This window comes from Rutidosis leptorrhynchoides, chromosome 2, assembly GCF_046630445.1.
Source record: "Rutidosis leptorrhynchoides isolate AG116_Rl617_1_P2 chromosome 2, CSIRO_AGI_Rlap_v1, whole genome shotgun sequence".
Taxonomy (NCBI): Eukaryota; Viridiplantae; Streptophyta; class Magnoliopsida; order Asterales; family Asteraceae; genus Rutidosis; species Rutidosis leptorrhynchoides.
Window position 1 is genome coordinate 364,587,282 of NC_092334.1, and position 72,089 is coordinate 364,659,370.

At 34.5% G+C, this 72,089-nt stretch overlaps 2 protein-coding genes across 3 annotated transcripts; both read left to right on the top strand.

The window, feature by feature from the left end:
* Positions 1 to 42,436: 42,436 nt before the first annotated feature.
* Positions 42,437 to 58,424, top strand: LOC139894449 (endochitinase B-like). 2 transcript variants are annotated; one of them, XM_071877747.1, is made up of 6 exons: positions 42,437 to 42,448; positions 50,058 to 50,466; positions 50,572 to 50,713; positions 51,632 to 51,793; positions 56,751 to 56,756; positions 58,223 to 58,424. In XM_071877747.1, exons 1-6 carry the CDS (start codon positions 42,437 to 42,439, stop codon positions 58,422 to 58,424), a joined length of 933 nt encoding a protein of 310 aa, XP_071733848.1. The 2 variants fall into 2 exon arrangements, with proteins under 2 accessions (XP_071733848.1, XP_071733847.1); XM_071877746.1 differs by lacking the exon at positions 42,437 to 42,448 and having other exon boundaries at positions 50,040 to 50,466.
* LOC139894235 (uncharacterized) lies at positions 42,468 to 49,160 on the top strand (the record flags this gene model as incomplete). The annotated part of the gene is made up of 16 exons (XM_071877444.1): positions 42,468 to 42,650; positions 42,742 to 42,846; positions 43,508 to 43,608; positions 44,178 to 44,256; positions 45,042 to 45,053; positions 45,154 to 45,219; positions 45,604 to 45,672; positions 45,772 to 45,828; positions 45,993 to 46,070; positions 46,504 to 46,601; positions 46,990 to 47,035; positions 47,232 to 47,356; positions 48,047 to 48,155; positions 48,237 to 48,299; positions 48,532 to 48,597; positions 48,688 to 49,160. Coding segments are annotated over 16 exons (1,455 nt in total), but the record flags the coding sequence as incomplete, so codon positions are not given.
* Positions 58,425 to 72,089: the final 13,665 nt, after the last annotated feature.

The window sequence follows — 72,089 nt, forward strand, 5'->3', positions numbered from 1 at the left end:
ACTAGAACACCATCAACAAGTTGCAATTAGCTTAAGTGTTGTGCATAAAGGTTGTTCCCTAGATCGTTCTACACACCCTAGCGTCAATCAATTTGTGTTTTGAGGTATAACTAGTAACCCTAATTTCATTAATTCAATTTTTTTTTGATCAATTACATAGTGTAATCAAGTCTAGTGCTCAATTAATGGTGATTGATGTTGTTAATTATTGATTGATTGCGTAATTAACGTTGTATGTTCGAAAAATGAATTTGTATTTTAATAATCTGATTTAATTGACATGAGATCTGATTTTGTAATATTTTTAATTAGAAAGATATCGAAAATTTATTAATTTTAGACTCCGATTTTGCGTGATTTCGTTATCGTATGCTCAAGATATGCTTAATCGAAGTTTTCGTTAGGGTTTGCATGATATCCGAATTTTCTGAGTTACATGCTTTGTGTTTTATCTTATGAAAAGTATGCTACTTTATTCTTTGTGAAAAGTTATACAATTTGGACTAAAGATTTGCATCGAAAGGTTATGTAATGCTCCCGATATGATAAAACAAAGATTTGATTTGTAAAGTATGCTGAATCAGTTTTTAAGTTCACATAAAAATTTCTAGAATGAACTAGGAATTGATTTAGACTTTGATCTTCTGTAATATGTTAGTTTATATGTTACTTGACATGTTTCATTTGTATGCGAACTTGCGAGAACGTGATTTTCCATGAGATATATGCTCGTCTAAATGATATGTCCGATTGTTGGTCAAAATCTGGAAGGTCTGTAATGTTTTGTGAAAATGTACAAATTGGCTATAACAATGCTTCTGATTATTTTATCACTAAAACTTTGAGATGTTTTAAAATGACATCAATTTACCGTTCATAAAAATCTATTTTCTATATTTTTTTAAAAATATTTAAAAACTGACTCGCGAGCAGAAATTTCTGTAATGAACTCAGACTTGATCCCTTCTGACTTCTGACTTTTAATTATCGTATGAGACTTTGGCTGGACTTTTTGGAATTGATTTTAAGTCTAGTTATGATCTGTATTTGATCATAATTATATGATTTATGTGCTATGTGCTATGGATGTATCTCTTTACGACGTACGAATTTCTAAAGGATGTTATAAGATGCGGAAAATGCGATTTGCTAAACTACGAGCTATAACATGTTATATGACCTAGGTTTGACTTGTTGACCATGTTTACATGAACTACTGAGATGTTTGACTTTAGTTGACCACTTTGACCGAGTTGACTTTTGGTTTGACTTTGGTTGACTTTTGTTGACTTGCTTGGATTAGTTGACTTTTACTTGTTCGTTGAGTCAGTCTGAGCACTAGAAATTTGTGTACACTATGGGTTGTCATGGTTTGACCTATAGGTATATACTTAAGATGATTTACTTGATTAGGTTGCGTTGTTCAGTCGAGAGTTTCAACAACAGTACGATTTGCTAAGATCTTTACGAGTGCTTTTGCTAAGGTGAGTCTACAGTCCCTACTATGTTTTTAAAGGGATGAGATGCATGTTTTTTACAAATTTTTTACGTGTTTGGCACAAGTAACTTACTAAGAATATACATATGAGTTCAGATCAAAAATCCCTTAGATTGATTATATTAATTACATTGTAAGCTCGACTTATAGGGACGGTACCGTTAGGTTTGACAAACCTCACCGCAACATAAACAGGTGCTTATGTAGTTGTTACTCGTACACTTGATCGGTGTATCGCTAGGATAGGGTAAACTAAGACGTGTGCTCGGCTCACACAAAGGTTAAAGCTTTATAATCAAGTGCTCATGATAATGTATACTTTTTCTACGATGTTTTCCAAGAAAAATCTTGTGGCCTAACTTAAGAAATGATTTACTAAACCTGTAGATTCACTCAACGTTTTTCGTTGACGTTTTGCATGTTTCATCTCAGGTACATAGAGCTAGTGCTTCCGCTTAATTTAAGCTATATGATGTTTGCTGCTAGAACTGGACGACGTCCAGCATGTTTATCATTTTCATTTCAAGAACAAATATTCGTATTTAAACAGTTTTCTTTTAAGATGTTTGGGTTCATATACTTTAGTCATTGATGTCAAATGTTTCTAGTTACATTTTTCTTTAATAAATGACTTTGTTTTAATGATTAATGCGAATACTTTTCGGAAACGTCTCATATAGAGGGCGTGACCGCTAAACTGTGGGACCAGAAGTTAATACTCCGTTAGTAGATTCTGATGGGGTATTACATTAACGTTTCTTTAAACCCTTGTTTGTAATCGTGGCATTCGATATGCGTCTTCTTTTGCAGTAACAAATTTTGAAATTGCAGCAGAAATTTTTCCTGCAAATCAATAAAGCCAGTAATGCTTCTCGCACTTAGGTTATTAAACCATTCTCGCGCTAACCCTTGTAGAACCATTGGAAACATCTACACGCTACAGGCTCGTCCCAATTGTAAGTGCTCACCACACCTTCAAATCGTTGAAGAAAATCCAATGGATCAGTTAACCCCAAATATACGCCCAGAGTTGCAGGCACAATGGGCGGTGTTGTAATAGGGTAATTAGATATGTGAAACACAAATTTGTCAGTAACAAAGGTGATTTCAGTCGCCTTTTTGATACGTGTGTCCTTAACCTCTTCGCAGTATTTTTCCATCGTTTGTTGAAGGAAATCAGGGTGCTCAAACTTGTATTGCATCTCTTTCGGAGCTATCTTGTGAAAGATATCTGTTAAAAAAGATTGCGCATTCTCCCTTTTCGAAGCATGTGAATTTTCGCCTTCTTCTGTACATCGCGGAATCGGCGTAGAGTTCCGCTTTCACTTAACTCGTGGTATTTTAACTACCTCTAGATCACTTTATGAAGTGTCTGCATGATATGGCTCTGTAAAGTTTTTAGCATTCATCAGTGAGCCAAAAGCACCACGCCTTCGGGTATGAACATCAACATTGTCAACTCGATTAACAGATTTTTGCACCCTTGGAAAAACATCATTCGGCGGCCATTCATAATGGCGAGGTATCTGTAGCTCGCGGCCTTGTTCAATAAGCAATTGTCGCGCTTCTAAAGGTAAGATGGCCTTTTTTTGCTTTTAATGTTGCCTCTTTTGCAACCTTTTTAGCGATATTAAGAGCGCCTTCAACTGGCATAGTTTTTTCTACATTCGTTTGCAAATTAGCGGATGTAGATTTTGAGCGAAGTTCATCTATTGCATATTCTTCTGTTGAGGATTTCTTCGCGCAATAGCTATTTTCTCAAGCACAACACTTGATTGTGGATTACCGCTAGGTTCAGCGCCTTCAGATGTTTTAGTTTGCGATTCGTTTAATTGCTTGCTTGATTCAGAGCTCATTTGAAAATCAAACGGAGTTGAATCTTGCGAATCAAAAACATTAGCAGAGCTACTATTTTTCTTTTTGTCATCATTTCAATTTCGTTTTCACCTCGGGAACGCGTTTACCTGTAGATCATCAAACAATTTACATAACTTCAAAATTAAATTCGAAATCAAATAATTCGATATCATGACATTTAATGTTTCAAATTTAATTTTATTCGGGTCCCACAGATGGCGCCAATTGATCAATCCTATATTAACATATTGCATTAATCCTGAATCGAGTGCAATGCAGGGGTGGAATGAGATATTGATGATGTTTATGGGACCTAATGATCGTTTTTCATTTAGAAAATCAATGATCAGTCACCTTGTCCCGGGCTTGAAGGAATTACCTTAGCACAATGTGAATTTGCACTTGGGCGTAATCACAAGTCAGTCACAAAGGCTAGAGCCATTACCTAGAATCAACAACCTAAAATGAGAGGCCAAGCTCCTTATTTATAGGTTTGGAATTCTTGGCGAATTCCTCTTAGTGTCCGCGGTCCGCTATTTGCCATAACTTCGCGGATGTCTTTCGCAATCTTAAAAGTTAGCGAATCTTCATTTCGCTCTAATTTACTTTTGCGCGACCTTCGCGGTGTTTTTATTTCTTTAAGCGGCTCCTACTTTTAGCCCTTGGCACTTAAAATATACATACGCAAGGCTATGTATATAATCATGGGGGATTGACTTCATGGGCGCGTTTCTGAAATCCAATAATAAGCTCTACATTCTCGTTGCCATCGATTATGTATCAAATTGGGTTGAAGCACAAGCTTTGCCTACTAATGATTCGTGAGTTATAGTTTCTTTTCTAAAATAGCTCTTTTCCCGGTTTGGTACCCCGAAAGCTTTAATTAGTGATCGGGGATGTCACTTTTGCAATGCCCAACTTGAAAAGGTGTTGAAACGATATGGGGTGACCCATAAAGTTTCTACATCCTACCATACTTAAACAAAAGGGCAAGTCGAAAATACCAACCGAGCATTGAAAAGGATTCTTGAAAGGACGATTGGATCTAATCCAAAGGAGTGGTCATCTAAGCTTGATGATGCCTTATGGCCATTTAGAACGGCATACAAAATGCCAACCGAAACCACTCCATTCCGTTTACTCTATGGAAAAGCATGTCATCTCCCCGTGGAGATAGAACACAAGGCCTTTTGGGCTCTTAAAACTTGCAATCTTGATCTTAAGGAGGCGGGTCGCCTCCGGTTGAGCCAATTGAATGAGTTGGACGACTTGAGGCTAGAAGCCTCTGACAACTCATTGGTGTGTAAGGAGAGAATGAAGAAGTGGCACGATAGTCGTTTAAAAGATCCAAAAGAATTTAAGGAGGGAGATCATGTCATTCTTTTCAATTCGAGGTTTAAGTTGTTTCCCGAGAAGTTAAAATCGAAATGGTCGGGACCATTTGTTGTTCGTAAAGTGTCTCCTCATGGAGCTATCGATTTAGTTAATTCTAAGGGGGGGAATTTAAAGTGAATGGTCACCGGATGAAACACTATTTTGTTGGACCGAAGGAGTTAGACGATGAGGTTAAACTCATCTTGAACTCCAACGTTGCTTGATCGTCGAATGGATGTTGATTTTTGTAGAGTTTGTATACTTTTGTATTTTGTGTATATTTACTTGTTGGAACGTGCATTATGATCATTGGGTTTTTTTACATATGTGTTTTTTTGGCTAGGAAATTGTGGGACTTAGTTTTGAAAAAATGATTTTTGGCTATTCTGAGGCGCGTCGCGGCCAGAGGGGGGCGCGTCGCGGCTTTTAGTGTTAATTGAGACCAGAAAATTGTGGAAAACATGACCATCAACCCCCATGTTAAGGCGCGTCGCGGCCAAATGGGGTGCGACCATACGTTATAACTGACACCAGAAACTTTTAAAACTTGAGGTACCTAACAATATGTCAAGGCGTGACATGCCTAATTGGGCCGCGGCGCGGCAGGTCTGCAGTCAGGAAATTTTTGGTCGGTTAAAATTAGTAAAGGAAAACGGGTCAACCCGACCCAACATTAAAACCGACGGATCTAGAGGTTATTTAGGGTTTATATGGCAGTTTTTAAACACACAACACCACACCTAAATACAAATGCGCATCTAATTCTCTCAAACCTTAATCTAATTTCTTCTATATCTTGCTTAATTGATTCAATCATTCTCTCATCCATGGCTAGCAAGGTCCGAATTTGTCTTCACTCTTCTTTTTCTTACCTAATTGCAAGTTTAATTGATGTTTAATTTCGGTTTAGGTTTTGAATTAATGTGGGGTTATTGATTTTGGTCTTGTATGCTTAAATTGATTGTGGGTCTTTGTTGAATATGATTAGTATGTATAAAATTCATAATCTTTTTGTGTTTTTAATACATATATTTGATTCTAGGGTTCATGGTTGATTTAATCCGAATTTGAGATGGCTAATTAGGGATAATTAGTTATGGGTTTCGTTAATGCTTAACTTGGATACTCTTGAATGATAAGTGTGGGGTGTGTCGATTTGGTAGGGTCGTTTGTGTGATAGTTTGAATTGAATGACATGAAAATATTAAATTGTTCTCATATGTTCCAATTGCCATGAAATTGATGATGTAATGAATTGGTTGATATGAATTGGTTGACAATGGAATGCCAATGTTCAGTTTTGTATTTGAAAAGTTTTCCAATTATGTTGACTAGCTCAAAATTTCAAGCATATGATGTTGAGTTGATATTAATGTATGATAGTTACGTTGGTTAATTAATTGGAAAGATGATTTGGAATTTATAATTTGGTAATGAAGGTTATTGAAGTTTTGACCCAAATGATTTGATGCTAGTAATGAAACGTTGACCAAAGTTGACTATCGCATTACATGATTTTATGTGTTTGTTTATGCTATATCATGTTTTGGTTGTCATTGATATGAGATTTATTCGAGATGAAAGTAATTTTTGGTCAACGTGTGGATTGAATGTGAACGTGCAACTATTCTCTTACGCTAATGTTTATGTTTGTATTGTGGTTGTTGTTTGGTGTTTGTGATTTCAGACACAACGTATGACCGCACAACAACAACTGGAAGCGGAAGAGAGACGAACTAATCCAAAAAATTGGTTGCAAGAAATTTGTGATAGTGGGGATTATGATGCATCTTATGCTTGGATTATGGGTCGACCGATTCGTTCGACTTGGTTCCTTGATTATTCTGTGTTAGACAAGGGAACATCATCGATTAAGTCAGATATTTCCAACATGTTGTTAGTGATTAAATAACCGGGTAATGTTGGTATTACGACGTGGGGAACCATGTTTATGTGTACGGATGACATTAATGAAGAATTGGTTTTCGAGTTCTATTCCACTTTAGATTAAAATTCTCGACGGGATCAGGAAGATAATGCGTTTTTGAGTTTTAGATTGGGAGGTGAGGAAAGGGTGATGAATAGATTTGATTTGGCCCGAGCTTTAGATTTGTACCTAAGTTTTAGTGATAAGACTTTGAAGGCGTATTTGAGTAGTTTTGAGTTTAATAGAGAAGGTGTTTTAGATGACGATTGGCATTGGAAAAGGTTGAGTGGGAAGAACCCGTTCGTTTCTAGCACTTCAAAAGGGTGTGATATGACGGATAAAAGGGATATAATTTTGTTTAAGCTTATCGCATGTAATTTTTGTGCGAGAATCAATGGGAACGATAAAGTTACATCTCAAGATTTATGGATCATGAATCAAATCAAAGAAAATCGGTACACCGATATTTGTAACTTAATTGGTGCTTATTTCCAAAAGCACGCGGATGAGGAATAAAGCATTAAACTGATTTTGGGAGGTCATTATGTTACTAAGATTGCTAGGTTTTTCAAGATTGATTTCAGTCGGTGTACCCCGGTGCGTGAGAAGATAAAGTCGTTTGGGTTACGGTTTTATATTAATGCAAAGTGTGGGATGCTGATAGGGTTGGTTTGGAATACTATGAGGAACCAGCTCAAGGGGAAGCCGGTGGTAGTGGTGTTCAGGAGGATGAGGTGATGGAGGAGCTGGTTGCTCCTAATGTTCCTGTTTGTGGTCAGACTTGGGGACTGTCTCAAGATGCTTGGGATGGGTTGGTTACGGGTGTTGGAAATATACAGCTTGGGTATCAAACATAGTTTACTGATTTTCGAGGAGAGCAATGAACCCATAGCGACTGAATGTGGTAGAGTCAGCAACGGGTTGAAACAAGTACGTTGAATCAGGAATAGATGGCTCGGGAATCACTGCACGATCAGCAGTGGATGGCTTATGGTAATGACTGGCAGAGGCATAATGCGCATATCTACTATAACTATCCCGATAAGTATATTAGGACACCGTATCAGGAGCCGATTATCGCAATCCTATTAGGCCACGAGTTCAAGCGCCCATGTATAACCCGCGAGAAGCAATGAATGAATCTAGAAGGCAGTTTGAGTAGAACCACCCGCAAGGCACCTGGCGTTTCGAAGACTTTTTCTGATGCGGGCCTGCGTGCCTAATGATCATGTTGTATTGTGTGTTAAGACTATTTCATGTAATTTGGTTCTGTATTCAGATAATTATTTACTTTGGTTATGTACTCTATTAGGGGCAAGGCGTTCCGGTTACCGTGGTGGTGCCACCTTGCCTCGGTTTATGTAGTTTCTTTTTCTTTTTCTTTTGTTAGGTTGGTTGATGAAACGATTTTTCAAGACTGGCATTAAGTTCAGCAAAACTGTATGATTGATGATATTTGTGTGATAATCGGGAATGGACGATGTTCTTATGCTGGCAATCAGTTCAGTGCCATCTGTCATTGGCATTCCGCGATCCGTGGTGTAACTCGATAAGTTTTATTTCTTTTTCTCACATTATCCTTTCGATTTTAATCTTTCTATGAATTCATGTAATAAGGGCATTACATGATCTCAAGTGTGGGGTGAGTATTTAAAATCTCTCGGGTTGGTTGTTAAAAGAGATGTCATCATGTGAGTTTTGAAATCCAAAAGTCTTGAAGTTTCACAGGTTTTGGTCGAAAAAAATAATTGAAAAATTTAGAAGGAAAAATATAAAAAAAAATAGAAAAGTTAGTAGAAAAGGAAAAAAAGTAGAAAAACAACCGAAAAATTGACCAAAACCTTATGCTATGAATTTTGGCAAGCTGTTACCTACGAATCGTTTCCTGTATTCTTTCCGCCCTACTCCGACACCAGGTTTAGTTGGCCCGGAAAGTATACTTGTTTCGTGTCATTTTCCAAAACCCAGGAAAACTATTGGTGACACTAGCCTTAAACCAAAACACGTTCATTACCATTGAATGTGAAATCCTACAAGTTCTTCGGAATTCAATAGTAGGTCACCTGCACCAAGGCGTGTGTCAACCGTATGAATGGTTATTGGTTCGCATGGTCGAAATCGGGCCATGCGCTAGATCGAAAATTCTTAATTAGGGCGATCCTCATTGTTTCTCCTAACAAGGACAGTGTTGCATCCGTCCAATTTTATGACCCGTAGGATGTATCCATTCCATCCTCAAGGAAGTAAAGTCTTTCGAACGACACACTTGATGACTTATGTCATAAGATGTAGTCCAGACGAGCTGTAGGTTGACAAACAGTCTTGAAAAGTCTTCTCTAACATTGGCTGGAAATCTACCAAGCCTCAGCATCAAACAGGGAGCTGGTGGTCGGACTTATCTCGATGTGGGAGATCTGTCTCGTAAAACGGAGGGCACCATGCATACACAAAATGTCAGTGATTCAGATCCCCGGAAGGATGATCTCCTTAAAGATTAATCAACTTTTAAGCCTGATGAACCTCAATCTTTATGATTGACTTAACGAATTAGATGATCACCTCATGATTATCGATGATATCTGGACGTAATGTGTATCCTCCTAAGCACATTATTTTCTTACGACATCTCACAATGTTAGGTACTTGTGGGAGGCAGTGGCTTGACCAATCACGGGGTAGCCCGTATGGTTCGTTGGTTCCACCTTCATGGTTCTTGGCTTCCACTTGTATCTCTGGTTATTTTGATGAGGACATTATAAGGTTCGAGATTCTCCTACATTTATTTGGATTATATATTTGGTGCATTTTGTTCGAGTTATTATTTTGTGCCGATTACATATATGGGGATGTTTGAGTTGTTGGGATTACAAGTGGACATCACATGGTTGATTTTTACTCTAAAATAGTATCCAGGCTAGTGTTCATTTGATTGTTGGTTCATATTGGTTTTACATATTTAATTGAAGATGTTATCTTTGGTAGAAGATTATTTTCGAGTCATATTGCTTGAGGACAAACAAGACTCTAGTGTGGGGTGGTTTGATATAGCGCATTTCATCTATTATTCTTCTCGCAATGTCGATCATATTTTGGGCCGTTTGGATACGAATTGGAGTATTTTGGTTGTTATTATGAAGATTCAAGTTTGAGAGCCGAGAAGAATTGTTTTGCCTCATTTGAAAGTTTTTGAGGTACAATTTACATCATGTAATCCGAAGTACTTATTTTGGTTAAGTTGTCAATTTGGTTCGAGTTTTGGTTTGAGTTATGCTCAAAGTAAAGTCAAAATCTGGCTACATACTGAGCCGCGGCGCAGCTATTTTGGGGCGCGACGCAGGTTGAAGGCAAAAAGGGTGACCGAAGTTTTGAAAAAAGTAGGATATGAATTTTATGTAAGGTACGACGCGGGTGTCCTTGGCCGCGGCGCGGCTTCGCGGGTATCAACATTTTTTCAGGATCACATAAAAGGCAAGAATTTTACCCCAATTATTTATCTTTTCACTTGGCCATTTTTGGAGCTGGAAGAGGCGATTTTCAGAGGTTTTTAGGGAATTCCAAGACCTTCAAAACACTCTAATCATTCCAGGAACAAGGATCAATCCGATCAACAATCAAGATTCAACTAATTAGGTTGATTTCTTGTTACACAACAATGAATTCTTCTATAATTTTATCTTTGGTTTCAATTGTTGCCATGATATTTGACTAGCTTTTTAATGTTTGTCTAGACTAATAAACCTATGTGTTAGATGTGATTTTCATTAATTGTTGGATTATGAGTATTTTGATATGAAGTTTGAATACACGTACTCATCTAGTGAAATTTGTTCTTTTCGATTCAGTTGATTATATGTTTGTTTGATAGGGCGAGAGTTCATCAATTTAATATGAATATATATATATATATATATATATATATATATATATATATATATATATATATATATATATATATATATAATTGGTTTGTCTTAATTGGTAGTTTGCTTAATCGGAGACGATAGTAAGTTGAATTCAAATGGATAGATGATGTAGGGGTGAATCACTCACAATGAGAGATGGTGTGATTATTGATTGCTACGAGAGTAGAGTCATAATTTGAACCTGATTATCAGTTGAGTCAACTTAATCACATCTAGGAGGTCTTAAGTTACGGGGAATTCCGTACTGCGTAATCTTATTTGTCATGTTTGCGCTGGGGAATTCTTGGTGGACCGATTAGGTAATTCACATGCTTTAATCCACAATTCGAGCTTAATCCAATTGCATCCAGCACTAGGTGTAAAAGGTCTAACATTCGTTCTCTTATTTGAATCATGATAGTTATGCGAGGTGTATATAAAATAGCTATTATATTTTAGCAGGAAATACTATTAAATACGATACAATTTTACACAAGATATTTATTTATTTAGAGAATGGATATACTTAAACGTTGCTACAACACTTATAAGCAGTGTACCTAATCGTACTGTAGTGTAGTTTTTAGTAAGTCCGGTTCATTCCACAGGGAAAATCTTTAAACAAAGTTTAACGCTATATTAGTTTACTTTTATAAAAATACAAATATATATAAGTAATATTATTATTATAAAGGGGAGTTTTTACCGTTTAATGACCGGTTTGTCGATTTTAAAACTTTAGTCGCAGTTAAAACCAAATGTAAAATATTAAAAATAAATACAAGACTTAAATTAAAGCGTAAAGTAAATAACGATAATGAAATTGCGAATAATAAAAGTGCGATAAAATAAACTTGCGATAATTAAAAAGTACGATAATTAAAAGTGCAATTAAATACAATAACAATAAAAATGCGATAATTAGAAGTGCAATTAAATATAAAATAAAGGAAATTAAATATGAAATAAAAGGATTATGCTTATTTAAACTTCCGTAATCATGATGTTTGACGTGTTGATTTTAGTTTTATGCCCATGGGTTAATTGTCCTTTGTCCTGGATTATTTAATATGTCCGTCTGGTTTTTGTCCATAACAGTCCATCAGTCATAAATATAAAGTGCGAGTATCCTCGTCAAATTATCCTTATACCCGAAGTTAAATATTCCAACTAATTGGGGACTTAAACTGTAACAAGATTTTAATACTTTGTTTAATAATTACACCAGGATGTCGACTGAGTGTAACCCAAGGTTTTAATATTTTGTTATCAATTATGCCAAGTGTCCTTTTACATAATTTCACCCCTGTTTTAATTATTCTAGTGGTTATTAATCCATTCCCGTGTCCGGTTAAATGAACGATTATTCGTACATATAAATACCCTGCCCATCGTGTCCGATTGAGTGTATATGGTAATTTATAGGGACGCCCAATTGTAAATCTTTATATTAACATTAACAAACTATCATTTAGTTAAACAAATATAAAGCCCATTAATAGCCCATAGTCTAATTTCCATAAGTGTCATTCTTTTGTCCAAACCCTAATTATGGTACAAAGCTCAATTACCCAATTTTAGTAATTAGCCCAACATCATGATTACTTCGGATTAAATAAGCATAATAATAACTTAGCTACGAGACATTAAATTAAAAAGATTGAACATAACTTACAATGATTAAAAATAGCGTAGCGTTACACGGACAGAATTTCGACTTACACCCTTACAATATTCGCTAACATACCCTTATTATTAGGATTAAAATTAAAATATAAATTATATATATATATATATTTACGTATATATTGAGAGAGAGATAGATTTATGTTGTGAAAAATGATCAGAATTCGGTTGGATTTATAGGGAATTGAGTTCAGGGATACTCCGCGACTCGCAGCAATTTTTGCCTTCAAACTCCGCGAGTCGCGGAGTTTGAAAATATAGCTCACAAACTTTGGAGTCTTTCTTGCCGACGGATTTTTATTATTTATATAATATATAAATAATTATAAGAATTATTTAAATATTATATTATATTTATGTGCATAGTTGACTTGTAATTTTTAGTCCGTTGCGTCAAGCGTTGAGAGTTGACTCTGGTCCCGGTTCCGGATTTTCGAACGTCCTTGCGTACAATTTAATATCTTGTACTTTGCGTTTTGAATCTTGTACTCTTGTAATTTCGAGACGTTTCTTATCAATAATTGGAACCTCTTTGATTGTATTTTGTACTTTTGAGCTTTTTGGTCATTTGCGTCTTCAATTCGTCGAATCTGTCTTTTGTCTTCACCTTTTATTATTTAAACGAATATCACTTTTAAATAGAACAATTGCAACTAAAAGCTTGTCTTTCTTGAGGAATAATGCTATGAAATATATGTTCGTTTTTAGCATTATCAAATATTCCCACACTTGAGCATTGCTTGTTCTCAAGCAATATTGTCTTGAAATACTAGAATTACTTCTTTATTCTTCACACTTTGTACATCATTGATTTCTATACGGCGGTATAAACAATGGTAGTAACGATATGGTTTACAGTCCCACATGACTATAAAAATTTAGATCCATTAAGGAAATTGGATCTTTATGAAAACGTTTGATCTTTTGAAAATTAAATCTAGTTTTTACCCTAGATAAGTTTTCCGGAATAACCCTTCACCGGTGTTTGCAAAATATTTTTGTGGGTTTGGTGGGTTTCAGATTTGAAAATTTTAGCTCAAAACTTATGGTTTTGTGTCACCCACTTGCTAACCTTGTATTTGGAAAGCAACACGTCCAGTTTACTTGTCCCGTATATTACCTTTCGGTAAACTACCGTCCGGTTGTAAAGGAAAGCGTTGAACAAGCAACTGTTAAGGCAATGTCCCCTGACATGCTTTTAATTATGGTCTATAACGTGTCGGACGCAATTACTATCCTTGGTAGAAGCAATAGTAAAGCTCACCCTTATAATTTTTCGGTCTGGCACAAGGCCCTGTCTTTGACCACTATGCAACCACCGTTCTTACGGTTGACACCCGATTTAGTTCAGGTGACCTAATGAATTCCAGGTGAATTCCTAGGATTTTACGTTCAATGGTAATGAACGCATTGAAAATGGGTTTTTAGAAAACAAATCGGTTTGTAATTTTTATCAAAATATTTTCTCGTTCAAGCTCGAGTTTAGATATCATCGAATTCCATGAGTTTGAATTCTCAATCTTTAAGGTCAATCTCTAGGATTGAGTAATATCAGGCTTAAAAGCTGATTTTTGATCTTTTAAGGAGATTATCCTTTCTGGGGATCTGATTCATTAGTCTTATCCAGCTAATTTGCATGGTGCCCCCCATTTTACGAGATAAATCCTTCTCATGGTTAGGATAAATCTGACCACTTGGCGACCCTGTTTAATGCTGAGGTCCGTGGATTTCCTGCTGATTTTAGTGATGACTTTTCTGGGTTTTTCGTCAACCTACAGCTGGTCTGGACGACAACTTCATGACCTAAATCAAGAAGCGCGTTTCTTTTTCGGAAGACTTTACTTCCTTTTAATGATGGAATTGATTCATCGTGTAGATCCATCTTTCTTACAGTAAATCAGGTAAAAATTTTTAGTTTAGTCCAAAGCAAAAGTATTTTCAGTTATTTGTACAAAAATATGTGACATATGTTTTGAATAACTTGGAGAATTTTCCCACACTTGGCTTTTATTTTTCTTTTTATTGTCCTCTATTCCATTTTAAATGAATTTTAACATTTTGGTTTGTTTCTCAATTTATGTCCTTTCTGAGGTAACAATAATTTCGGTGTTAACAACTAGTTTTATCGTTCATAAATATGTATAAACATGATTTTGAGTTCATTTAATTGAAAATTTTGAAAAATTTTACTAGAATTGGGTAGTCAGTATATAAGACTAGGGCTGTTCTTTATTATCAGAGAGCACTAGATTCTAATACAACTACTACGTTACTAGTATTTTTAATGGTAACCAAGTGTTTAAGATAAAAATTTTAAAATCCGAAAGAATTTAACCCCTTCCCACACTTAAGATCTTGCAATGCCCTCATTTGCAAGAAATCAGTAACAATTTAAATTATTGAGGGTGATTTGTGTGAAAATGATTAAATTTTACCAAAGTTTCCAAACATATTGGCGTTTGTTTGCTGAATGATAAATGGTGCACATCATTTGTTCATTCCGTCTTGTTGTTATTTCACATATATTTTGCATCTTGTCGTCAAAATTAGTTGCTTTTGCTGAACTTAATGCCAGTCTTTGAAAATGCGTTGTTTTACCCTGTTGTGTACATAAGATAAACTGCAAACATATATACATATTTTTGAAGTTTGGTATATTACCCCACATTCAAAAATTATTAAAATCTAAGAATAAAAGTTAGAAAATTATAAAAACTATTACAATATTAACATAAGTATTAAACGTATCAACATCACAAATTACAAAATAAATAAAACTAAGTAGACTAGGGATGATATTGATACCAATAGGGGTTTCATGCATAACCATAGGTGCTATAAAATGCTTCGGCAGGGTTATACGTAGGATACGGTGGTTGCATCTCTATAGACCAGGGAGGGAATATGGGTTTTGGAGTAGGAATATAGTTTCTACCTATATGTTGGCAATGAGCTATGATTTGGTTTTGATGAACTTGCCAATCTTCAAATGCTCTCTGTCTAGCATTTTCGTACTCCTGTGAAGCTATAAACCTTTGCATTTCTTGCATTTCATTTCCCCCTCCTACATTACCTTGCTGTTGGTTTCTCTCAACCTGTGGATGTCTACCATGGTATTGTACTGCGGCGTTATTTCGCCTCTTCAAAACTTTCGCACCATGGTATACATTTAAACCTATTGTATCGCGGGGTTCTGGTTCTTCGACTAATAATCCCCCCTACTTATATCCACATCGAGATATTCAGCAATCAATGTAATAAAAATACCACCTCCTATTATGCTATGCGGTCTCATCCCCCTAACCATAGCTGATAAATAATAACCCACACAATAAGGTATACTTACAGCGCTTTGTGGGTCTCGAATACACATATGGTAAAACAAATCCTGTTCATTTACCTTTTCCTTGTTCTTACCTCTTTGTGTAATCGAATTAGCTAAAAACCTATGAATCACTCTTAATTCAGCTCTATCTATATCCAAATAAGAGTAATTCCCCCCTTTGAATCGGTGATGGCTTGTCATTTGACTCCATACACCATGTGTATCAAAATTTTCATCTATCTTTCTACCATTTAGTATCAACCCTCTACAATCGGCAGATGCTAACACCTCAGGCGTATATATACGTAAAGCCTGAGCCATGTCTAGTAAAGACATGTGGCGCATCGAACCTCCTAACAAAAATCTAATAAAAGATCGATCGGTTAAACTAGCTACCCGATCATTTAATTCTATACTACACAACAATTCTTCACACCATACTTTATATACAGGTCTACGCATGGTGAATAAACGTACCCAGTCGTTAAAAGTAGAATTACCATACCTCTGTGCAAGTAATTCCCTAATTGGCCTTCTACAGCTTCTAATGGTCCCCATTCTATGACCCTAGGTACCTCAACAACTTTAGAATGAAGAGTATGCAAACCCCTTTAGTATTTTGGATAATCTATCCAAAGTCTGTCAAATCTCAGGTTCGGATGCAAATCTTCCAAGTGCATATCAGAAAATGTCATGACTGGATGTGGTATATCTTGTTTGTAGTAGTTATCCACCTCCTGTTGTTTCGCATTCTCAGCAGGAGCATTGCGAGCTTGGGATGAAGATTCACCCCTTTCAGTCTGCAAAACACATCAAACACAATTTTTGTGCATCCAAATATGCATTAGTGTCAGTAAAATCATCAATCAAAATAATTACAATGACATGATCAATTTATATCAAACTTAAGCTCATTTTCATATTTTCATCAAATCTACACTTTTTCAAATAAGCATATACGAAAATGTTCGCCAAGTTCATAAGCATTCAACTCAAATAACATGTCAAAATAATCATTACTAGCAATTAAACAAGTTTCAAATGGCATTATCTCTCAAAAATCAAGTTCATGAATTTTTAGACTTGAAAAAGTTCACTTTAATTCTCAAAATCATGTTTAGGCTCAAAGTTTAGATCATTTAACTACCTAAACATGTTACACTACTTAATTTAGCAACAATTCATGACAAAAATCGGCCATAACCTGTTTATATCAAAAAGCCCCAAATTTGCTCAAGAACACAAACCCTAGATTACTCGAAATTTGAAGTTTAAGGCTTCTAATCATGTTAAATAGCATCAATCTAGGTTATACAATCATAATAAAAAAACAATTTAAGCATAATTACACTAAAAAGCATCAAAATCAAATTGGGGAAAAAATTGCTCAAGAACACTAATTTTCGGATTAAATGGTGTTTAGGTGTAGAAATGTAACGACCCGTCAAAATTGCTATTGACGCGGCACGTTAATCATTGATTCCACAGTGAGGTTTTGACCTCTATATGATACGTTTTGATAAAATATTGCATTCATTAAAATAAGTGACTTTCTAAACATAGAAAGTTATAAACATGTGGGCAAATGCTTAGGTATAAGCAAAACCCCGAAATACATAAGTCTTTAATTTACAGGTTGACATCACAGTCCAATTATTTATTACACAACGCAGTTTTATTTTGAATGCAATAAACTTTGTACAAAGCATGAGAGACTCCATGCAGGCAACAAGCACATCACAGCGGAAGCATTCTAAGGACCTGAGAATAAAACATGCTAAAAAGTCAACACGAATGTTGGTGAGTTATAGGTTTAATTGCTCGAGTCATAAACATATATAAAGATAGACCACAAGATTTCATCAAAAGTTTATCAATAGATTCTACGTAACAGAGCACCCTGGTAACTAAACTTAACGCTATAGTGATAATTACCCCATTCGTTTTAATACACGCAAACCAACGTGTCTTAAACTCAAATAACATACGTCCGTTAAAAGGCTAGCGCTCTAGCTCAGACGGGGATGTCAAGCCCTATGGATCCATATACAATTATTCGCGCCCACCAGTCCATATCCTATGTACTGGCAGCTACTAGTTACCAAAGCTAAGGGATTTTCGGTTTTACTCAGTGTAGAATAAGTATGTACTTGTGTCCATTGTTTTTAAAATAAATTGCATGTATTCTCAGCCCAAAAATATTTAAAGCATTTAAAAAGGGATCTATAAACTCACAGTTCAATATTGCGATTCAATATTGTAGGCAAATTGCGTAGACGTAATGATGGTAGACGATCGTATGATTGGCCTTGGATTCAAGAACAATACCCCGAACAATACCCAATATTTCCTTAGCTTAAAGCGGTTTGAAACCCGAATTAAAAACACCCTCGTATATATCTTATTATTATTAAACTTAAATTTAAAATTATAATTATAATATAAATATTAATATTGAGAGATAATTATGTGTGAAATTCATCGTTGAACAAACTGCGTATTTATAGTACTTTACGATTTACTGTAGCTCATGCGATCGCATGAGTTTTCAGTGTTTTTGCCATGCGATCGCATGGCCGCCTTTCCCGTTTTGTTTGCTAGTTCGTCGACATCAAATAGTATTTACTGTAGCAAATAGTGTTACTGTAGCAAATAGTGTTTTACTGTAGCAAATAGTGTTTTACTGTAGAAAATAGTGTTTTACTGTAGGAAAGTCATTTTTACTTGTACATATATATATACATACATATAATTGTTCATGAATCGTCGAGAGTAGTCAACGGTAATTGTATATATGAAACAGTTCTAAAATTTTTGAGACTCAATCTAACAGACTTTGTTTAACGTGTCAAAATAATAAATCGTATAGAGAATTGGTTTAAATAAGTCGAAATTTTCCGGGTCATCACATAACCTCCCCGTTAAAGAAAATTTCGTCCCGAAATTTTGAGTAGTACCTGTTTTATGAGCGATATCAGTGAACAAATGTGGATACTTTTGCTTCATTTGATCCTCACGTTCCCAAGTAAACTCGGGTCCTCGTCTAGCGTTCCAACGAACTCTAACTATCGGTATTTTGCTTTGTTTTAATTGTTTGACCTCACGGTCCATGATTTCAACAGGTTCTTCGACAAAATGGAGTTTATCATTGATTCGTATTTCATCAAGAGGAATTACGACATCCTCTTCAGCTAAACATTTCTTCAAATTTGACACGTGAAATGTGTCGTGAACACTACTAAGTTCTTGTGGTAGCTTTAATCGATAAGCAACTGCTCCAATTCTTTCGGTGATTTCAAAGGGTCCTACGTACCTAGGACTTAGCTTTCCTCGTTTACCGAATCGTACAACGCCTTTCCAGGGTGACACCTTCAACATGACTTTGTCGCCCACTTGAAATTCTAGCGGTTTTCTTCTTACATCAGCATAACTCTTTTGGCGACTCATGGCCGTTTTCAATCGCTGTTGTATTTGAATGATCTTTTCGGTGGTTTCATGAATAATTTCTGGTCCAGTAAGTTGTCTTTCTCCTACTTCACTCCAACAGATAGGAGATCTGCACTTTCTACCGTAAAGTGCTTCAAATGGCGCTGCGTTGATGCTCGTATGATAGCTGTTATTGTATGAAAATTCTGCCAACGGTAAGTGTAGATCCCAACTGGTTCCAAAGTCAATCAAGCATGCCCGTAACATGTCTTCCAATGTTTGTATTGTTCTTTCACTTTGACCATCTGTCTGTGGGTGATAAGCGGTGCTCATATCTAATCGAGTTCCCAATGCTTTTTGTAATGACTGCCAGAAACGTGATGTGAATCGGGTGTCGCGATCAGATATGATAGAGATGGGTACACCATGCCTGGAAACTACTTCCTTCAAATATAGGCGTGCTAATTTCTCCATACTATCTGTCTCCTTTATTGGTAGAAAGTGAGCTGATTTAGTTAGACGATCAACTATCACCCAAATAGTATCATGACTACTTATAGTCCTTGGCAATTTCGTAATGAAATCCATGGTTATTCTTTCCCATTTCCACTGCGGAATTTCCGGTTGTTGCAGTAATCCTGACGGCTTTTGGTGCTCAGCTTTGACCTTTGCACACGTCAAACATTTGCTTACATAAGTAGCAATTTCTGTCTTCATATTAGGCCACCAATAAAACTTCTTGAGATCGTGGTACATTTTCCCGTTTCCTGGGTGAATTGAGTACCTCGTTTTGTGTGCTTCATCCAGTACTAGTTGCCTTAGGTTACCATGTTTTGGTACCCATATCCTACCAGCAAAATACAGGGTTCCATCGGCTTTTACTTCAAGTTGTTTTTCTAACCCTTTGCTCATTTCGCCTTTTTCGTTTTCTTCTTTTAAAGCTTCTAACTGTGCTGCTTGAATTTGCTTTGTGAGATCAGTACGAATTGTAATATTCAAAGCTCGAACCCTAAGAGGTTTTACTCTTTCTTTTCGACTTAAGGCATCAGCTACAACATTAGCCTTTCCGGGGTGGTAACGGATTTCACAATCGTAATCGTTTAACAACTCTACCCAGCGACGTTGCCTCATATTGAGTTGTTTTTGATCAAAAATATGCTGAAGACTCTTATGGTCGGTGTACACTGTACACTTGGTGCCATATAGATAGTGTCTCCATATTTTGAGTGCAAAAACTACTGCTCCAAGTTCCAAATCGTGCGTCGTATAGTTCTTTTCATGAATTTTTAGTTGTCTTGAGGCATATGCGATAACTTTTGTGCGTTGCATTAATACACATCCTAAACCTTGGCGTGAAGCATCACAATAGATCACGAAATCATCATTTCCTTCAAGTAATGACAAAATGGGTGCAGACGTTAACTTCTTCTTTAATAACTGGAATGAGGATTCCTGTTCTGTGGACCAATCATACTTCTTTCCCTTTTGAGTCAATGCAGTTAAGGGTTTGGCGATTCTAGAGAAATCTTGAATGAATCTTCGGTAGTAACCAGTAAGACCTAAGAATTGGCGGATTTGTGTTGGAGTCTTCGGTGTTTCCCATTTACTAATGGCTTCGATCTTGGCGGGGTCAACTTTAATTCCATGTTTACTGACAACATGGCCCAAAAATTGTACTTCTTGTAACCAGAAATCACACTTCGAAAATTTTGCGTACAATTCTTCTTTCTTGAGTATCTCCAGTACCAGTCTTAAGTGTTGCTCATGTTCTTCCTTGTTCTTCGAGTAAATCAATATGTCATCGATAAAAACAATGACAAATTTGTCTAAATACGGTCTACAGATGCGATTCATTAGATCCATGAATACTGCTGGAGCATTAGTTAATCCAAAAGGCATGACTAGGAACTCATAGTGACCGTAACGGGTTCTGAACGCGGTTTTAGGAACATCTTCTTCCTTCACTCTCAGTTGATGATATCCGGAGCGTAGATCAATCTTAGAATAAACACTTGATCCTTGTAATTGATCAAACAAATCATCAATCCTCGGTAATGGGTACCGATTCTTGATCGTTAATTTGTTTAATTCTCGGTAATCTATGCACATTCTCATAGATCCATCCTTCTTCTTGACGAACAGAATAGGAGCACCCCAAGGTGAAAAACTAGGACGAATAAATCCACGGTCTGATAATTCTTGCAACTGGTCTTGTAATTCTTGCATTTCTGAAGGTGCAAGTCTATATGGAGATCGGGCTACAGGTGCAGCTCCTGGTATGAGATCAATCTGGAATTCTACACATCTATGTGGAGGTAGCCCCGGTAATTCTTCTGGAAATACTCTGGGATATTCTCTTACAACCGGCATGTCATTAATGCTTCTTTCTTCAGTATCGATCTTCTTTATGTGTGCCAGAATAGCATAACAACCTTTTCTTATAAGTTTCTGGGCCTTCATACAGCTGATAAAGTTCAGCTTTGAGTTGCTCTTCTCCCCATAAATCATTAATGACGTTTCATCCTTACGAGGGATGCGGATTGCTTTCTCAGCGCAAACAACTTCCGCTCTTGTTTTGGACATCCAGTCCATGCCAACGATTACATCAAAACTTCCTAATTCTACGGGTATCAAATCAATTTTGAAGGTTTCACCAGCGAGATTCATTTCGCAACCATGGCAAATTTTATCGGCTTTTATCAGTTTACCATTAGCTAATTCAATAGTATATTTATCGTCTAGAGGTAATGATGCACATTTTAGTTTAGAACTAAAGTCTTTACACATATAACTTCTATCAGCACCCGTATCAAACATAATAGAAGCTAGTTGATTATTAACGGTAAACGTACCCGTGACAAGATTAGGATCCTCACGTGCTTCTCTGGTACTAACATTAAATGCCCTTCCACGTGCGGGTTCTTTGTTCTTCTCCTTATCAGGGCATTGATTTATAAAGTGACCAGACTTCCCGCATCCAAAACATTTCTTGACATCGGTCAGTTTTGTCTTTACTTCAGAAACGGTGGCATAACAATCTTTCGCCACATGTCCTTTCTTGTTGCACTTATCACAGACCACTTGGCAATAACCTGCATGATGTGTGTAACACCTTTTGCAGAACGGATGAGGTCCCTTATAGTTTGGACTTGCAGTTGCCCCATCTTGTTTACCTTTAAAAGTTTCTTGTTTCTTCAGGTGAGTACTTTTGCCCATATAGTCTTCCCATTTCCTCTTTCCTTCAGTTGTCTTGACTTCGGTAATTGGTGCCTTAATCGAACTCTCTGTGATCTGGTCCATGAGTTGGTGTGCCATTGTCATGGCTTTCTGCATCGTATTTGGTTTGGACGATGTAACATTTCCTTTTATATTGATCGATAAACCGTCAATATACATTTCTATCTTTCGTTTCTCATTTGGCACCAATTCAGGACACAACAAGGCTAGTTCCATGAAACGCTTTTCATAGTTATTGAGATTCGCGCCGATAACCTTCAGATTACGTAACTCAGATTCCATTTTTCTGATCTCGTTTCGAGGACAGTACTCCTCGATTAGCATCTTTTTCAGTTCTTCCCAAGAGATATCATATGCCGTATCTATTCCTTCTGCTTTAGCATAATTGTTCCACCAAGTAAGTGCACCATCTTGCAACGTGCACGAAGCATACTTTGACTTGTCTCCGTTCGCACAATTACTGATTTTGAAAACGGACTCCATCTTTTCAAACCATCGGGTTAGACCGACTGGTCCCTCAGTTCCACTAAACGTCTGTGGTTTGCATCCTTGAAAAGTTTTGTATGAGCATCCGTTTCGTGAATTTGTGTTTACGGCTGCTGCTTTGGCTGCTGCTTCAGCTGTTGCTTTTGCTGCTTCGGTTGCAGCAATTCTTTCATTCACACGTTTCTCGACTAGTTGCTCAAACTCAGCATCCGACATTTGAGACACGTTTCTTCAATAAACACAACAGATATAATTTAATCATATAGAATATTATAGGTAAAATGAGTTGTCAATAGTTAATCGTAGCATATTAATAATATGAACCGATTATTATAAAAGCCTTTTCTTCTTATTAGCATTTTATAATTATTTCTAGGGTATTACCTACCCGTTAAGTTCATACATAATAGCTAGTACAAGGAATTAACTACTAAAATCCTAATAATATTCCACTATGAAAAATTATAGCGAGTTACTACATTATTATGTAATAATAATAATAAGAAGTAGTAATAATACAAATAATCATTCCATGCATTTATTATTAATAAACCAAAATAATACAATACCATACAATACTGATATTTTACATATGCTTATTTTACATAACAAGATAGAGTAGCACACATAAGCAATAGAATAGCGCATGGAAGATTTATGGTTGCGAGGTCGTTTATTCAGAACTATCAGAAACTTCTTCCCATTTGGTTCTCTCTGCCAATTGTTTGTGTGCACATGGTCCGATAGACATTCTGGCAGTGTATTTTATTTTTGGTTGGGGTTTTGAGGTACCCGTTGCCTCAGTGGGTTTAATACAATAAGGGTGGTTACGGATCGAATGGTCCTGTTCTTTTTTAATAATTAAGGACATTTTATTATTGTGGTTGTTTTTATTATCTATAGCAAGTTGGAATTTCTCCTTAGTGATCTCTTTTATTTCATTAGCGAAATCCTCCTCCTTACTGATCTCGTCTGATGACAAACTGTCTGAGTCATGTGTAGGAGAATATGATGACGAACTGCAAGAATATGTACCGGTGGTCATGAACCGAAATCTGCCAGGCGTAATCGGCACAACCCGCCCGTCGGTGGTATATCTGGACCAATGTCCATATTTGTTTAGAAATGGACGATCCTCGTTTACTCCAGGGATCATGGGTCCATGCCAACGATACTGTGGCTCCGGAAAACTAAAGCTGGGTGGAGCTGGAACCTCCTCTGGGTTTACCGGGAGTTGAGATTCCCCGGCTAACACAATTTCTTCTTTAATAGGTATTGGAACGCCCTTTTCAGTTGTGGATAGAATAGATTCAGTGTCCGATTCCGAGTCGTACAAAATGATAGGATTAGAGGAAGTCATCTATCACATAATTGAAACAACAATTACGTTAGCATATAAATATATCACATATAATGTTTTTGACCAAATAATAAGCAAAAATCAGTAAAAACAGATATGGTCATAGTCCAGACTCGCTAATGCATCCTAACAATTACCAGTTAAACACACTAATGTAACTTCTGGTTCCCTATGACCTCAAGCTCTGATACCAACTGTAACGACCCGTCAAAATTGCTATTGACGCGGCACGTTAATCATTGATTCCACAGTGAGGTTTTGACCTCTATATGATACGTTTTGATAAAATATTGCATTCATTAAAATAAGTGACTTTCTAAACATAGAAAGTTATAAACATGTGGGCAAATGCTTAGGTATAAGCAAAACCCCGAAATACATAAGTCTTTAATTTACAGGTTGACATCACAGTCCAATTATTTATTACACAACGCAGTTTTATTTTGAATGCAATAAACTTTGTACAAAGCATGAGAGACTCCATGCAGGCAACAAGCACATCACAGCGGAAGCATTCTAAGGACCTGAGAATAAAACATGCTAAAAAGTCAACACGAATGTTGGTGAGTTATAGGTTTAATTGCTCGAGTCATAAACATATATAAAGATAGACCACAAGATTTCATCAAAAGTTTATCAATAGATTCTACGTAACAGAGCACCCTGGTAACTAAACTTAACGATATAGTGATAATTACCCCATTCGTTTTAATACACGCAAACCAACGTGTCTTAAACTCAAATAACATACGTCCGTTAAAAGGCTAGCGCTCTAGCTCGGACGGGGATGTCAAGCCCTATGGATCCATATACAATTATTCGCGCCCACCAGCCCATATCCTATGTACTGGCAGCTACTAGTTACCAAAGCTAAGGGATTTTCGGTTTTACTCAGTGTAGAATAAGTATGTACTTGTGTCCATTGTTTTTAAAATAAATTGCATGTATTCTCAGCCCAAAAATATTTAAAGCATTTAAAAAGGGATCTATAAACTCACAGTTCAATATTGCGATTCAATATTGTAGGCAAATTGTGTAGACGTAATGATGGTAGACGATCGTATGATTGGCCTTGGATTCAAGAACAATACCCCGAACAATACCCAATATTTCCTTAGCTTAAAGCGGTTTGAAACCCGAATTAAAAACACCCTCGTATATATCTTATTATTATTAAACTTAAATTTAAAATTATAATTATAATATAAATATTAATATTGAGAGATAATTATATGTGAAATTCATCGTCGAACAAACTGCGTATTTATAGTACTTTACGATTTACTGTAGCTCATGCGATCGCATGAGTTTTCAGTGTTTTTGCCATGCGATCGCATGGCCGCCTTTCCCGTTTTGTTTGCTAGTTCGTCGACATCAAATAGTATTTACTGTAGCAAATAGTGTTTACTGTAGCAAATAGTATTTTACTGTAGCAAATAGTGTTCACTGTAGCAAATAGTGTTTTACAGTAGAAAATAGTGTTTTACTGTAGGAAAGTCGTTTTTACTTGTACATATATATATACATACATATAATTGTTCATGAATCGTCGAGAGTAGTCAACGGTAATTGTATATATGAAACAGTTCTAAAATTTTTGAGACTCAATCTAACAGACTTTGTTTAACGTGTCAAAATAATAAATCGTATAGAGAATTGGTTTAAATAAGTCGAAATTTTCCGGGTCATCACAAGAAATTTACCGTTTTTCTTGAGTAATTCCTTGATAGCATCCTTCTCAACATGATTTTAGTAAAAGATTTGATGATTAACGGTTAAAAATTGTGATTTTGTGGGTGTTTTTGCGGGTTTTTTCGGCAGTATTTTCGCAGTATTTGGTGTGTTTGTGGTGTGCAACTGATCAGTTCTGCGTTTTATTTTTTTCTGATTTTTGGTACTCCCGCGAGTCGCGGGGTTTAAACCTTCAAACTCCGCGAGTCGCGGAGTATTTTATTTTATTTTATTTTATTTTTTTTATAACATCTTATACTAATTAAAACAATTAAGTAATTAATTTTAAAATTTTGTTTCCCTTGTTATTTAGGACGAGGTCGTTTCGGATCGATGTCCTAGTCCGTCCTTCGACAAAATTTTAAAATTTGTCTTTTTGTAGCGATTGTTTTAAAAGCTAAGATTTTTGGGTTTTTTTTAATGTTTTTGGCATACTTTAATTCAATAAGATTAAAAATAATGATAATAAAAGTTCTCGTCCCTCCCTTGGGTAAAGCAATTTCGGTTTAAAGACCTAGTCTTCAACTTACGACGAATTTTAAAAATCATATTTTTAACTTAATGAGATAAAGTAAATTTTTGTTTTTAAATTCACACCAAACTTAAATATAAAATTCAAAATTAATATTAAAAATTCACACCAAACTTAAAATTTGAAATGCATAAAATTAAAAATTCATATTAAAAATTCACACCAAACTTAATTTAAAAATTCATATTATAAATTCACACCAAACTTATATTAATTTTTCAAATATTTACAATTTTAAAAATATTGTTTTTACAAAGTTTACAATATTAATTTAAGATTTATATATTAATTTTAAAAACATGGTAAAAATAAAATTAAAAATCTTTTTGGCTTTTTATCCCACTTTAATCAATCAAATATTATCAAAAATATGCGCCCCTCTTTTCGGTAAAGTAATTTCGGTTCCATGACCTAATTTAACTCATGACGAATTTTTGAAATATTTTGGGTTGATTGATTAAAGATATTTATACCTTAAGAATAAACGTTAAATTTCGCAGTGATGTAATAAATTTTTGAATGATATCAATAATTTCGGTCGCCAAACCTAATTTTATTCAATACCAATTTAATACTTTATAGCGAACAAATTAGCGTTTATTATCAAAAGGTTAAAATAAAAATAAAAATAAAGACTGTACAGACTTACCTGTGAAATAGATTTCTTAGTTATATGATCTATCACATTCATAAGATAGTCGGTTTAATTGGTTTTCCATGGCTACATAAGCGTAACCTCGAGCATTCAGTGTCTTTTCTTCTAAACATATGAACGGTCCATCTCTGCATAAAGTAACAAATTCGGTGTTTGAATAGGTTTGATTATTTGAACATTTACCTCCATGTGACCATTTTCCGCATTTGTGACATCTTTCTAGGTGTCGTGCTCTTATTTTCGCTGCGGATTTTGATTTTCCTTTACCAAATTGTAACTTATTATCTTCGCATCTGGATTCTTTTCTAACTCCGTCCAATCTTTCTCTGATTAATGATACTATTTCACTCGGTAGTGTGTCATTATTACGTTTAGTGATCAAAGCGTGTAGCATTAGACCATGGTTTAGTTCACAGGCAGTCTTCATTTTGTAAAAACCTAAAAAAAATAAAAATTCAGAATGGGGGGAGAAGACTAGTTCTTTAGGGTCTGCTAGGGAAAGACCATTCGGGTTCCATTTTCGAGAACTACACGAAAACAGACAATCTAACTCTAACAGAAATACATATTATCCTTTAAAGACTTGATTCTCCCCACACTTAGTTAGCTGTGGTGTCGAAATTGTGATTAACTTCGTTGTCGACTTCCATTGGACCATGTATGTAATGTTTAACTCTGTGACCATTAACTTTAAATTCAATCCCATTTGAATTTATTAATTCTATCGTTCCGTATGGGAAAACTCTTTTGACTATGAATGGTCCAGACCATCTTGATTTCAATTTTCCAGGAAATAGCTTGAATCGTGAATTGAAAAGAAGAACTCTGTCTCCTTCTTTAAATTCTTTTGAACTTCTGATTCTTTTATCATGCCATTTCTTCGTTCTTTCTTTATAGATTAATGAATTTCCGTATGCTTCATGTCTTAATTCTTCTAATTCGTTTAGTTGACTTAATCGTAGACGTCCGGCTTCATGTAAATCAAGATTACATGTCTTCAAAGCCCAAAATGCTTTGTGTTCAATTTCTACTGAAAGATGACATGCTTTTTCATAAACAAGTCTAAAAGGTGTGGTTCCAATTGGAGTTTTGTAGGCTGTTCTAAAAGCCCAGAGTGCATCCTCCAATTTAATGGACCATTCCTTCGGATTTGATCCTACAGTTTTCTCTAGAATACGTTTTAAAGCTCGGTTGGTATTTTCAACTTGTCCACTTGTTTGTGGATGATATGCGGTGGAGATTTTATGAGTTACTCCATATCTTTTAAGAACTTTCTCAAGTTGATTATTACAAAAATGAGTACCCCGATCACTTATTAAAGCTTTCGGTGTTCCAAACCTTGCAAAAAGATGTTTTAAAAAGTTGACTACAACTCGTGCATCGTTAGTTGGGAGAGCTTGTGCTTCCGCCCATTTAGATACATAATCAATGGCTACGAGTATATATAGATTATTATGAGATTTTGGAAATGAACCCATAAATTCAATACCCCAAATGTCAAATACTTCACATACTTGGATGACATTTTGTGGCATTTCATCACGTTGACTTATTTTTCCGGCCCTTTGACAAGCATCACAGGATTTGCAAAGAAGGTGTGCGTCTTTGTAAATTGTAGGCCAATAGAATCCAGCATCATAAACTTTTCTTGCTGTTAGTTGAGGCCCATAATGCCCTCCTGTTGGTCCTGTGTGACAATGGTTTAATATTTTACTAGCTTCATCTCCAAATACACATCGGCGTATTATTCCATCGGGACAACTTTTAAACAGATGTGGATCTTCCCAAAAATAGTGTTTTATATCACTGAAGAATTTCTTTCGTCTTTGGTACGATAATCCTTTTTCAAGGAATCCACGAACTAAGTAGTTTGCATAGTCTGCAAACCATGGAATTTCTTTATAATCTATCTTCAATAGATATTCATCAGGAAAGTTGTCTTGTATGGCCGATTCATTTAGAACTTCTAATTCGGGATTTTCAAGACGAGAAAGATGATCAACGGCGAGATTTTCTGCTCCTCTTTTATCTCGTATTTCAATATCAAACTCTTGTAAGAGTAAGATCCAACGGATTAATCTTGGTTTAGCATCTTGTTTTGAAAATAGGTATCTAAGAGCAGAATGGTCGGTATAGACCACCGTTTTTGCTAGAACGAGATATGATCGAAATTTGTCAAAAGCAAAGACAATAGCAAGGAGTTCTTTTTCAGTAGTTGTATAGTTCGTTTGTGCTCCTTGTAACGTCTTACTAGCATAATATATAGGTTGAAATCGTTTTTCAATCCTTTGTCCTAAAACGGCTCCCATTGCAAAATCACTTGCATCGCACATTAGTTCAAATGGTAGATTCCAATTTGGTGTTATCATGATCGGCGCATTAGTTAGTTTCTCTTTAAGAATATTAAAAGATTTGATACACTCATCGGAAAAGATGAATGGAGCATCCTTTTCTAGGAGTTTATTCATAGGAGTGGCAATTTTAGAAAAATCTTTTATGAAACGTCGGTAAAAACCGGCATGCCCTAGAAAACTCCTAACTCCTCTAACATTGGTGGGATGTGGAAGTTTAGCAATTACATCTACTTTAGCTCTATCCACTTCAATTCCTTCTTTTGAAATTTTATGACCAAGAACGATGCCTTCTTTAACCATGAAATGGCATTTCTCCCAATTAAGTACTAGATTTGATTGTTCGCATCTAATAAGCATTCGTTCCAGATTAACTAGACATGATTCAAATGTATCACCGAAGACTGAAAAGTCATCCATGAAAACTTCCATGCATTCTTCTATCATGTCGTGAAAAATCGCCATCATACACCTTTGAAAGGTTGCAGGGGCGTTGCAAAGTCCAAATGGCATGCGTTTGTAAGCAAAAGTACCATAAGGGCACGTGAATGTGGTTTTCTCTTGATCTTCGGGTGCTATTGGAATTTGAAAATATCCAGAAAATCCATCTAGAAAACAATAGTAACTATTTCCGGCTAATCTTTCCAACATTTGATCAATGAAAGGTAAGGAAAAGTGATCTTTTCTGGTGGCGTCATTTAATTTTCTATAATCAATACATACACGCCATCCTGTTACAGTCCTAGTAGGAATAAGCTCATTTTTCTCATTTATAATGACAGTCATGCCACCCTTCTTAGGCACACATTGAACTGGGCTTATCCATGGACTATCAGAGATTGGATAAATTAAACCTGCATCTAGCAGTTTAATAATCTCTTTCTTAACTACATCTTGCATATTAGGATTTAGTCTTCGTTGGCGTTGCACATACGTTTTATGACCTTCTTCCATAAGGATTTTATGTGTGCAATACGAAGGACTTATTCCTTTAATATCATGAATCTTCCATGCAATGGCTGGTTTATGAGCTTTCAACACAGAAATGAGTTGTGATTTCTCATTTTCAGTAAGAGAAGACGATATTATTACAGGTAATTCAGATTCACCATGTAAATAAGCGTATTCCAAATGGTTTGGAAGTGGCTTTAACTCTAATTTCAGAGGTTCTTCTATCGATGATTTATATCGATATCTGTCTTCTTCTTTTAGCATTTGAATTTCTTCTGTTGTTGGTTCATATCCATTAGCTATAAGTGTAGCTAACATTTCAGCTTCATCAATGTAGTGACCCGAACTTTTCCATGTTTATATATATTAATTGAGATTGATATTTACATGATTAAATGTTTCCAACATGTTAAGCAATCAAACTTGTTAAGACTTGATTAATTGAAATATGTTTCATATAGACAATTGACCACCCTAGTTGACCGGCGATTCACGAACGTTAAAACTTGTAAAAACGACATGACGATATATATATGGATATACATATGGTTAACATGAGATTATGATAAGTAAGTATCTCCATAAGTATATTAACAATGAGTTATATACATATAAACAAGACTACTAACTTAAGGATTTCGAAACGAGACATATATGTAATGATTATCGTTGTAACGACATTTAAATGTATATATATCATATTAAGATATATTAATATATCATAATATCATGATAATATAATAATTTAACATCTCATTAGATATAATAAACAATGGGTTAACAACATTAATTGAGATCGTTAACTTAAAGGTTTCAAAACAACACTTACATGTAACGACTAACGATGACTTAACGACTCAGTTAAAATGTATATACATGTAGTGTATTTAGATGTATTAAAATACTTTTGGAAGACTTCAAGACATATATCAAAACACTCATACTTAACGAAAATGGTTACAGTTACTTTCCCATTCTTTTCTTTCATCAAGAATTCTAGTCGTATTCTTACCCGTATTATACACAGCTTCAAAAAGTACTTACTATGGGTATATACCAATAGGAACTAGCATGGGATTCCACTCTTGATTATGTCATGTATGACTAATCAATTTTAACTTCTACCATGAGCTAGTCAACTAACTAGAACTCCTTTTAACCCCACTCACCACTCACCAATTACCACTCATCATTCACTCCATTTCACTTCCAATTCTCTTTCTAATTCTCTCTCAACACACACACACTATTATGAACGTATTTTTCCAGTAGTTAATCATCATCTTCATCAAAAATCACTTCAAGAATCAAGCTATAATCATCATAGGAAGAACACTTCAAGAACACTTCAAAAATCCCTTCAAGTTTACTAATTTACTTCCAAGCTTTCTAATCCATTCCAAGTAATCATCTAAGATCAAGAAACCTTTGTTATATACAGTAGGTTATCTTTCTTATTCAAGGTAATATTCATATTCAAACTTTGATTCAATTTCTATAACTATAAACTATCTTAATTCGAGTAAAAATCTTACTTGAACTTGTTTTTGTGTCATGATCCTACTTCAAGAACTTTCAAGCCATCCAAGATCCTTTAAAGCTAGATCATTTCTTGTCACTTCCAGTAGGTTTACCTACTAAACTTGAGATAGTAATTATGTTCATAACATCATTCGATTCATATATATATAAAACTATCTTATTCGAAGGTTTAAACTCGTAATCACTAGAACATAGTTTAGTTAATTCTAAACTTGTTCGCAAACAAAAGTTAATCCTTCTAACTTGACTTTTAAAATTAACTAAACACATGTTCTATATCTATATGATATGCTAACTTAATGATTTAAAACCTGGAAACACGAAAAACACCGTAAAACCGGATTTACGCCGTCGTAGTAACACCGCGGGCTGTTTTGGGTTAGTTAATTAAAAACTATGATAAACTTTGATTTAAAAGTTGTTAATCTGAGAAAATGATTTTTATTATGAACATGAAACTATATCCAAAAATTATGGTTAACCTCAAAGTGGAAGTATGTTTTCTAAAATGGTCATCTAGACGTCGTTCTTTCGACTGAAATGACTACCTTTACAAAAATGACTTGTAACTTATTTTTCCGACTATAAACCTATAATTTTTATATTTAGATTCATAAAATAGAGTTCAATATGAAACCATAGCAATTTGATTCACTCAAAACGGATTTAAAATGAAGAAGTTATGGGTAAAACAAGATTGGATAATTTTTCTCATTTTAGCTACGTGAAAATTGGTAACAAATCTATTCCAACCATAACTTAATCAACTTGTATTGTATATTATGTAATCTTGAGATACCGTAGACACGTATACAATGTTTCGACCTATCATGTCGACACATCTATATATATTTCGGAACAACCATAGACACTCTATATGTGAATGTTGGAGTTAGCTATACAGGGTTGAGGTTGATTCCAAAATATATATAGTTTGAGTTGTGATCAATACTGAGATACGTATACACTGGGTCGTGGATTGATTCAAGATAATATTTATCGATTTATTTCTGTACATCTAACTGTGGACAACTAGTTGTAGGTTACTAACGAGGACAGCTGACTTAATAAACTTAAAACATCAAAATATATTAAAAGTGTTGTAAATATATTTTGAACATACTTTAATATATATGTATATATTGTTATAGGTTCGTGAATCAACAGTGGCTAAGTCTTACTTCTCGACGAAGTAAAAATCTGTGAAAGTGAGTTATAGTCCCACTTTTAAAATCTAATATTTTTGGGATGAGAATACATGCAGGTTTTATAAATGATTTACAAAATAGACACAAGTACGTGAAACTACATTCTATGGTTGAATTATCGAAATCGAATATGCCCCTTTTTATTAAGTCTGGTAATCTAAGAATTAGGGAACAGACACCCTAATTGACGCGAATCCTAAAGATAGATCTATCAGGCCCAACAAGCCCCATCCAAAGTACCGGATGCTTTAGTACTTCGAAATTTATATCATATCCGAAGGGTGTCCCGAAATGATGGGGATATTCTTATATATGCATCTTGTTAATGTCGTTTACCAGGTGTTCACCATATAAATGATTTTTATCTCTATGTATGGGATGTGTATTGAAATATGAAATCTTGTGGTCTATTATTATGATTTGATATATATAGGTTAAACCTATAACTCACCAACATTTTTGTTGACGTTTTAAGCATGTTTATTCTTAGGTGATTATTAAGAGCTTCCGCTATTGCATACTAAAATAAGGACAAGATTTGGAGTCCGTGTTTGTATGATATTGTGTAAAAACTGCATTCAAGAAACTGATTTCGATGTAACATATTTGTATTGTAAACCATTATGTAATGGTCGTGTGTAAACAGGATATTTTAGATTATCATTATTTGATAATCTACGTAAAGCTTTTTAAACCTTTATTTATGAAATAAAGGTTATGGTTTGTTTTAAAAATGAATGCAGTCTTTGAAAAACGTCTCATATAGAGGTCAAAACCTCGCAACGAAATCAATTAATATGGAACGTTTTTAATCAATAAGAACGGGACATTTCAATCAATTGGTTCATTACCTTCTCCTAAAGAACATTCTCCTGTTCCTTGTAATTCTGGAAATTCTTCTAATAATTCTGCATGTGCATCTATAGTTTGAATATAATAACATGTATCATCTGCAGATTGTGGTTGTTGCATTGCTCTATCAACTGAAAAGGTAACACTCTCATCCTCTATACTTAGGGTCAATTTCTTACCGAACACGTCTATCATTGCTTTAGCCGTGTTTAAAAATGGTCTTCCTAATATGAGAGGAACTTGAGAATCTTCTTCCATGTCCAAAACAACAAAATCTACTGGAAATACTAAAGTACCAACTTTAACTAGCATGTTCTCCATTATCCCTCTAGGATATTTTATTAATCTATCGGCTAGTTGTATGCTTATTCTGGTTGGTTTCAAATCACCAAGGTCTAGTTTAGCGTATAGTGAATACGGCATTAGATTTATACTAGCACCTAAGTCTGCCAATGCTTTTATTGAACTAAGACTACCCAGAAAACATGGAATTGTGAAACTTCCTGGATCAGATAGTTTTTCTGGTATCTTATTCAACAGCACTGCTGAACAATTAGCATTCATGGTAACAGCCGAGAGTTCTTCCATTTTCTTTTTATTTGAAATTAGATCTTTCAAGAATTTAGCATATCTAGGCATTCCTGAAATCACATCAATGAAAGGAAGATTTACATTTATCTGTTTAAACATATCCAAGAATTTGGATTGCTCGGCTTCAAGTTTCTCTTTCTTCATTTTACTCGGGTAAGGAAGTGGTGGTTGGTATGGTTTAACATAAGGTTTAGCCTTAACTGTGTTATCTTCATTAACCTTTTCAACTACCGGTTCTTTTTCCTTATCTTGATTAGGTTGTGGTTCTTGTGGAGTAGGAATAGCTTCATCAGAAGTTACAGGTATTTCAGGTGGTTTAAGTGTTGTACCACTTCTTGCGGTAATAGCTTTAGCCGTTTCATTCCGGGGGTTAGCATTTGTATCACTAGGTAGACTTCCCGGTTTTCTTTCACCTATTAACCTTGCTAGGTTACTTACTTCTTATTCCAGATTTTGAATAGAAGCTTGTTGATTTCTAAATGCTTGAGCATTTTGTTCATTGGTTTGTTTTTGAGATGTGAAAAACTGCGTTTGAGTTTCAACTAGCTTCATCATCATATCTTCTAAATTCGGCTTTTTATCATCGGTTTGTTGTGGTGGTTTGTTTTGAAAATTAGGTCTTTGCTGATTGTAAGTATTATTGGATACTTGTTGATTGCTAGGACCTTGTTGGTTGTTGTATGGAATATTTCGGTTATAATTCTGGTTTTGATTGTAAATCGGTCTCGGCGGTTGATAATTATTCTGATAATTATTTCCAGGCCTTTGGTTTATGTATGAAATCTTCTCTCTTTGTTCCATTGTTAATTCAATACTGAGACAATCTTTTGTCAAATGTGGTCCTCCACACTGCTCACAACTAATTCGTATTGAGTGAATATCTTTAGTCATCTTTTCCATTCGTATCTCGACGGCATCTATCTTTGCTGAAATGAAATCTAAGTCATGGCTAGAATCGGCTCTAGCTGCTTTAGATGATCTAACGATATCTTTTTCTTGGTGCCACTCATGTGAGTGGGAAGCAGTGTTATCAATAATTTTGTAAGCATCAGTTTCGGTTTTCTTCATAATAGAACCACCAGCTGCTATATCTATGTCTTTCCTTGTAGTGATGTCGCATCCTTGGTAGAATATTTGTACTATTTGACAGGTGTCTAAACCATGTTGCGGACATCCTCTTAACAACTTTCCAAATCTAGTCCACGCCTCATATAGAGTTTCATTTGGTTTCTGTGTGAACGTAACAATTTCTCCTTGAAGTCTTACGGCTTTAGATGCCGGAAAGAATTGTTTAAGAAATTTTTCAACTAAAACTTCCCATGTATCAATCGCCCCTTCAGGTAACGATTCCAACCAATTTTTGGCTTCTCCCTTTAAAGTCCAGGGAAATAACATGAGATATAACTGTTCATCCTCCACTTCTCGGATTTTAAATAGTGTGCAGATCCTATTAAAGGTACGTAGATGTTCATTTGGATCTTTCTTCGGCGCACCACTAAATTGGCATTGATTAGTCACCATGTGTAGAATTTGTCCTTTGATTTCATAATCTGGCGCATTAATGTCTGGATGAGTAATTGCGTGACCTTGGCCAGTGCGTTTAGCTCTCATTCGGTCTTCCATACTTAATGGTTCCAGATTCTCCATAATTGAATTGGTTGAATCGGAATCACTAGAGGATTCTGATTTAATGGTTCGTTCCTCAACAATCTCTGTTTGAATGATTGGTGGTTCCGGAGGAAAGTTTAGTGGTTCAGGATCTATGAATCGTTCCTGAATATTCTCCGAATTCTCAATTGTGAGGTCGGGTTCAAAAAATGGATTATCGGAAATTTGAACTGGAGTACTTGGTCGACTGGATGACGATTCTAAAGAAAAATCAACGGCGGTAATATTTGCTAAATGTCTTGATCTAGTTACAGGTGGTGAACGTACAAAAGATGGTGAACGTCTTGCTCGGTGCATTCACTGAATATCCTATTAGTTTTTAAAAGGAAAGAAAAATTATAATAAGTTATCCAATCAATAGACTTTTCTGATTTTGCCCACGTTTCGAATAGCCAAAAGATGCAGCAGAGGGGCAGGATTCGTTTGGTCTCAATATAATTGAGGACTGTTTGACTCCAATAACCCGGTCCACGTACAAATCCAACTATTACTACGAACCAGAAAATTTTGATGTCTATTAATTTAACCACTTAAAATAAATTTTCGTAATTTTAAGAAATTTAGATAAGAAGTAAATTAAAAATCTATGTCCTAAAAACTAGAATGGCGAGAAATAAGAAAGAAAAAGAGTTCGTCGAAAAAAGATCGAAAAAGAAAAATAAGAAAGAAAAATAAAAGGTGACGGAAAAATAAAAGAAACTTATAAAACTTAAAAACACTTGACTAATCTAACCTTATTACTACAACTAACTTAAAATTATAATCGCAAATTGAGATTACTAATTGGAATGATAATTGATACATAGGAAAAAGTCGTCTAAAAATATTAAAGCTTACAAGAAAAACTAAATCCCAAATGGAAATAACTTAAAAAGAAACTAAAACTTAAAAAGGCGTCGCAAAATTCTAAAGTACATAAATCTTAGTCTAAAGAAAAAGCACTTAAGGAATTCTACGGCAAAGCCTAAAAATCTAGAAGTAAAAATAACTATGGCAAAAACTAAATTTAAAACTAAATAAAAAAAATACAAAAATTACTCTAAAACGATTAAAAAGGGACAAAGTATAAAAATATACTAAAAGTTGTAAAAAATACAATTTTTATAAAAATATTATTTTTATATTATTTATTTATTAAAACTATTAATTTTACAATTTAATTAAACTAATTTAACTAAATAAAACAAATTAAATAAAAAGAAACTTTAAAATAAAACTAATTATAATAATAATAATTAATTAGGGTTAATAATAATAATAATTAATAATTACCCGTAATTAAATGCAGATTAAGGTTTCTGTCGGTGTCAGAGTGGCTCCGCGAGTTGCGGTATTCCAAGCAGTAAACCCCGCGAGTCGCGGGGTTCCAAAATTCAACTCTGGTACAGTTTAAAACTTGACGCGTTTTTTATTTTATTTTATATTTTCTGTTTATATCAAAATATTTGTATAATAAAAACTTATATTTAAAAACTTAAATAAAAATAGAACTTCTTTATAATTTTAAAAATATCTTAAAAATAGATTTATATATATTAAAATATTTTTTTTTGGTTTTTTTTATGTTTTAAATAAAAACAAAATACTTAAATAAAACTTATATAAAAATAAAGAAACTTTATAAAACTTAAATATTTAACAAAATCTTAAAAATACTTATATTTTTGTTTTTTTCTTTTTATATTTTCGAATATTTAAAACGTATTTTTATAAAAACGAATTTTAATAAAAGTAAACTAAAAATCTTTTTTTTTTTTATATTAGCGTTGCGCTTCCGGCTTTTAAGCGATTCCCCGGCAGCGGCGCCAAAAATACTTGATAGTTATGCGAGGTGTATATAAAATAGCTATTATATTTTAGCAGGAAATACTATTAAATACGATACAATTTTACACAAGATATTTATTTATTTAGAGAATGGATATACTTAAACCTTGCTACAACACTTATAGGCAGTGTACCTAATCGTACAGTAGTGTAGTTTTTAGTAAGTCCAGTTCGTTCCACAGGGAAAATCTTTAAACAAAGCTTAACGCTATATTAGTTTACATTTATAAAAATACAAATATATATATATATAAGTAATATTATTATTATAAATGGGGGTTTTTACCGTTTAATGACCGGTTTGTCGATTTTAAAACTTTAGTCGCAGTTAAAACCAAATGTAAAATATTAAAAATAAATACAAGACTTAAATTAAAGCGTAAAGTAAATAACGATAATGAAATTGCGAATAATAAAAGTGCGATAAAATAAACTTGCGATAATTAAAAAGTACGATAATTAAAAGTGCAATTAAATACAATAACAATAAAAATGCGATAATTAGAAGTGCAATTAAATATAAAATAAAAGAAATTAAATATGAAATAAAAGAATTATGCTTATTTAAACTTCCGTAATCATGATGTTTGACGTGTTGATTTTAGTTTTATGCCCATGGGTTAATTGTCCTTTGTCCTGGATTATTTAATATGTCCGTCTGGTTTTTGTCCATAACAGTCCATCAGTCATAAATATAAAGTGCGAGTATCCTCGTCAAATTATCCTTATACCCGAAGTTAAATATTCCAACTAATTGGGGACTTAAACTGTAACAAGATTTTAATACTTTGTTTAATAATTACACCAGGATGTCGACTGAGTGTAACCCAAGGTTTTAATATTTTGTTATCAATTATGCCAAGTGTCATTTTACATAATTTCACCCCTGTTTTAATTATTCTAGTGGCTATTAATCCATTCCCGTGTTCGATTAAATGAACGATTATTCGTACATATAAATACCCCGCCCATCGTGTCCGATTGAGTGTATATGGTAATTTATAGGGACGCCCAATTGTAAATCTTTATATTAACATTAACAAACTATCATTTAGTTAAACAAATATAAAGCCCATTAATAGCCCATAGTCTAATTTCCACAAGTGTCGTTCTTTTGTCCAAACCCTAATTATGGTACAAAGCCCAATTACCCAATTTTAGTAATTAGCCCAACATCATGATTACTTCGGATTAAATAAGCATAATAATAACTTAGCTACGAGACATTAAATTAAAAAGATTGAACATAACTTACAATGATTAAAAATAGCGTAGCGTTACACGGACAGAATTTCGACTTACACCCTTACAATATTTGCTAACATACCCTTATTATTAGGATTAAAATTAAAATTAAAATTAAAATTAATATATATATATATATATATATATATATATATATATATATATATATATATATATATATATATATATATTGAGAGAGAGATAGATTTATGTTGTGAAAAATGATCAGAATTCGGTTGGCTTTATAGGGAATTGAGTTCAGGGATACTCCGCGACTCGCGGCAATTTTTGCCTTCAAACTCCGCGAGTCGCGGAGTTTGAAAATACAGCTCACAAACTTTGGAGTCTTTCTTGCCGACGGATTTTTATTATTTATATAATATATAAATAATTATAAGAATTATTTAAATATTATATTATATTTATGTGCATAGTTGACTTGTAATTTTTAGTCCGTTACGTCGAGCGTTGAGAGTTGACTCTGGTCCCGGTTCCGGATTTTCGAACGTCCTTGCGTACAATTTAATATCTTGTACTTTGCGTTTTGAATCTTGTACTCTTGTAATTTCGAGACGTTTCTTATCAATAATTGGAACCTCTTTGATTGTATTTTGTACTTTTGAGCTTTTTGGTCGTTTGCGTCTTCAATTCGTCGAATCTGTCTTTTGTCTTCACCTTTTATTATTTAAACGAATATCACTTTTAAATAGAACAATTGCAACTAAAAGCTTGTCTTTCTTGAGGAATAATGCTATGAAATATATGTTCGTTTTTAGCATTATCAAATCACAACTTATCTTGTCTATTTGCTTTAATGTCTTAAACATAAAAATACCAAAAATATTTTTTTCTTTGTTATTAGTTGAAATTATCTTTGATTCGGCTAATCGTTAAATAGCCAAAACAACTTATCTTCGTATTTTCAAATTTCTTAGATTAACTTTAGTTTATTTTCATTAGTTACAATTTCAATTCATACGTGTAAACTGTCCTTGGAACGATCTTGGATTTACCAACTTTATACTATTGCACGATCGGGTACACTGCCCGTTAATGTATAATAATCTATTGAACCGATATTTCCCAACATATTTTATATACGCGATTTTACACATCACCTTTCACTCCCTTTTCTATTAGCATAAGTGTCTTTGCTAGCCGGTTTTTGAAATGAAAGTACCACTATTTGGCGTTTCTCGTTTCAGTTTCGGTTTTGGTTTCGCGTTTAAGTTTCGCGTTTCGGTTTTCATGTTTCATTTTTTGCATTTGGGTTTCGCCTTTCAGTACCGCATTTCGATTCCGCGTTTAGATTTCACATTTAAGTTTCACGATTATGTTTCGGTTTTCGCGTTTCGGTTCCGTGTTTCAATTTCGCGTTCTGGTTTCGGTTTCCCGTTTAAGTTTCACGTTTCGGTTTTCGCGTTTGCGGAGTCTTGGTTCACTTAAACGCAATACTGAAACATGAAATCAAAACGCGGAATTGAAACCCAGAACCCAAAGGCGAAACCGAAATTCTAAAAATGAAACGTGAAACTGAAACGCGAAACCGAAACGATTAACGTTTGTTAGCGTCAGGGACACCAATGTATTCATTTAGCAGACTTTTTTATCGTCTGTTAACGTCAGGGACCACCCACGTAACATTGGTAAATGACGGTGACTATCCAAATAATAAAAAAAAACTTAGAAACAAGTAATTTTTACATTTTATTATATGTTTTATTAATTACCATTTCGTTTCCACTAGAACCAGAAGTAGTGTTTTGAAGAAATATAAACATATATAAACATATAAACTTCGTTAAGTTGTTGCCTAGTACTTGTTAAATACTCGTGGCTGCGGGTAGACCCAAAACCTTGGTTCCTTCATTTGCACTCAAAATCCACTGTTGCGAATTAAACAGAATGGGGGTAGCCTTATTGCTATTTGTTCGATCATCATCATTACCATCTAGGGTTTTAGCGTCAAATTACACTCCTGCTAGATTCAACACTGTAATTAAAACCTTATTCACTGCTGCACCAGTTGCTGTTGAGCCTGAATTAAAGTTTCATCATCATACTATTATTGATCCACCTTACATTTTCAGTAATTCGTTTACGCGTCAAGTCAAGGTTCACAAGTCGCAAACTTCCACCCTATTCCCATTACTTCCAGGTCAATTCATAATATTTCACAAATTTTATTTTAATCGATTGTTTGTATCTGTTATGTATATATATGTACATGTATATTATGTTTATATATTGATTCGAAAGCGCTTGCGTGCTTGGCAGATGAGAGTTTTCTATGCTAACAACTTGCGTTTCAAAAAAAATTATTTATCTATTTATTTAGTAAATTCCTCACTAGTAAGGTATGTTTGAATGTGTGCGTAAGTATATTTAATTATCAATGGATACTACTCCATTACTTATCAATTATCAAGCTGTCTATATCTAAACTTTGATTTTATGAACCTATGGAAATTTCATAATGTTAAGGTTTGTGAAAATGAAATGTTATACAAAGATTCTAGTGCTGATGCTTGTAAAAATTGCGCACAAAATAAGCATTAAAATGGTGCTTTAGGACAGGAGTAAGCATTAGAATCTTTTTTTTTTTTTTGTTTTATTTTTTTATTTTACTGTAGAATGAGACATAAAACATAAAACAATATATATTATATCACAACAAGAAGTTGCAAGATTAATGCATGGTGAAGTTAATTATCAACTAAGGGTATGTTTAGCAAAACTAGCTGATAGCTGGTAGCTTTTTATATGTATTTAGGTGTTTCAGTGTTTGGCAGAGTAGCTGAAACTATTAAAAGAAAGAGTAAAATGACAAAAAGTTAGGAGCTTTTTCTCAAATGCTAATTCAATTAGCTTTTAGCTTTTTTTCTTCCTCAGAAAGCTGTAAGCTCTTGTAACTAAGCGGAGCTTTTTACTTGATAGGAGCTTTTTCGTAAAAGCTAGAAGTTAAAAGCTCCTACAAGCTCTTAAAAGCTTGCTGCCAAACATGCCCTAAATACAATGTGATACTCTTACTCTCGATACCTGAACCTTTTAGTTTTGTTAACCATTTTATGATGATATACAAGGGGATGAGGATTAAAATGCATTTGGACAGGTAGTACAAACCTAGTGAATAAATTTATCCTTCTGAAATGCTATATTTGAAAGCTGAAAACCGTATGTTAATACAGGTGAAACGTTTTTACAAATGAAATCTTTAGTCATCATATAAGTAAATTTTTCCTGCAGCATTATTTCTTGGATTAAGTTTGACACCTGTCTTGGCTGAAGAGACTTCAAGTGATCCAAATGACAGTGATTTTGCTGGTTTACGCAAAATTGATGATGGCTCGGTAGTTTCAAATATTCATACATCCAAGTGGAGGGTATTCACTGACAGCGGAAGGGATCTGTTTTTGCAGGCAAGACTTTTTTCTTTTTCTTTTAAATATTTTAATATAGCCATTGTTTTGCATTTTATTCTTAATTTGTACTTGTTGCCTTTTCTTTTAGGGGAAATTGGAGGATGCAGAGCGGTTGTTTGTGGGTGCACTGCAAGAAGCTAAAGAAGGTTTTGGGGAAAGGGATCCTCATGTTGCCTCTGCATGCAATAACCTTGTAGGTCTCTTGTTTACGTTTCACTTTACCTGTTATTATTTTTTAATGTAATAATTAAAAAGCTAATTTATGAATTTTCATTGAACTCCTTGCACTTTCGAAAGGTACCATTGATCTTATTTTAGGCCGTAAGTATTATGTGTTGCAATTCATTTGATTATGGTAACATAACTGACGTATGTGTAAATTTCAAAATATTGCTAAATGAAAAATTGCTACAGTTTTATCTCGAAGTGATGAGAAATCGCTTTTGTAGCTTTACATCTGAATTAGTTGGGATGGTGATTAGCACTAATATACACATCATATGCGGACTTAAAAGTTTTTTTCCCCTAATTACTCTGTTTCTTTCTATCTTTTTTTAGAAACTCAGTATTTATTTAATGATTTGTGAACCATAAACACCAAGTATGATGTTACCTTATAATGTTAACTTTATTTATTTATTGTTTTTTAAAAATTATTGCACTTCTTAAAACATTTATGAGTCAGTAAGTGTGTAATGATGTATTGTAAAGTCAGTTTTGTGAACTGTCTAGTAAGAAATGCTTCTTTCTAATCTATTAGAATTCTTCTGTAGTACATAACCTATTTAGTGACTTCCTAAATTTACATTGAAGCTTTGCAGGTTATCTTAGTATGTTGTCTATAATGATCGCAGGCTGAGTTGTATAGAGTTAAGAAGGCGTATGATAAAGCAGAGCCTTTGTACTTGGAAGCCATCAATATTCTTGAGGAATCATATGGAGATGAAGACATAAGGTACGAAATCCATTATTCATGTTCATCACAACCATTCTTTATGCCCATTGTTGCTTACTCATGTATGTGTTTAGATACGTACTATTCCATGCAGAATGTATTTTTAGTTATAAAAGTTTTGCTACTTGTAGTGTGCCAGAAATGACCACATTGCCATCTTAGGTAACTTGTCAATTACCCAACTGATGCTCTGTCTATGTATGTATGCTTGGATAGATCGTGAATTCTATATATGGTTGCCACATTGTGATTTGTATAACAGGTCGATCCATCTTTCGTCTTACTTAAGAATAATTTGTTCTATCTCAAGAGTTTTAGGGATATCTCGAACTATAAAACCATGATAATGAGAAGCTTATGGGTCCGAGTTGAATCGGACCACTCTCCTAATAGAATAAGAACCACCAGTCTTGTATAATTAACAATCAATCATCTTTATTCTGTCATTAGCATCTATTTGAATGGAAATCTATTTCATGCGTTTATACTAGATTTTGATTGGATGCGGAGTCAACAAAAAAGTTGCATAATATAAATATGAATATAATTATAATATGTATTCGTTGTAGGGTTGGGGCAGCTCTTCATAATCTAGGTCAATTCTATCTTGTCCAAAAGAAACTGGACGAGGCTCGTGCTTGCTACGAGGTATATATGCATACTCATATTGTTCAGTTATCCATTTTTCCTTGTCTTTTAATTGATGAACAATAGGATGCAAACACATCATAACCAGAATATCAGATATCCTAATTCATTCACATCTATATAGCACATATGGGCATTCATATACAACTCATGTTAAACCTTATGATGCTAAATATTTTTACCCACTCCATATATTTTTAGTATATATGTATTTGGGATTCACCAGTTATACACATGTCTATCAAAGTTAAAAGTACATTTTGTGCTACAGCCCTTCGTATCGGATAGAAAAGGATCCCATGATTTGCATACGGAACTTTTATGTTTCCAAACGGGCACTAGTCGAATCTGGAATTCATATGGATATGCTACCTAAAAAATAAGAACATATAATTAGATTAAGCTGACTAACATTTGAAAACATGACCAACTTACCTATCAAGGGAGTTATTAGTAAAAGAAAGAAGTTGATGATGTTCGTAAAGTGTTAATGCAATATGCGTGATCTGATTAATCTGATAGTTGTTATACATGATACTTCGCATGAATACAATTCATCGTAGCCCCTTTCAATGTTTAAGAACCTTGGTTATTAGTATTGGATATGCTATTTCATTTACATCATTACATGCATCCTGCCAGATATACTTTCTGTCTTCCCTTGTAACTGCCAAAAATAATAGTTGTATAAGTAATTAACATCAGATATTATTGTTTGAATCGATTGCACAATTACTGACTTCGTGACCTTGTGGCTTTCTTATGCTGAATGATTCATTGGGCAGCGTGCTTTAAAGGTATGCTCTTCTTCACATCTTAGTTTTTTTTTAATTCTCTGAAAGTGACAGCCGTAGTGATGTTTTTTATTATCTCTTATCTCTTATTCTTATATAAAAGCTAAAGAGACGAGTTTTGGGAGAGGCCCATGCTGACTATGCAGAGACTATGTATCATCTTGGAAAGGTACTACCATGAGGTAGCACCATTATCTGTTTCTTTCTTTCTTCTTGTATTGAAAAACATTTTGATAGTTTAATTAAATAAATAATTCTTGTATCGATTACAATAATATTATAAACTATTCATAAAGTTCCCAATTATTGGCTGAAAAGTCAGCTGTCTAGTTTTGAAGTGTCATTTCATCACTTCAATTAAACGTTACCATGAGTGTGTCTACCTATGCATACTAATGTCACCATATTCTTTGTGTTGTTAATATATGCACAATTATAAGTACAACGTATATAAATGTGCCTACTGTCTATGTAAGTTGTTTTAGACTTGTATTTCTTTTACAGTTTAGTTGCACTCTTGATTGAGTCAGATCTCTAATATGGTTAGTCACAGGTGCTACACCTTCAAGGGAATGTAGAGGACGCCGAAGTGCTCATTGAGGATTCTATTCGGATACTCGAGGTGTGCATTATATGTTATAGAATACGTTAAGTAACCTCTCAATGGTTACTTGTTTTCAATTTGTCATCTTTTTGTCTTAGTTTTGGTTTAACTGTATAGGAAGGTGGGCAAGGAGAATCTATCTTATGCATGCGGAGACTGCGGTATCTTGCTCAGGTTATGCTTCTTTGAACCCGATTATTTTATATCAAAAATATTTTGTAATTTTATCGATTAATTTGCCTTCTTTGATACCGATTCCTACATTTATAGCTGTCGTACTTAGATTTTTTGTCTAGTGATTAAAAGTTATGAACTACTCTGATTTATCTACCCTGCAGATCTATATCAACTCTAACAAACTAAAAGATGCTGCCAACGTACAGAGAAAGATATTGCATACAATTGAAGTATCAAAGGTTTGATGCTAATCTTTACTATTGATGAATTTGGTTGATGATCCATTTTAACTTTGTTACTGCAAGAATTAATCTTTTTTACACATTTTTACGATATCCGTCAATTCATAATCTGGCATGATATCATCTGTTAGCGGGGTCGTGAAATTTTTTTTTACTGCTTCTCTTTCCTGTCATCATTTATGTGCAACTCCGTACACATGTTTCCAAAAAGATGTATCAATTTACTTTTAATCATATCCTAAAATCTGTATTACTTTATTCAGCATTTTCTCTGTGTGGGTTAAGATTCTTACTACCATAAAATTTGTAAACAATCTATTACCGGTTTGTAGGTCTACATATTAGTATAATGTTTAACCATGGTCCGATCCTACCTTTTTGTGCTATTAAATTGTTGGAAAATGTAATGGAATTTTTTTTAATTGTTTAGGGATGGGAGTCTTTGGAAACTGTGATTGCAGCTGAAAGCCTTGCACTGATTCTTCAGTTAACAGGGAGTTTGCATGAAGCAAAAGACCTTCTTCAAAGGTAAACATTTTCAAATACATAAGTACGCCATTGGTCCCTATGGTTTGTACCATATTGCAAGAGTGCCCCTAAACGTTTTTTTGGCTCGGTTGGTCACCGTGGTTTGCACGAGTTACGCAGTTCGTCCCCGACACTAACGTTCGTTATAAAAGGATGTTAGATTCCGTCATATGCCAAGCATGTGAGGGTATTTTCGTCTTTTAATTTACATTGGTAAGGGTGAATTGGTTGGCTGGGCCACCATCATAGATGTCATTTTGTGAGCTTGATTTACTGTTCACATTATCGGCCCGAGGTGGTCTGGCATGGGCAACTTGGGGTTCCCATAGCATCATTTAAAAAAAAAAAAAAAAAAATTGTTTGATCATGTGACTAATATATGTTGTAGATGTCTTGATACACGAAGAAGGTTGCTTCCAGAAGACCATATTCAGGTTTCATTTATTACTCTCAGAATCACCATTTATTATGTTCCAACTTGATGCCACATTCCCCTTTGATGTAAAAATCCAAATTTGACATACAATATACTCCGTATCATTTGAATTTTTGAAAATTTCCCATTTATTACCTTTTCTGATCATTTGAATGTTTGAAAATTGGAAAACTAATCCTCATTTAATATGTCAGGTAGCAGCCAGCTTGTTTCATATGGCCAGGGTGGAAATTCTTCTATACAGCCAATCAAGCGGTGATACTTCTGAAGGAACCGCATTGATCGAAAATGCAAAAGATCTTCTACGCAATGCGATAAGGTTTGATTTGATTAAGATTTTTAGTGGTTTTTATATATGTTTATCCATTCATTTAGTTCCTGCTTGTTCTTAGAGCTCCTTTTTAGTATGACACGGGACTTTGATGAACTCCATTAAACTTTGATTATATATGTTTCTTTTGTGCATATGCTTCGTTTTGATTTTTGGTTTGCTTGGTAATAAAGTTTTTCGATAATAAATCTAATGATGACATGTTAATAAATCGCTTATTATCGTATAATTCTTCATCATAAGCTTTTCAAGTAGATATTGACAAGGTTATAAAAGTGCTAGTCGGGGACTAATCGGTCAAGACCTTGTAAGGACCAATTGGCCATGTCGGAGACTAGTTGGACGTTGACCAACTTTGACTTCGACTGTATTTGACCAACTAAATTGGACTTTTGACAACTTAGATCGAATAAATCAGAAGTTGGAGACTAGTTAGGGACTAGTCGAACTACTTCAAAATTTTGATTAGTCGGGGACTGGTCGGCCTAGTCGGGCGAGTTTTACAACCATTGATATTGAACGTTTAGCGTCACTTTGATGACTGTTTGTAACTACAGTAATTTTTTTTTTTTTCTGTCTGTACTGAAAGTATTTTATCAACTCTGATATATAGCTACTGTATATATCTAAGTTTTAATATGATAAATTTGTATTATTTGTATACTTGTCATTTGACAGGATAGCTCGAGAGGCGTTGGAGAAGTCAAGGAATTTAAGAGCAAAGCACAAGTCTAATGAAGCATCTAGAATTGATACGTATTCTGAGCGCACAGTTTTGCTTATACTGGTCAGTTAATGCACACCATGATAACAAAACAATTTAATGGTGAAATGTAAATGTATACTTACCTTGCAAAGTGTTATGCAGTTGCAAGCGTTAAATACTTTGAGCCAACTTGAAGTTACTAAGGTCAACTTACAGAAACCTGCGGTAAGTATTGTAATATTCTTGAATATTACAATTCAAAAACATTTACCTGTTTGACCTTTTAAGAGAATTTAAATCCGTGAGGTTGGAATTGACATTGAAACAAAAGATTATATGTATGTCACTTTCATTGGTATTCATGTTAATATTCTTCTAGATATGTGAAAATAATAAACTTAAATCATAGTTGTTGACTTACGCATGTGCGACCCCGCCCTCTTAATTGGAAAAATAGGAGAACATGGTACAACATGCAGAGGCCGAGAAAACTCTTCTTGATTGCATTTCGGCGTACAAACAGGTAAAATAGATCATGATTTCAGTTATACCCTCATATAATTGTGGTAAAATGTGGTTGTTAATCAGTACAACATGTTTTCCTTGCTTACAGTTTGGACTTCAGATACCTTTATCTAGTTTATCTGATATAAAGGGCGAGTATCTCACATGTTTAAAACATCTCTCTACTTTACTAAGTAACTCGGATGGTGATGGCTCAAGGCAATCAAATCGACCTACTTTGCAAGAGGTGTTAAACGAAATCAAGCGAGTCGAAGGTGGATCATCAACGCCCAACACAAATGTTTAACATTATTTTTTATATATATTTTTTTTATTTGTTTTACATGTTGGTCATGATTATGCTACTTGCTTAGCTTCACTACAAGTCCATAAGTCGCTTTATTAATGATTTTACCACACACAATGAGCCCGACCGGTAAACTTAGCGATGAAACAAACACAAATTGTGATTAGATTATAGTTTTGAGATATGGTGGGAATCTAAACCACACATTTTCTAGATCATGATTATCATTGTTCTATTTTAGAGTTTATTTCATGAATTTAGTTTTTATTTGAATATAAATGCAGAACGTGCTTCATTTCGTAAATTTCTATTTGAATAATTCTATCTACTTAATGCTTCAGATGTTCTTTTAGCCACATATAAAACCTTCACAAACTTCATTTAGAACCTATGCTGATAATAACAAAATTTACATCAATCAACGGTCACTCTAGAATTGATTAGTGTTGTCATCCTATATCTTCACTATAAAAGTCACATTTAAAAAAAAGTAATAACATTAAACAGATTTGCTCAAATTCCACATTCAGAAAACCTTGTGACGTGAAAACCTCCTTCGGAAGATATATAATATATTCATCAGAAGCTATATTCATCAGTCATATTTTTCAAATAAGTATAGTAGGGAGTACTATTCAATGAATATTCTCTTATTTTATTTATCTCTTCCTATTTACGTATGGGAAAGTTTTTTCAAAAGCCTGGTATAGTGGTATCCTGCACCTCGCATTCATGATATATGTATATTCAACTGTGCCTCGGAGACACGAGCAACGTAATCACTCTAGGGACTCATAGGGTCATACCTATTCGGATAAAGTAGATCTTAATTAACTATTTCAATTCTTCTTATTAGATTAACTATTATAAAATAAAATAGTGTTTATAAATTAAGTGCTTAAAATACCCTTTAGTGTCAGTTGAACAAGTCAAGAGAATCTGCTAACATGCAATTAAATGGTTAACTATAATAAAAATCAACTTTGTACAAGTCTACATACTATAATTAGTTGGCATTCATCTATCTGTAGCATAACATGTTACAACATTCATTGCAAAAAGTCTACTTTAAGAAAAAAAAAGTACTATAAATAGACCAAGTTTTAGACATGAATATCATTCCTTACTTCCATCACGTACAATCTAACAAAACCATGAATACTCTTCTTCAGCTTGTAACAATATTTTCCCTCTTATCACATTTTTTGACATTTTTGAGTGCTCAAAACTGTGGGCGACAAGGTGGTAACGCGCCATGCTCAAACGGAAACTGTTGCAGCCAATACGGGTATTGTGGAAACACACCTGATCATTGCTCTCCAGCAAATAACTGTCAGAGTCAGTGCACTGGGAGTGCTACTGGTGGTGGTAATGATGTCGGTTCGATCGTTACTTCATCTGTATTCGACCAAATGCTTAAACACAGAAACGACCCAAGTTGTCCTGGAAAAGGCTTTTACAGTTACGATGGTTTTATAAACGCTGCAAAAGCGTATAGTGGATTTGGTACTACTGGAAGTGTTGATGACCGAAAAAGAGAGCTCGCTGCTTTCTTTGCTCAAACCTCACATGAAACCACAGGTAATGTGTTTTTTTTTTTTTTTTTTTTTGTAATGTTGTTATTCGGTTCATTGAGTATGAAAGTTAATGCATGCAGTAATTAACGCGATTTATTTACGTGTGTAGGTGGATGGTCAACTGCACCAGATGGTCAATTTGCATGGGGATATTGCTTTCTTAGAGAAAAATCAACCAATAGGTACTGTGACTCACCTGAATGGCCATGCCCAAAAAGCTACTTTGGCAGAGGACCCATCCAACTCACTCAGTAAGTTCCGACATTCATATTAGTTTTTTTTTTTTTTTTTTTTTTCATTAGTTGTAGCTACAGATGATCCTAATAACCTAATTGTTGGGATCCTGATAGTCTTATATTCAAGCTTCATTAGCAACATATCTTGGGGTGGTCAGGGAAAAGGGTTGAAAACCGTCACGGAATAACCCAGTTAGCTCATGTGGTAGTGGTCTGTCTCTCTTAGCGAGAGGTCAGGAGTTCAAATCCCATGGGGTGCAGCATTGAACACAAGGTTGCCCCTTTACCCTTGAATTCCACCCAAGGGTGCCTTCCACAGATCACGTTGCGGGGGCAGTGGGGGAAGGGGGTTTTACCGCCCATGCCCTTGGATTGGGCCAGGTTTTCTTCTGGGTAGCAATTGGGGATGTGTTATGCAACTGTGGGAGAGATGAACGCGTGGGGGGTTAAGTCCCCCATGGGTGAACCCGTATTGCTGTTAAAAAAGAAAAAAACATGTTTGTAGCTACAGATGAAATTGTATATTTGTACTTAGCCAGGTTGGGTAACGGGTCAAAATTGTTTTTTCATATGAAAAAAAGTATTTCTTTATTACCGCTTGAGAGTGTCTGAAGTTCACACTTGGGTAACGGCGGATGACTTTGGACATTCGAGTGAGTACGCTTTGAACAACGTGAAAAAGTCAGTTATAAATAAAAATAACTTATACATTTCTGGTGGTTATAACCAAATATAATGTTTCCCTATCTAATCATATAAACAAACAGTAAGCACAAAACACATATTTGACACTTTTAAAACATACACAAAGACTCTTATCCCTGTCATATATAATCATCACTACCACCCTCAACACATCGTATGGTTAAGATACTACCTAGTTAACATATGAATGATTTGAATTTGCTTATATAAATTCGACATTTACTACAGCAACTACAACTACGGGCAGTTTGGAAGGTCAATTGGAAGGGACTTAATCAACGGGCCTGCTCTCGTAGCCACAGACCCAACCGTATCTTTTAAGTCAGCAATATGGTACTGGATGACTCCGCAAGGTAGCAAGCCGTCAAGCCATGACGTTATAACTGGAAGGTGTGTTGGAGGTTTTATTGAGATTTCGTGTAGGGTAAAATAATCGATAGCCGGATAAATCACTGAATCGTGGTATCACTTTCCGAAAGTAATTATTCGACCCTTATTGCCTGGGTTACACGAATATCACTTTGGGATAAGACAGAGATTAGTTCTTGTTATTGGCAGTAAACAAGAACTCTTTTGCATAAGAGTATTAAGGTGTTTTTCGTATATCTTATTCTCATAAATGATAGTCTCTATTTATAGGCACCCAAAAACAAGTATTATTCCACGATGGAGATGTTTCACTAACTAATTTCGTTTTCAAATCTAAAACAAATCCTTTACATAAAGTTGTTTGTTTTATTTCAAACATCCTAATCAAGGAAATCGTTTTCAAATCTAAAACAAATCATTTACATAAAGTTGTTTGTTTTATTTCAAACATCCAAATCAAGGAAATCGTTTTCAAATCTAAAACAAATCCTTTACATAAAGTTGTTTGTTTTATTTCAAACATCCAAATCAAGGAAATCGTTTTCAAATCTAAAACAAATCCTTTACATAAAGTTGTTTGTTTTATTTCAAACATCCAAATCAAGGAAATCGTTTTCAAATCTAAAACAAATCCTTTACATAAAGTTGTTTGTTTTATTTCAAACATCCAAATCAAGGAAATCGTTTTCAAATCTAAAACAAATCCTTTATATAAAGTTGTTTGTTTTATTTCCAACAACCAAATCAAGGAAATCTAGATTAAATCCTTTTCATAAAGTTGTTTGTTTTATTTCCACCTAGTGCAAGAATAATACTTCCGTAATCACTCAAATTTGTGATAATGGAAAACCATTTTCGGGTCCGGGCAATCTATCACTTAATGGGTGTACACTCCGTACCTCCTAACCCATTTACAAGTATAGATTAAATCCCTCAATTACACTAAATTTCTAACAATCCTCCCCAATTTAGTGCAATTCGTTTCATGAGAATTAAACAAATTAAAACAAAAACTCATGCATAAATGAAAATATCTTGAAGATTGAATTTTCACCTTAGTACATTACACATTCCAAATATTCGAGAATCAGGGTGTTCTAAGAATTGAACCCTTCAACCCATTTTGAATAACTGAAAATAACATACACATAAGTTTTCAAATACTCTAAAGCTATCCTGACACTTTACAAGCCATGTGTCCATATCCTTTCATGAATGTATCCAAAGCTAAAAGTCCAAGCTTTGTTGAAGCGGCAAAACTTCACATTCACATAGGTAGTTCACTTCAGTCATGCACCTGCTCTTGCACTTTTTCAAATGAACTATTAAGAAGCTAGACTTCAACCTGACCTTCAGCAGGTCCGAGTACATACCTTACCTTGGGATGATATAAAATTTATGTACTCCAAATTTCTAAGTATAAGCCTTCCGCATTGAATTCAACTTCTAATTTTCATCAGAAGGGAATTGGGTATCTTATAATTAGAAATTTATGTGGACTTTAAACCCATCCCCACAGCAGACTTGTCAACCAAGTCTCTTGCCAATCCCTTCGTCAAGTGATCAGCTAAATTCTGTTGTGACCTTACGAACACTATAGAAATCACCCCATTCATGATGAGTTCACGAATCATACTATGTCTGACACCTAAGTGTCTAGACTTTCCATTGTACATCTGGCTATAAGCTTTTGCCAATGTCGCAGCACTATCACAATGGATAGACATGGGTGCTATAGGTTTAGGCCATAATGGTATCTCATGGATCAAGTTTCTAAGCCATTCTGCTTCTTTACCAGCAGCAGCTAAAGCAACAAACTCAGATTCCATCGTTGAGTTGGTAATACATGTCTGCTTTTTAGAAGCCCATGAAATAGCACCTCCCCCAAGCAAGAACACCCAACCACTCGTTGAAGAATGATCTTCAATATTGGTTATCCAACTCGCATCAGAATATCCTTCTATTACAGAAGGAAATCCACTGTAAGATAAACTATATGCCATAGTTTTCTTTAAATACTTCAGTACCCGCCTAATTGCTTGCCAGTGATGAGTACTAGGATTACTAGTATATCTACTCAGTTTTCCCACAGCAAAAGCAATATCTGGCCTTGTACATGTCATGGCGTACATCAAACAGCCAATCACCTGAGAATACTCAAGTTGTGATACAGCTTTACCTTGGTTAGGCATAAGCTTCTCACTTGGATCAACAGGTGTACTCACAGGAGTACATTCAAAGCAATTAAACTTTCTCAACACCTTCTCAATATAATGAGATTGAGAAATTGAAATTCCTTTGCTTTCACGTTTGATCCTAATACCAAGGATAACGTCAGCCTCCCCCATATCTTTCATGGAGAACTTTGATGACAAAAATTCTTTTGTTAAATCAACTTGACTTTGGTCAGTCCCAAAGATTAACATGTCATCAACATATAGACAAATTATAACTCCTTTACCAGAATCATCAAATTTGCTATACACACATTTATCTGCTTGGTTCAATCTAAAACCACTAGATAAAACTACTTCATCAAACTTCTGATGCCATTGCTTAGGTGCTTGTTTCAAACCATATAAGGACTTCACAAGTTTGCACACCTTGCTTTCATTTCCTGGCATGACAAAGCCCTGAGGTTGGTTCATATAAACCTCCTCATCCAAATCACCATTCAAGAATGCTGTCTTCACATCCATCTGGTGAATAACCAGATTGTGAATTGTAGCCAAAGCAATCAGCAGTCTAATGGTAGTGATACGTGCCACAGGAGCATAAGTATCAAAATAGTCAATTCCAGACTTTTGTCTAAAGCCTTGAATGACTAACCTTGCCTTGAACTTTTCAATAGTTCCATCCACCTTCATCTTCTTTTTGAAGATCCATTTGCAACCCAAAGGTTTGCAACCGGGAGGTAGATCAGCTAACACCCAAGTGTTATTGCCCATGATGGAATCCATCTCATCATTAATTGCCTCTTTCCAGAATGCAACATCCTGAGACCTCATTGCTTCATCATATGTTTTAGGATCATCATCAACATTGAAACAATATGAATATTGGGTAGAAACATCATCCCTAGAACCTTCAACTAAGTATAGTTGAAAATCTGGTCCGAATGATTTAGGTTTCCTTTCTCTTTTGCTTTTCCGAAGCTCAAGTGACTGATCAACAGCCTTTTCAGAGACTTCATCATTACAATCCTTATTGATTCCATTGTTACTTGGAATCATATCCTTTGGTCTAGGTATAGATGAAAATCGATTTTCATCAAAGATTGCATCCCTTGAATCAATCACAGAATTGATTGAGACAAATTCATTAGGCTCTATTACATAGAACCTATATGCCTTGGAATGTTCAACATATCCAATAAAAATGCAATCTATACCTCTTTCACCTAAACTTTTCTTTTTGGGATCAGGCAGTCTTACAACCGCCCTACAACCCCATACACGAAGATAATTCAAGTTAGGTTTCCTTTTATTCCAAAGTTCATAAGGTGTAATCTTGTTTCTTTTGTTAGGAACTCTATTAAGCAAATAACAAGCTGTTAACATAGCTTCCCCCCAAAATCCTTCACTTAAACCCGAATAGGATAACATGGAATTAACCATTTCCTTAAGGACCCTATTCTTCCTTTCAGATATACCATTTTGTTGTGGAGTATAAGGAGCTGTGGTCTCATGGATAATACCAACGGATTGGAAATACGATTGGTCAATGTATTCACCTCCCCTATCTGTTCTAAGTCTTTTAATCAAAGCCTTTTGTTGTAATTCTACTTCAGTTTTAAATATTTTAAATTTATCTAATGCTTCATCCTTAGTATGTAACAAATAAACATAGCAAAATCTAGAAGCATCATCAATAAAAGTCACAAAATATTTCTTGTTTCCTAAAGTAGGAGTAGCATGCAAATCACATAAATCACTATGTATTAATTCCAAAATTTCAGTATCACGATGTACATTTTGAAATGGTTTCTTAGTGATCTTTGTTAACATACATGTTTTACACTTTTCATTGTTCATGTCAAAAACCGGTATTAATCCATCTTTAGACATATCTTGCATTCTTTTAAAGTGTATATGTCCTAGTCTAGCATGCCAAAGTGTAGAATTATTTATGCTAGAAGTAGATATAAAAGCAAAATTAACATTCAAGTGATTAATGTTAAGTCTAAACATTCTATTGCATAAATAACCAAAACCAACAAACATACCATGTTTTGACAAAACAAACTTATCAGATTCAATCACTTGTTTATAACCACAACAATTTAACACACTACTGGAAACTAAATTTTTTCTTATTTGTGGTACATGCAAAACATCAAACAAACAAATAGTTTTTCCAGAACTAAAACACAAATCCACACTTCCACGTCCATGAACAGAGGCTGTTGACTCATTTCCCATATGAAGAATTGATCCATCAGTCACGGACTCGTAAGTCTTGAACCAAAATCTATCCTTGCATACATGGGTGGTGGCTCCCGAGTCAACCCACCACGCGACATCATCATCCTGCACAAAATAAGCCTCAGATATATATGAAACATAATAATTCTTATTTGAATTATTAAATATATTCTGACCTTTCGAGTTGTGGTTGTTTAAACCATTTCCCGAACCGCTTGTGCTAGATCCTTTGGCATTATTATTACCAAAAATAACCTTGCAATCCTTTTTTATGTGTCCAGTTTTACCACACTTCCAACAAGTCAATTTAGACTTCTTGTTCGGATTAGCCTTGTTATAACCTCGATGTTTACGTTTGCCCTTTTTGTCATTATTACTAGTGAACTTTTTATGTTCCACCATATTGACAACAGACGTACCAGCAACTTCGTTGCTCTTTGGCTTGTCATTATCCTGCAACCTGAGGGATTCCTCAATACGCAGATGACTACCCAACTCAACAAGAGTTAACTCCTCCTTCTTATGTTTCAAAGAATGTTTAAATTCTTTCCAAGATGGAGGTAGTTTATCAATTATGCTTGAGACTTGAATAGACTCATCCATGTTCATCTTATGTTGTGTGAATTGACCAAGTATACGAATGAGCTCATTGTATTGTTCCAAGACCGGTCTAGAATCGACCATCTTGTAATTATTAAAATTACTAACAAGGAACTTTTTACTAGAAGCATCCTCAGACATATACTTGGTTTCTAAACAGTCCCATAGTTCTTTAGAAGATTCAACATTTAGGTAAATATCAAAAAGGGAATCAGCCATACCATTGAGGATTAAACCTCTAGCGATGTAGTCATCGTTCTCCCACTTGCACCTTTTCCGAATTTGTTCAATAGTGGCATCATCACCATGATCTTCAGGAATTGGTGTGCTGAGTACGTACACCACACTCATGCTGCTCAGAAAGAAGTGCATCTTCTTTTGCCATCTCCTAAAATCAATTCCCTCAAACTTATCAAGTTTGGAGAAATTCGCCGTCATGTGTTTCATCGTAGCCGCCATCGATTATAACGAATAATTACTTTCGATTGTTGGAGGTTTTATTGAGATTTCGTGTAGGGTAAAATAATCGATAGCCGGATAAATCACTGAATCGTGGTATCACTTTCCGAAAGTAATTATTCGACCCTTATTGCCTGGGTTACACGAATATCACTTTGGGATAAGACAGAGATTAGTTCTTGTTATTGGCAGTAAACAAGAACTCTTTTGCATAAGAGTATTAAGGTGTTTTTCGTATATCTTATTCTCATAAATGATAGTCTCTATTTATAGGCACCCAAAAACAAGTATTATTCCACGATGGAGATGTTTCACTAACTAATTTCGTTTTCAAATCTAAAACAAATCCTTTACATAAAGTTGTTTGTTTTATTTCAAACATCCTAATCAAGGAAATCGTTTTCAAATCTAAAACAAATCATTTACATAAAGTTGTTTGTTTTATTTCAAACATCCAAATCAAGGAAATCGTTTTCAAATCTAAAACAAATCCTTTACATAAAGTTGTTTGTTTTATTTCAAACATCCAAATCAAGGAAATCGTTTTCAAATCTAAAACAAATCCTTTACATAAAGTTGTTTGTTTTATTTCAAACATCCAAATCAAGGAAATCGTTTTCAAATCTAAAACAAATCCTTTACATAAAGTTGTTTGTTTTATTTCAAACATCCAAATCAAGGAAATCGTTTTCAAATCTAAAACAAATCCTTTATATAAAGTTGTTTGTTTTATTTCCAACAACCAAATCAAGGAAATCTAGATTAAATCCTTTTCATAAAGTTGTTTGTTTTATTTCCACCTAGTGCAAGAATAATACTTCCGTAATCACTCAAATTTGTGATAATGGAAAACCATTTTCGGGTCCGGGCAATCTATCACTTAATGGGTGTACACTCCGTACCTCCTAACCCATTTACAAGTATAGATTAAATCCCTCAATTACACTAAATTTCTAACAATGTGGAGCCCATCGGCTGCAGACAGGTCAGCAGGACGTGTATCGGGTTATGGAGTGATCACAAACATCATCAACGGTGGCTTAGAATGTGGAAAAGGTCGTAACGATCAGGTCGAGGACAGAATTGGGTTTTACAGAAGATATTGCAGCATTTTGGGTGTTAATCCTGGAGACAATCTTGATTGTTATAATCAACAGCCATTTGCTTGATATTGAGTTTTCTCAGGTGTCAACTTTATTATTTTAATTCAACAAGTGTATTTCAATTGTCAACTTTAATTTCAACATGTGTATTTCATTTGTCAACTTTAATTAATAAATCTATAGCTTTCAAGTTTAATCAACAAGAAAATTCTTGTAAATTTATTAATTTAATTATTCCATACTGGTTATTTTCAATAATATTTTCAACCATATTTTATAGCAAGGGGTAATAATGTGTATCCTTGATATTGATATACTGATATGTTACTATGTTATCAAGGATGCAGATGAGTTAAGCTTTTACTAAGCAACTCAAGCTAAAACTATAATGCGACTGAATTTGCTCTAATATAGTTCAGCGATCCACCCAAATCGATTCTTAGCAGGATCCAGGGGCCTTTTGTAGTTTATAACTCCATAATAGACATGCATGGTCTTCCCCAAGACCCGAGTGGACGTACATATATAGCTGATGAGCTAATTTGATATGGACTCGACTACTCACATACATCTCATGTGCTCCAAATGAATTTTAGTTACGATGTCAATTAGTTGTTGTAACGGAATTAGTTTACCTTAAATAGTGAATAGCCATCTACTCGTATAAATCATTTTTTAGCTTTCAATTCAATGGATAACAATTCTCTTACAATCGATTAGTCGATAGTTTAACTTCGATAAATCAATCCAGGTTAAATATATCATTTGGTAAAAGAGTCAACCCATCTTTCAATGTGTCTGACGAGGACATTGGCCATTTAAGGATGGGGTATTGAGATTGTAATGACCCATACCAATTACACTTATAATGTCCTACATCTGTGGACATGTAGATATGATTGGAGCTTTATAAGCTTGGGTGTCTATAACGACCCTATCTTACAAAGCTCTAATAATTGATATAGAAAGGAACTTATAGACATAAGGGCGTTAACCTTATTCAAAGTCAAACCGTAATCAAAGTCAAAGCAACCGATATTAAACTATAAGTACCAAATTTTGAAAAACTCTAAGGCAATAGTGCTAAGTCCTCTTCAATTCTACACTCTTCCCTCGATCTCAAAGCCCACTGATCACCTGTCGTATAAGAAAGAAAAAAAAAAGAATACGACTGAGCCAAAGCCCAGTGAACGGATATAACAAACGCAAGAGTATAGTATGACATGCAAAGGCAAATTTTAACTATGTAAAAGTTTCTCATTTATTATTAGGCAAAAAATACTCCACTAACTCTCTCTCTCTCGCTACAGTAATTTTTTCTTTTCACACTACATCTAAAATCTTATTCCTCCATATTCTCTGATCATCTTCGGCGGGTCCTGGGGATCATGGTAGGGAATAATTGAAACATTCCACCTAAGGATGGCTGGTCCTTATAATAACCGTGAATCTTCAATGGAATTTAGGGCCAATAATCGTTTCTCTTCACTCAAATTTTGGGGTAATCTATCTTTCTCTCTATCATATTAATCTTCTTTGTTTCTTTGTTTCATGGAGTAGTATTAGAATCTTCTTACTGTAATTTCATTCAGTATTATTATCTATCAGTCATATCGATCTCTCGTTTTTTCAACCATGTCGTTTAATATTCCAACATCACCTTTCACTCCGGCCACCATCGGCCGCCGTCGTCATCTACATCCACCACCAACACTTTCATCCCGTCATTACCACCACCATAATAATCAGAATCTCTCACAGACTATTCCTAGATCCACAGATGACGGTTGGAACCTGGTTGAAAGGAAGCAAAAAGGAAACCCTAAAACTACTGAATCTCACTCGTTGGCCAGAAACCTTATTCACTGATTCGGCAATCCTAACATTCACCATCCGGTTCACAAGCAAAAATGGGTGCCATCTACATCGACAAACCCTAACCCTAATCGTTTTAATAAAACTATAAACTCTAATACCACAAAACCTAATCAGGCACCCAAATCTACAAACCCTAAAAGTGGAGCTACCTTCCCTAATAACATCCCGATAAACCAATGACCCATACTTCGAGAAAATGAACCGCATAACCAAAAAAATGATCCGGGGTCAGCCTCTATCACTTCAATCATGGTATTTGGTTTCCCAGATTCTTGGAGTAAGCTTGATCTTCGTTGCTTTATTAGCAGGTATGGGGCGATTCATGACATCTTCATACCTTTCACGAAAAGACTTAGAAACGGTAATAAATTCGCCTTTGTTAAATTTATTGATGTTACCGATCTAAATTTTCTGCTTAAACGATTGAACTCTATTTATCTCGGTAATGGGTGGCTTAAGGCGTACAAGGCCTATGATCGTAAAACACCTGATCCGGATGTGTTACCGAAACAACCTGCTTCTACTAAGCCTGCTCCATCGCCCATCCCTACTCACCACATCATTCCGAATAAGGGTTTCACGGATGGACGCTTGTTCAATAAAGTTGTTGGAAATATGGATGGGTATTCTAGTGATATCACGAAAGAGTTGATTAGCATTGGGTGGTTTAATCATTGGGATTGTAATGGTAAATACAGGTGTATCTCGGTTGTGGACAAACATAACGACATTGAGCTCCTAAATAAAGCTATTATCGGTACCATTCTCAAACTTGAATATCTTGAGCACATCATATTTTTATGTGAAATGGAGAACCTAGACAATGTTCAGGTAAAATACTTAGGAGGGATGGATGTCATGTTCATCTTTGAGTCAAAGGATCAAGTCTCTGCTATTCTTAATGCGAAACACCACTCTATTCACAAATGGATGACAGACATCCGTAAATGGGATGAATGTCACTCATACCAAGGTCGTATTACATGGTTAAACATCACAGGTATCCCTGTCCAGTTTTGGAATGAAAACACTTTTAGGGCCATTGCAAGGTGGTGGGGTGAACCTCTCGACTTCTCAAACTGCTCATTAAAAGGTAACCAAAACCTTGTGGTGGCAAAAGTGTTAGTTAAACTACGAGATGCACACTTGGTGCATGACATTGTGCGTGTCACATCTGATTTCTCTTTCTTTTTCGCATATGTAATGGAAGAAACCAACGGGATTTTTGAAGTTAACGTTAATCCAAATCATGAGGAAAGTGATGGTAGTGAGGGGATATCAGAGTCGGAGCAACCGGGTAATGATGAAAATGTTATTATGGATGATGAAAATAAAAGTGATTTCTCTGACGACTTCTGCGGGTATAACCCGATGTGTGATAATAATTCCAAATGTTTGGTAGAAGAAAGCTCGTTTGGAGAACCAAATCGTGAAAACATAGGTGCTTCATCCTCTGTTAACAAGTCTGTCCCATGTGATGTTGATTCAGGTTGCGCTAATGTTAATGAAGTGGACCAAAAAATTACTGACACTGGCCCGGCCCATAGGGGGGTTAACGAGGGTGGACAGGCCCAACAAGGTGTTATGAATGCAACGGTTATGAAAAAGGTCGCTGATGCCAGTGATTTTGTGATTGAACAAATCGTCTTTGCTGATAATAGATGTGCTGACAATGGTTCAAATGGACGTGAGAACTTAGCTAAGGGCCAACATAATGCTTCCAATGGGCCCATTCTTCAAGACGGGCCTCCTCCCATCCCAATGTTCAAACCAGACATACCCTGCGTTCCGTACGTGCCTGATGTTAATAAAAAAGATACGTCCATTCCTAAACCTATCGAAAATAATGATACCACTCAAGGTAATTTTGTGGGACAATTTGACGTTGAGTGTCCTCCAAGATTTTTACCGGGTCCGAGATATACACAATAAATACATAAATGGCTCCCGACACACCGAGACAAAGATGGTGACAAAGAGTCCTTGGGGGCTAATAGTACTAATAATGATGTGAAGGATTGTAAGGCTTCTAATATCAAGGTCCTAAGCAAACCTACTTCTAGCAATGAACAATCGCTATCAAATTGTAGCTCGGGACTAAAAGAATTTGGCTCGGATATTGGGCTTGAGTGGATAGGGCCCCCGGAAGGGAAGTAACTCTTATTACTCATTCGTTTTCTTTTTAAAATTTGTTTAAGATGAAGATAATTTCGTTAAATGTACGTGGGCTCGGGAAATTAGAAAAAGAAAAATTTAATTGGGTTAAAAGTTTAATTCGTTTTCATAATCCGGACATTTTTGCTATTCAAGAATCCAAAAGAAAACGTGTCACCGACTTTATGATTGAGTTGTTATGGGGAAATAAAAATTTTGAATACATCTTTAAACCTTCGGTAGGGCAATCGGGTGGGTTAATTTTAATCTGGGATCCTTCTAGATTTTGTGTCTCCGGGGCGGTTGAAAGAGACTTCTTTTTGGGTTTGCGTGGTCGTTGGGCGGGCAAAACGGGTGATTCTATTATTCTAAATGTATATGGACCGCATAATGATCATTTTAAGCATAATTTTTGGGAGAGCCTTGAAAATATTATGCAGGTGGATATCGATGATTGGGTTATTTGCGGCGATTTTAATGAAGTAAGGCGCAGATCGAAAAGGAAAAATTGTGAATTTATCGAAAGTAGAGCTAAGATGTTCAACGATTTCATTGACAAGGCAAATCTCATTGAAATTCCATTAGGCGGGATGAAGTTTACTAGAATTAGTGACGACGGTTTGAAATATAGTAAACTTGACAGGTTCTTGGTCTCAGAAACGTGTTATGCATCTTGGGAAGGAATATCCGCATGTACTCTAGATAGAGATTACTCAGACCATTGCTCCATTGTTTTGAAAGATACGAATAATGATTTTGGGCCGAAACTGACTAGAATTTTTAATAATTGGTTCGAGGATGAAAAAAGTACCGATTTGATAAGAGATGCATGGAATGTCACCATTCGTAATCCAAGGGTTGATTGTATATTTCTTGACAAGTTAAAGAATGTTAAAACGGTGTTGAAAGAAATGTGTAATCCTAAATACAACGCTCTAAATGCTGAAATCGACTTGCTTCACAAAGAAATTTTCGATTGGGAAAACATCATTGGGACTCGTGATCTTACGGACGCTGAAATTACCTCTTGGATAGACTCGAAAAAAAAGTGGCTCCAAAAAGATAAGGAGAAAGCTGACATATTAAAACAAAAAGCTAGAATCAAATGGGTAACGGACGGGGATGAAAATAGTAAGTTCTTTCATTCGTGCATTAAAAGAAGACAAAACAAAAATAACATAAGGGGTGTTAATTTGAACGGTTTATGGATCGAGAACCCAGATGAGATTAAAATGGCGGCTTTTACTTACTTCAAAAATCGTTTTAGTGAAAGCAACCATCGCAACCTCAAAATTCGTGGTCCCTTGAGCAACCGGCTTTGCGACGATGAGGCGTCAGGTCTTGAGATCCCTTTCACACTTTTCGAAATTCATGATGTTATATTAGATTGTGGAGGAGAAAAGGCCTATGGGCCGGATGGGTTTAACATGAAATTCTTCTCAAAATATTGGGACGTTGTCAAAGAGGACCTTCTCGCGGTTTTTACTCATTTTTGGGAGGTTGGTGAGATCTCTAAAGGATGTAACTCCTCTTTTGTCGCTCTAATTCCAAAAAAGAGCGACCCTCAAGGATTTGGTGATTATCGTCCAATTAGTTTAATCGGGAGCCTATATAAAATTATTTCAAAAGTTTTGACCAAAAGGCTACAGAGGGTTATTTCTTCGGTCATCGGTTTCGAACAAAGTGCATACATTAAAAATCGATATATTCTTGATGGCGTGTTAATAGCGAATGAAGTTCTTCATGATATCAAAGTAACCAAAAGAAAAGGGTTCCTATTTAAAGTCGGCTTTGAAAAGGCGTTTGATAGCATCAATTGGAATTTCCTTATGGAAATCATGGAGTTAATGGGTTTTGGTCATAGGTGGAGACTTTGGATTTTCGCATGTCTCTCTTCCGCCTCCGTATCCATTTTGGTCAACGGCTCTCCAACTAAAGAATTTCCCCTTCAGAAAGGCGTGAGGCAAGGTGATCCCCTTTCACCTTATCTTTTTATCATGGTCGCTGAAGGTTTGAACCACCTTACTAAATTAGCCGTTTCTCATAACTGGTTTTCGGGAATTCCAATCGGGCGGGGGGATGTTCGTGTCACGCACTTGCAATATGCGGATGACACTTTATTTTTCGGGGAATGGAATAGACGTAACGTACAAAATCTCACAAAAATTCTTAAATGTTTTGAATCAACATCGGGGTTAAAAATAAACTTTCATAAAAGTTGTGTCTATGGACTTGGGGTCTTAAAAGTAGAAACGGAAAATATGGCGGCATGGCTTGGGTGCGTAGCAGGTACACTTCCTATCACCTATCTTGGGCTCCCACTCGGGTCGTCAATGAAATTTTCGAAATCATGGGATCCGGTGTTCGAAAAGTTTGGCAAAAGGTTGGCGGATTGGAAAGCTAGATCTCTCTCTTACGGCGGTAGACTTACACTAATTAAATCGGTACTATCTAGTCTACCTCTTTATTTCTTTTCACTTTATTTATCCCCGTCGTGTGTTATTGAAAAACTTGAGGGATTGAGACGTTGTTTTTTTTGGGGCGGGTCCTCCGAGGTCTCAAAAATGGCATGGATTAAATGGGATACTTGTCTTATGCCTCGCGAGCTTGGTGGGTTAGACATTGCCCCTCTTGTTTTAAAAAATCGTGCCCTTCTGGCAAAATGGTGGTGGCGTTTTAAACATGAAAATGATTCTCTTTGGGTCTCTATTGTTAAAAACATTTACGGTGAGGACGGGGGTTTTAGTTCATCGTTTTCTATCCCTACCTCACGGACTTCTTCCACTTGGGCGGGTATCCTTAAGGTGGGTAAAAACATGTTTAATACTGACTCCGCTTTTTCTAATTCTTTCAAAAAAAGGATTGTTGACGGGTCTAAAACACGTTTTTGGGAGGATCTTTGGATGGGAGATATGGCTCTTAAGGACAAATTCAATAGACTTTTTAGACTTGACTCTAATAGTGGGGCCAATATTCTTGACCGGGATCGATGGGTGGGTGGAGACTTTCTTGCGACTTGGTGTTGGTCCCGCACTATCTCGGGGAGATTGGTCGGGGACCTCACCACCCTTACTAATCTTTTATCGAGTTTTGTCCCATGCAGCACAGGTCGAGAAAAATGGTCATGGTCGTGGAGCAATGATGGCTCGTTTTCGGTTCACAAGCTTACGGATATTTTGGTTATGAGCAACCTTCCCATGGTTAACGGAGGCTTAAAGATGATCCGTAACAACATGGTCCCCCTCAAGGTCGAATTATTTATTTGGCTTACTCGACATAAAAGATTATCTACTAGAGTTGAACTTGATAAGAGAGGATTGGACTTGGGTACTGTTCGTTGTCCGGTCTGTGATAATGGTTTGGAATCAGTTGAACACTCGATAATCTTATGTTCGCTCGCTTTGGAAATTTGGAATCGGGTTTTTGATTGGTGGAAACTAGGGCCTTTCAAAAATTTGAGCATTAATGAATGTTTTATTGGGAATGGTTTTAATTTCAACTCTGATTTGGGAAAGAAGCTGTGGCAAGCCACGGAATGGGTTAGAGGTTACCTGATTTGGAAAAGTAGGAATGCTTTTACCTTTACCAAGTCAAAACTGACATGTGCCATGGTCTTTAAGGACATCCAACTCAAATGTTTTGAATGGTTCTCAAATAGAGTCAAAGGTTTCAATATCGAATGGGACGTTTGGCTAGCAAATCCTAGATTTTATGATTCACTTGCATTATCTTCTACAAGAACCGGGATTGGTTAATTTGTCCACCATGCAGGTTTTTTGCCCCACTCCTGGAGTAGTCGTTTTGGTCGAGAGAATTTGGGGTGGTTCGGGGTGCTTTGTCGTTGAATTGCTAACACTATGCTCCGTCCCCGCTCCAACTTGTTTAGTTAATTCTTCTCAAGTCCAATCTCGGTCTTATCGATAATGAACGGACTAAGGCGTTTTCCTGCACACTTGTGGAGTATTACCATATCGTTTTCTTAAATTACCGTTTTGTTATATTTATTTGTCTCTTTCGCTTTTGTTTTGTATCTATGACAATATTGTAATATTCGTATTAATATATATATATAATATATACTTTTTGCCGTTAAAAAAAAGGCAAATTTTAACAAAAGCTTAATTTTAAAAATAGACTCATTTCAAAATGATCTTATTTTCAAAATGAACTTATTATTAAAAGGAACTTATTTTCAAAGCAAAGTACAAAATAAGTATAGATCCACAATAATGAATATGTCAATATATTAAAGTATAGTACAAAACACCACTTTCATAAAATAATGCACTAAGAGTCAAAACAAATATCTTACAAAGTATCAAAATGAAATCATAGGGTAGCTACTCCACTAATCATTCATAACGGCGACGTTTCGCATGACACTACGATAAACGTTCACCGTCAAAATAAAATAGTACCTAGGATCGATCCATACGCCTCCTATCAAAATATAATAACAAATACAAAGAGCTCGTACCACCACCTGCTAATCAAAAGGAGACGCCGTAGATATAACAAAATACACCGCTACGGTTGATGCCACATTATCGGTGTCACAATAATGCGCTCATGGGACCTCTATGAATAGATTACTCTTAGGCACATTTTAAGAAACCGTTTTAACCAACTTATGTTTACTATATCAAAATATTTTTTACAAATGATTAAAGGACTTTAAGGAATTAATAAAATGAACTTAAAAAATTTACACTTAAACAATACTTAAAATGTTATATAAAATAATATGTAGTTTTATTTAAAAATCACGTGTCTACCCAACCATTCAGTCTAACTTTTATCACGAGTCACGTTACTTAATATTTTAGCCCTTTTACGAATTAACAACTTAAACAGAACTTAACGGAACATGTAAAGCCACATGGAATGAGGGGCACTCGATACGAATCACCATACCACTCACCACACAAACGCATGTTCTTTACTGGAATTTTTCGGGACATTTCGAGGCTGTTTTCGGGACATTTCGGGGCTGTTTTCCGGGCTGTGCGGGACTGATTTCGGGGCTGAAACAGTGGCTGTTCGGGACTGTGTTCGGGGCTGATTTCGGGCTGTTTTGGTTTGGATTTTTAAGACACGGTTTTGACACAATTTCCAAAGACCAATATATTATGATTCCTCAATTAACAAAAACAATTAGAAACCTCGTTAGTACATCAAAAATGAGGACAATCATAACACAATTTATAGACTAACAAACATAACGAGTCATCAAATGAGGAAAATATAATATGCACACATCAAAGACTACTAAAAAAATAATTTTTCAAACGAGCATGTCATACCAATAAGATTTATACAAAATTTAAACAAAGTTTTGAGAGGAAAGATTTTACCGAAATGATCCTAGAACCACCTAGAATATCCGTACTTTATCTCGATTAATGAAAATCCAAAGATGAAAGAAAACACCACCAAAAGAACGCGATCACCGAATCAAATCTAACAAATACACAAGTATGAGCACAAAACACATTCTAGTAGAGAGTATGTAATATCCTTTAATTTATTATATGATCATGTAAGTATGTGTTTATTCTTATTATTACAAAATTATAAGATTGCTTAAAAATCCACTATTTTCATTCTATTTTAACGACCAAAATATGAAATGTTAACACATGTTTTACATGATTTTTATGTGTTTTTTTTAACATAATTCTAATTGTTATCCGTTTTATAACATCCTTTATTTTGTAATATTTTCATATAGTTATATGTTTAATTAAAACTATACGTTGATTAAAACTTCATCCTTTTCGTTATATGTTGATTACAAATAGTATGATTGTTAAACTAAGATTTGACATGTTTTATATATGGTTTTAAATCAGATTTTTAGAGCTTACAAAATGATCATACAATCTAAAAAATGTGAAACAAAAGATAAAAACGTTACCTTAACACTTGAACATCAAAGCAACCTTGAATTTCCAACATAATGAACCAAACACTTAGAAAATTATGAAGTAAAAAGTGCAGAATTTTTGGACTAGAAATTGATGGAAGAATGAGAGAAAACTCATGTATATCTTTAGCACATGTAACTTAAGTCTCATGAAAGGTCTCACATTAAGAAGTCATTAATTCAAAGATAAATGACTAGTAAGTAAATGATGATTAAACTTAAGTTACTAGTAAGTTATAATAGCATGGTATCTAAAGGTCTTTGATGAATCTAGACATGAAATGATGCAAGATTAAATCATACAAAGTATCTAGTTATTTAGACTATTAATTTATGATAAATATAATCCAATGCTAAAAGTTGTACATTCTAAAGTGAGTTAATTAGAATGTACATGGTTTAAAAATTCATCAATCATGTGACACATAATTAGTATTTAACTTATAATAACTTTACTATTAAACAAACTTACGATAACATTATTTATATTAAACGTTTGATATAATTTAACTAATTACATATACTTGATTATCCTTCAAAACATATGTCTTAAATATTATTAAAGTCATAGTGTTAATTTTATGAGGTATTACAACTCTACCTACAAAAAAAAATTTCGTCCTCGAAATTGAAAGAAGATATGAAACTGAAACATAACAGATAACAAACAAATGACAGTTTTATGCGTAGGTTTAATTCTTAAAGAATATTTTAGGGTTTTAAAATGCAAATTATATTAATATAGTGTTCTTTTATTTTATAAATTACGGGGTATAAGTTGATAAGTGTTCATTATTAATACTCGTGTATCACACATCACATTCTTCAAACTTAAGTATCTTAAATATCAATTACAATCATAAGTACTTATAAGACTATTTAATGATTATATACTCATAACGTAATAAACGATTATATACTCATAATGTTAAGACGTCTCAAGTAGATCAAATATTACATTTTCAAAATCATATTAATTCAAGTAGATTTAATTTAGCATATAATATTTCCTATTATTATTCCATAATTTCCATAAGTTCATACATTACAACTTAATCACCATCGCGCTAGCCAGACGTAATACTGATTATGATGTACATGTATGTTTCTATAGTAATCACTTCATGTTACAATTCAAATTATCACATACGTACTTAGCTTTATCATCTGGCGAAGTTAAGTAATTATTTTCAAATTAAGTCTTATGCATGTTCAAACTATATTTAATTAATTTCATAATTATTCAATTATTTTTCTTCAAACAAATAAATGTAAATATACGAGGAGATAAAGACAAAAATATTCAAACATATAAATCTAGAACATGTAATCAAAATATACCAAAATATACGCATATAATATCAAGTTGATCATAACTATATTTACTTCTAAATTTGACTAGTTGTTGGTCATTAAGTTTTCTTTTGTGCTAAGTTTTCTTAATATATTACCATCCAAATACATGAGATAAAACATCAAATATATAATCACTTTAGCATATAACTCATATAATATAATATTAATATTGATATTAATGTGAAAGTTAATAGTAGGCTATGATTTTCAAGACTCATTAACACATTATTGTGTATCTTAATAAGGAAGCTTTTGACACACTGAAAACTCAAAAAGGCAACCTAGACACATACTAAAATCACATATCGCCGAATTAGGAACGAAATTTGAGAGAACATACATTTTGAAAATGGATTAAATGGAGGATAAAATATGATAGAAATTCAATATATGATGAGATGTATTAAGAAAGTATGAGAGATAACGATTCCTAAATGATCTACCCCAAACTCACAGGTCAACCTTAAGAATAACTACAGTTTCGAACCTAAGCTCTGATACCATTCTGTAACGACCCTATCTTACAAAGCTCTAATAATTGATATAGAAAGGAACTTATAGACAAAAGGGCGTTAACCTTATTCAAAGTCAAACCGTAATTAAAGTCAAAGCAACCGATATTAAACTATAAGTACTAAGGATTGAAAAACTCAAGGCAATAGTGCTAAGTCCTCTTCAACTCTACACTCTTCCCTCGATCCCAAAGCCCACTGATCACCCGTTGTATAAGAAAGAAAGAAAAGGAATACGACTGAGCTAAAGCCCAGTGAACGGATATAACAAACGCAGGAGTATAGTATGACATGCAAAGGCAAATTTTAACAAAAGCTTAATTTTAAAAATAGACTCATTTTAAAATGATCTTATTTTCAAAATAACTTATTTCCAAAATGAACTTATTATTAAAAGGAACTTATTTTCAAAACGACTTATTTTCAAAGCAAAGTACAAAATAAGTATAGATCCACAATAATGAATATGTCAATATATTAAAGTATAGTACCAAACACCACTTTCATAAAATAATGCACTAAGACTCAAAACAAATATCTTACTGATGTTAAAGCGAAGGGGTACAAAATACTATTAATTTTTACTACAAAATACTATTAAATACGATACAATTTTACACAAGTTATTTATTTATTTATAGAGTGGATATACCTAAACCTTGCTACAACACTATAGGCAGTGTACCTAATCATACAGTAGTGTAGTTTTTAGTAAGTCCGGTTCGTCCACAGGGAACTAGCCAAGTTTAACGCTATATTTTAAAAATTATATTTGTATATATATATATATGTATATATATATATATATATATATGTATATGTATATATATGTATGTATATGTATATATATATATATACATATATGTATATGTATATATATATATAAGTAGTATTATTATTATTATAAAAAGGGGGTTTTTACCGTTTAATGACCGGTTTGTCGATTTTATGTCTTAAGTCGCAGTTAAAATCTAATGTAAAATATTAAAAATAAATATAACTTAATTTAAGGCGTAAAGTAAATAACGATAATTTAAAGTGCGATAAATAAAATGACGATAAATAAAAGTGCGATAATTAAAAAGTGCGATAATTAAAAGTGCGATAAATAAAATGACAGTAAATAAAATTGCGATGAAATATGAAATAAAAGAATTATGCTTATTTAAACTTCCATAATCATGATGTTTGACGTGTTGTTTTTAGTTTAGTACCATGGGTTAATTATCCTTTATCCTGGATTATTCGATATGTCCATACGGTTTTGTCCATAATAGTCCATCAGTCATAAATATAAAGTGCGAGAGTCTTCGTCAAATTATCCTTATACCCGAAGTCAAATATTCCAACTAATTGGGGATTCGAATTGTAACAAGGTCTTAATACTTTGTTTAATGAATACACCAGGTTATCGACTGCGTGTAATCTAAGGTTTTATTACTTTGTTAACAATTACACCAATTACCCTTGTATGTAATTCACCCCTGTTTCAACAAGTCTATTGATTATTATGGACAAAACTCGTGCGAAATGTTAGCGTATTTTATGCGCGTCATTATTCGCGACCACGAGTTAGATTTCAACAAACTCGCGAAAGGGAAAGAAAAGGCTTGCCACTGGAGAATATGATCGATCACAATCTCTCGATCGCGAGTTTAATGAAGGCAAAATCTCGCGAACGCGAAATAGAATCTGGGCTGCTAGAATTTGAAGTCGACTAGGAATCCACGTTGTATCACGATTCTAACTCGTTTTTAGGCTATAAATACTCCATATGTAACTTGTAAAATATACCTACAAAATTTATAATGAAGAATACTCTTTGGTTGGCCGAGGATTAAAGGTAATCACTTTGGTTACATATAACCTCGTTATATTCTTGTGTTTATACGTTTTTACTATTGT

What these genes read in the sequence shown, in the direction of transcription:
- LOC139894449 (XM_071877746.1), top strand. Translation starts at nt 50,040, where the DNA reads ATGAATACTCTTCTTCAGCTTGTAACAATATTTTCCCTCTTATCACAT. An exon ending in AACCTCACATGAAACCACAG is followed by an intron (nt 50,467 to 50,571) that starts GTAATGTGTTTT and finishes TTACGTGTGTAG; the next exon opens with GTGGATGGTCAACTGCACCA. An exon ending in GGACCCATCCAACTCACTCA is followed by an intron (nt 50,714 to 51,631) that starts GTAAGTTCCGAC and finishes CATTTACTACAG; the next exon opens with CAACTACAACTACGGGCAGT.